Source organism: Malania oleifera, chromosome 4 (assembly GCF_029873635.1).
Source record: "Malania oleifera isolate guangnan ecotype guangnan chromosome 4, ASM2987363v1, whole genome shotgun sequence".
NCBI lineage: Eukaryota > Viridiplantae > Streptophyta > Magnoliopsida > Santalales > Ximeniaceae > Malania > Malania oleifera.
The window spans coordinates 3,475,373-3,536,320 of NC_080420.1; the positions used below are offsets into that span (position 1 = coordinate 3,475,373).

The following is a 60,948-nucleotide window of genomic DNA, read 5'->3' on the forward strand; positions in this document are numbered from 1 at the left end:
AGAGTGTATACTTCCCAAATAAATATAATACTACAATATATAATACATATTTACTTTACTCTACTCTGTATCTGTTATCTCTGTATTACTCATCTTTTCATGTTCTCAATATTTCACATCACATAATTCACTTCCACATTTCACATTACTCCGATTTCATATACGTGAACCTCACATCCACATTTCACATTCACATCTTGCATTACTCTAATTTCATGTTACTCTATATTCACATCTGCATTCACATGTTTTGTTCTCATATTATTCACTAGTTAAATTACACAATTATGCATTTAGAACTCACTACTAGATGGATAATCACTATCTTGCTTCCCCACATGACGAGTTGTGCGGCCCGAAGGCTAGACTTAACCTTGGTCGGCCCACTAGAGTTAAATCAGAAAATAACCTCTTCAGTCTGTAAGTCAGATTGGCTTTCCCACATTAGTCTAGACTCCAGGGGGAACTCTACCCTACATAGCACAAACGACCATCCCGTCTCCACACTCTCCACGAGACGCGTGGGTGCACTAATCTGTGCTAAAAATCACATGCAACGGTACTGTGCCTCACTATGGTCCACAAGAGTTTTCAAATATTGCAATTTAGCATTCACATTTAGCTCTGATTAACAATACACATGCAAATAATCCCAGTACATTTCAGTATTTCTAAAATGTCATATATATATATATATATATATATATATATATGTTAGAGATGAAGCCACGAGACAACTGGAGATGCGTTGCAAGCTTGGAGCTGAGTCAGAAATGTGGTGGAATTTATCTCTTCATTATAACTTCCATTTGTATTGATTTTATTTAATTATGATTTAACTTCCAAACCCTATAAATAGAGGGTTGTGGAAGATGTAAAGCACAGTGCAAAGAGAGCACAGAGAAGCTCAGAGAGAGCAGAGAGAAAGAAGGGAGGAAGAGAGAGAGAGAATTGTAATATTTTCCAGCGATAGTGAATATTTGGTGTGTGCTCCATGGACGTAGGTCGTTATTGACTGAACCACGTTAAAATTTTGGTGTCACTTTCATCTGGATGCTTATAGGTTGCTAACAAGTGGTATCAGAGCCCGATTGGAGCAGAAAATCCAGATTGGAAGTGATCCTGAAATTCAGAGCTCTGTCTAGTAGATCAAAACTGTGTTTTGAGAACACCATTGCATTCAGCTCGCCGATACGAAGAGAAGGGTGCAAACCGGAGCTCGAAAGGAGTTCAGAAGAAGCTGCAAATGCCCACGTGCCCCGCCGGAGCATAAAGCTTTGCCATGCGCCAGGCACGCACTGGCTACAAGCACCTCACGCGCTACACGCGTTGCACGCGTCTCCCTCGCCCAAACAGCCTCAACCTTACCCGATTCACTACCCGACCCGACCCGACCCGGCAAGTCATTCAGACCCGGGTTAACCCGAGATCCGGTTCCTAACCCGGATCTGACCTCTGTCGCAGTGCCACGTCAGCAGACCCCTACCACGTCATCTGTGGGCCCCACCACTGCCACGTCAAATGCCATGTCATTAGTGGGCCCACCCTGCCACGTCATCAGTGGGCCCCACCCCTGCCACGTCAACTGTGCCACGTCAGCAAGTTTGACCAGGTTTGACTGAGCTTTTCGGAGTCATTTTGGGTCCATTTTTCTAGCAACTTGAACCATTTCTAGGGTTTTTAATCGTTCCAGATCCAACCGCACCATCCATTTGAGCTAATTCTATCTCTAGATCAACAAATTGAGATGTTGAATGAAAAGAGCTCAAAAATCGAAATGTTCAATGGAAACAATTTCGGTTTCTAGAAGACGCAGATAGAAGATTATTTGTTTGGGAAGGAATTCCACTTACCGTTGAAGGGTAAGCCAACATCAATGAACGAGGACGAATGGGAGTTGTTTGATCGAAAAGCTCTCAGAACCATCAGAATGACGTTGTCGAAATATGTGGCGTTCAATATCACGCATATAATATCCACCAAGTCTCTGATGGATGCGCTCTCTAATATGTACGAGCAGCCTTCAGCCGCAAACAAGGTACATCTTATGAAAAGACTATTTACGATGAATATGTCTGCAGGTGAGAGTTTCAGCAGGCATCTGAATAACTTCAATGAGTTGTCTGATTAACTCGCCTCAGTCGGAATAACATTTGATAATGAGATTCGGACCCTATTAATTCTCAGTCAGCTGCCTGAAAGTTGGAATGGTGTCCGTACTGCCATCAGTAGCTCCGCAAGAAAATCAAAGTTTGTATACAATGAGGTCGTCAGCATGATTTTGACAAAGGAAATAAGAATGCAGTCGAACCATGGCTCCACTTCGAGTTCAGCCTTGAACATGGAGAGTCAATGCAGTGGAGACAGGCATGGACGATCAAACAATCGCGACAGATTTAGGCCCAGACGGTCTAAATCCAAAAATCCCAGAGGTACTTAGGACACAGGTTCTCAGAGCACAAAAGTTATTGAGTGCTGGAACTATGGAAAGACTAGTCATTACAAGAACCAGTGCAGAAGTCAGAAGAAAGAATTCGAGACAAGGGCAAAGACAGAAGAAAATATTGTTTCAGAGAATGATGAGATGTTGATATGCTCTTTGGAGAGCAAGCAGGAGTCTTGGGTCTTAGACTCCAGAACCTCATTTCATGCCACATGCTACAGAGATTGCCTAGAGGATTACACACCAGGTAATTTTGGTAAGGTGTACCTTGGCAACGATCAACCTTGGGACGTTATCGGCAAGGTATTTGTGAAGATCAATATAAATGAGTCAGTATAGAAGATGAAGGATGTCAGGTATATTCCAGACCTGAGAAAGAATTTGATCTCAGTTGGTCAGCTGGTAGATGAGGGATACACGACAAAATTCATTGGCGATGAATGGAAAGTTTCAAAGGGTGTACTAACGATTGCGCAATGTAAGAAAAGCGGAACACTTTTTCTAACCTCCAATGCCTCTATGTCAATTTCAGTTGCTGCAAGAAATGACGACAGCAACATCTGGCACCAACGACTTGGTCACATGAACGAGAAGGAACTCAGGGTGATGCACTCAAAAGAAAATTTGAGTGGTCTACAGTCTGTGCAGATTGACATGTGTGAGGATTGTATATTCAGGAAATAGAAAAGGGTTAGTTTCCAAATAAACACTCATGCCCCAAAGAAGAATGGACTAGAACTGGTCTACTCAGAATGTGTTGGGACACATCAGCAAAATACCGAGAATCCTCAGGTGGAGGAATCAATGGAGCAGATTGTAGCACCACCGTCTCCTACTCCAGCTCCGGAGCTTAGGAGATTTACTCGGTCCTATATACCAAACAGAAGGTATATTGATTACTTACTTCCTACAGATGGAGGAGAGCCTGAATGCTATGATAAAGCATGTCAGGTGGCAGATACGAGCACGTGGGAGTTTGCGATAAAGGATGAGATGAAGTCCCTCACCTCCAACAGAAAGTGGAAGTTGCCAAAAGGCCTTCACAACAAGTGGGTGTACAAAATTGAACAGGAGCATAACGGTTCCAGAAGGTACAAACCTCGGTTGGTAGTCAAAGGCTTTGAGCAGAAAGAAGGGATTGACTACACCGACATTTTTACACCAGTTGTGAAGATGACAGCCATTAGATTAGTCTACACCAGTTGTAAAGTTGTGTTCAACTTCAGTTGATCTTCATGCCTGAAGACACATGTTTTGAGCACATTATTTATTCATGATACTGGTTGAGGAGGCGTCTCTGTCTCCAAGTGGGAGATTGTTAGAGCTGGAGTTAGAAGACAGCCAGGAGACAACTGGAGACGCGTTGCAAGCTTGGAACTGAGTCAGAAATGCGGTGGAATTTATCTCTCCATTAATCTCTTCATTATAACTTCCATTTGTATTGATTTTATTTAATTATGATTTAACTTCCAAACCCTATAAATAGATGGCTATGGAAGATGTAAAGCACAGTGCAGAGAGAGCACAGAGAAGCTCAGAGAGAGCAGAGAGGAAGAAGGGAGGAAGAGAGAGAGAGAATTGTAATATTTTCCGGCAATAGTGAATACTTGGTGTGTGCTCCGTGGACATAGCTCGTTATTGACCGAACCACGTTAAAATTTTGGTGTCACTTTGTTCTTGATGCTCACAGGTTCCTAACAAGATATATATATTACAACTCAACTCAGTATTTTTGTTTTACTCATGCCACACATTTCAAATAATAAGCATAATTATATCTCAAAATAGTAAGTCAACCCATATTCATCATCCATTTTACTGAAGATACACATCAAATTATCTTCACAATTTCCAAAAAACACATTACTTTAACCATCCCATTTTCAAAAATAATAACTATAGCCCTAGGCTCAAAAACCACAGTTCAAACGGTTGGCTTTTCTTTTAAAACTTGCCTGATAATCATATACATTATAAACACATATAGTTTTCATTTAAATCGGTAAATTCATAAAAACTACTGGCTTAATCTATTCTCCTTATCTGACTTTCAGAAACTATGCCAGCAGAGACCCCAAAACAATGCCTGCAGCGCTCACCCAAACCCTAATTCAATAATCCCAATTCAATCAAATCAACCCTAAATAAAATACTATTTTAATATTTTCTAAGCCCATAAATTCCAAATAAATAATTAAACTCTAAAAAATAATCAATTTTCTTAATTCCTTAAATCTTACCTTCGCTTTGGAGTAGTAGCTAAGACCCCCAAATTGAAAATTTGCTTCTGCCAAAATGACAACGATTGATACTAAGACCCTGTGGTAGTGTCCGATCGTCGATTTAGCTAAAAATTTAAAAAAAAAATTGAGAAAAAAAAAAAGGAGTATACCTTACCCCAAGAGTGGTGTCTATGTCATTCCTACGACAAATCCACTCCGGTAGGAATGTCGGTGAAGGAGATAGGAACTCAGCGATATCTTCCGTTTTTTGATCGGCCGAATATTTGTTGAGAAAATGAGGGGAAAGAGAGAGTAGAGGCGAGGAGAGAGAGTGAGCGTCCAGGGGGCATTCTCTCTTTCTTAAGGAAATTTTGTTCTTCTTTCATATATATATACACACCTATATATCCATCATATTATTTATTTAATAAATTCAATTTAATAATATTTAATTAATTCATTCCTTATTATTTTTTTTTAGGATCACTGCAGCCTACATATAATTCAAACTTCTAACCTTTCTTTTTTAACTTACTTTATTCTTAAGATTTATTTTTTATTATATTATCTCGCCATGAAGTGTATACCATTTTTACTAGTTAAGTAGACCTTATTCTAAGCGTACATGGAGTCAAAAAAATGTTTTTTTAAATAAAGATAAAGCAATTTATAAAAATATTTATTATATAATAATAATAATAATAATAATAATAATAATAATGAGTAATTCATGTAAACATATACAGAGAAAACCACTCTCTTGTGTGATCTACAAAACATAAATATAAATAGGTAAAAAGTGGCATTATTGTGGAGAAGCAAATATTACTAAAGTCAAGAGCTTGGTGAGACCACCGCCTTTGTTTTATGGGGAATTGGGCCATAAATAATTTTGTCTCGATAACAATAAAATTTGCATTCAAGCCCTATATGGGTGATTGAGAAAACATGCCTAGCTAGAAAAGTACTTGGTGGGCTTAATATGATATTAAATTCATTTCAATTTGAATAAATTATATTCCTTGTCAAAATCTAAATGACTTAGATCACTTGATTTTTAATAATATTTTAATTTAAAATATTATGTATTGATAACTTATTCAAATATTCATCCTCATATTTTTATTTCTTGAATTTTATAATTTTCTTAAAAGTAATATGGTAAAAGTTTTGGGTCTCGTCGAAGATTTTAATTTTTAATTCAATTTTGAAAGGATTTCTGAAAAAATCGTCATATTTTTTTGAGTTTTCAATACTCGCATATTAAAAATATTTTTAAAATTATTTTAAAACACTTTGTGTAGCAACCCTAATTTCTTAACATAAAATGTAACATAATAAATGGATAAGTCGACCTGAACCCGTGGGTAACGGGAATACCTGTCAATCACAGCGGAAACCTAAGCAGCAGTAAAGTAAAATCTCAATCATTCAACCATGAAACATAATACCAGAGTTATTTACATTCCGAAAATACTGTATTTATTTACAATTTTTCAAAAAGTTAAAATAACATTAGGATCGTACAACAAAAATCTCATGATCCTAATTCAACGCTTACCCTTCTAGTAGGGAAGCTAAACCCACTTAACGGCGGCCCTGATCCGCTGGTCCCTCTGGGTTTCCTGAAAATCATTTAATATTCGGGGGTGAGATACTTCTCAGTAAGGAAAAATAAACTAAATACAGTTGTGTGGCAACATGAATATTTAAGGCACTTATATGTATACAGTTCATTTCATAACTCTGTAAACATTCATCATATCATACTGGATAATCATATAAATTCATATTTGTTAATAAATCATAACATACATAAAACATTTGTTATAACTGTAATACTGAAAATATACCCAGGATGAATAGCTAGCTGGTGTCATGTATTACCCCCCATGACGGGTTATGCAGCCCGAAGGCGGGACCCGACAATGACTGGCCAACCACTGCCGAGTCAAATATGTCTGTAAGTACGATGGGCCCACCACTGTAAGAACCCGAATCGTGATAATGGGTTTATATACATAAAGAGAGAGACATTTTGGTAAAGAGCAGATTCGTCGACAAAGCCAGATTTCGTCGACGAGGCCACTGATTTGTCGACGAAGCTAGTGAAAGATTCGTTGACGAAGGCAGCATTTTGTTGATGAATTCCCCCGAGTCAAGGGGCTATAAATGGAAATTCTCTTTCTTGTTCATTAAGTTTCTCAAATATGTCTCTCTCTCTAAACCTCTCCCTACTCTCTTTCTCTCTAGATTTCTTCGCCGATCGTTGATAGAATCGGGAAACGGAAGTTACCACGAGGATCGTGGAAGGATTCTCTACAACTTCTACGGATCAGAATCTCGTTTCGGAGGTTTTTAGGTTTTGGCAAAAAATCGAGGTAAGGCTCGGTTTTCTTTTTTGATCTGGTAGTTTTGTAGAGGATGGTCTTGTGAGTACATTCTATACTGTGATTTGTAGGTTTTGGAACTCGGTTCGCTATTTAGGAGCCTTGGAGTTTGGGTTTTGTTATACGGGGTTAAGGTAAGGGGAACTTTGTTTATATTGGTTCTTTTCGAAATCGGACTCGGTGGAACTATGGTTCACGGTCCTGTGTGTGTTTTGACTACTCATTTGAGGGGATCTAACGGGAAAAATTATGGGTTTTTCATTATTGCAGTTTTGGGAAAAAAGGGGCAACGGGCGGAATCCCAGGTTTTGTTGAAAACCGAGTATATGTGTGATTTATACTGTGATATTGGGATGGCCGTGCCTTGACTTTGTTTAAACTATATTTGTTTGGAAAACCATGATTTAGATTACCAAATGAGTGTGGTTTGTTTGGTTATATGAGCTTGCATGTGTATGTGATATGCGAAATTGCTGATGGGACCGCAATTCCAATGATTCTAGGGATTGAGAGTGACCGGTTCTATATCCGAGGGCGTGTGTTTATTTCCTGCCACGTAGGCAAGAGTGTCCAGCTCTATATCCGAGGGTGTGAGCCTATCCCGGCAGATCAGGCCGAAGGGTGTGGATCCACCAGTTAGCACCGGTACGATGCCATGGGAGTCGAGGACTTGCCATGTGCTGATGGCGCCGTGCTTCGCGGGTTAGCTATGGGCAAACGCCAGAATGCCGGACTAGCTTTGAGTCGAAGGGTGTGACGACACCAAGATTGCTGATCATGTGTATGTGTGCGTGTATGCACTGTGTAAACTAGTACTAGACTGCATTTAACTGTGTGTATGTTGCATCATGATAACACTCAAATGTCACACACCGATATAACATGTGTTCTTTCTTACTGAAAGGTGTCTCACCCCTACTGTACGTACATTTTTATAGGTCCTTCGGGTAACTGGAACTAGCATCCTGGTATAGGGAGCGTAGTGGCCGGTGTACCGCGTTTGGCACTAGGTAAGTGCTAGGACTGTAATTTTGGTGGGTTGCCATTTTGGGATGTGTTGGGCACCCATTTGTACGTTTGGATAGAGCTATGTTTGGCTCGTGTATAGACTCTGGTATGGTACTGCATATGTTGATATAGAATGACTTTTTCCACTGCGTATATGATTGTGGTTGGATGTGTTTAGGGTGCCTGAGAACCCTACAGGGTCGGGCCCTCATCCATTATACTGTATCTGTGATGATTTATATGATACAATGATAGGTTAGGTTACATTTTCACCCCTGGGTCCCATTTCAGGGTTCGGGGCGTGACAGCCACACCCTGGTCCTGACTACCAGGTGGACGTCCACATTCTACTGAAAGCCACATCGACTATCCATCTCTCATCCCCTCGTGGGATGGTTAGCACTAATCTGAACGTAGATATCTGATCTACATATAGCTACGGTACTGAGCCCCTGAACTGAACTAAACTAACATCCGGGTTCTGATAACATATAATACATGATATAATAACGGCCTCGTTCCAATCATTTTCATAAATACGGCCTCGCGCTGAAATCATGAAATATGGCCTTGCGTCGAAAACATACATAATACGGCCTCACGTCGAAATCATAAATATGACCTCGTGCCGAAAACATAAATATGGCATCGTGTCGATAACATAAATACGGCCTCGTGCCTATAACTTAAATACATGGCCTCGCGCCAGAATCGTTTCAAGTATATACATTTTGAAAATAAATCATTTATCAAAATCATCACAACATAATTCATCTTTTCATAATACCTGAAAACATGCTTTACTCGTAAAATCTTTCATATCATAATACATTTCATGTAAAATAATATTCATGCCGCACATGTGCTGATAAAAGTCATACTTCATATTCTAAAATCGTGTTTTTCTGACATCTCATACATACATATATATTTTAATCATCATAGCAGTATTTTCTCAATTGTACATTTCATTCGTAATAAACAGTTATAACAGAAGCTTTTCTGAAAATAAATTTACTCATAATTAATCATAATTTACATGGAAATTAACTGCTTTAGTTTATTCCCTTACCTGGCTAGTGAGAAAGCCCCCAAAATATCCTAGGCTAACCCCCCGAGTGACTTCCTGATCAATACCCTAAAACTCAAAACTCCCAATATTAAACATCAGTATTTTCATGCGTACATCATTTCCTATAACTACCATAAAGTCTAATTTGACTTAAAAAGTCTTACCTCAACTTAAGGATGATTTCCAACTTGCTTTCACCAACGATCCGCTCCAGCAGATTTGGAGAGAACTTCCCCAGGAGCGTCGTGGTGACTTCGGATTGTCAATCCAGTATAAATCTGACCCGAAATCGAGGAAAGAAAGGAAGAGAGCCGAAAAGGAGAGAGAAAGGAGTGAGTTGGCTTAGTATAGAAGTAAAATCCGGATTTTCCATATTTATAGAAAAGGAGATTTCGTCGACGAGCCATGTCACTCGTCGACGAATCCTTCAACAATTTCGTCAACGAAATTGAGTCGGCTCAAAACCCCCCTCTCAATATTTCTTCGTTGACGAATCCTTGTAGTTGTCGATGAATTTTCTTAAGCCTTCGTCGACGAATATAGGGGATTCGTCGACGAAGCCCTGATGATCCCCTTTTTGTTTTTCCTTCCAAAATGCAATGTCGTCGACGAAGTCGACTGCCTCTTTCTGTTTTCGGTTTCTATTTTCCTTCCTTTTATTATTTAAATCTTATTATTATTTGGGTTGTTACACTTTGTACAATTATTGAAAAATTTAAAGCAAATGCAAATTTATTTGTAATTATCCGAAACAAAAAATAAATATTTTTTTTCCCAATTGAACTAACCTCAATTCATATCAAATTCATATTGACAATGGAGTCGGAGAAATGTTGGGGCCCAATCTAGTTACGAAAAATATTTCTATTTTTATTTTTTAAAAAATATACAAGCTTTAGCTTATTATTTAAAATTTCAAGGTTCAAGAAATGATGGGTCAACTATATAAATCCTTTTCTGCGAATCACCTAATCGAGAACATTTTCCTTTATTAGATTAAATACTATTAAAAAATAAAAATTAAACAATTAAAAAGACTTTTTTTTCAATTTTTTAAATTTATCAAAAAATTAAAATTTTAAAAATAATTAAAAAAAAAAAAGATTCTTTCAACTTTTTTATATAATTTTTTTATATATAAAAAAGAGTCAATTTCTTAAAAAAGATGAGTTGTAATCCACTTGCATTTTGTTTTTTTTTTTTTTTTCTCTGTATGTGGTCAATATTGGTCTGCCATGGTAAAAAAGTTACTTTAAATATTTCATTGTAGGAGGGTGTACTCCTATTCATTTGACACCTTTACATATTTAATTTTTAAAAATTAAATTTTTTAATATTTTATAAAAATACATATGCTATTTTATTAAAAAATATAAAATTAATAAAATAGTTATAGAGGGCAATAGCGAGTGCGATATATTGAGATGCCAAATATCACTATTTGTCAAAGTCTGCTCCTCAAGCTACGTTAGTATCATTATTGCTTGTGACATATTGCTTCGCTTATTATCTCTCTTTTTTTTCCTCATTTTTATTTATTTTAAAATTTTATTTTTTATATATAAGTAATTTTTATTTCTCTATATTATTATTTTAGAAAATAAATCTACATGGTTCAAATTGTTCAAATAAAATAAAATATCTAAAATAAGCATCAATCACTAGAAATTATTGTACTGGACGGTTCAAAGATAATAGGTGAATTTTCAAACAAAATCGTATTATGTTAGGTGTTTCGAAAATAATTGATTGACTTTCAAAGTTTAAGAACAGTTAGGATATCAATTAACATGTAGTGCTGGCTTAGGTTTAATTAAGAGAGTATACATGCGAGTTTGTGCGCGCATAAAGAGATAACATATTGTGAGCTAAAAACTAGAATATACCTATACACGCAAGACATAATGGTCCAAGAGGTTAATCATGATTAGTCAACAACTTAAAAGATTAAATACAACTAATTTTGACTCAATAACATCAATATATATTTACGAAATAACTCAAATAATATTTGTTTTACGTCTTCTCTTTCTCATTTCTTTATTAACACAATGTGTAATGAAAAAAAAAAATCTAATTCACATAAAATAATGCTTGTTTTTTTTTTTAAAGCTTTTTCCTAATTCATACATGTACAACTTATTTCAAAAGAAGAAAAGATGTTGGATGCTTCATCCATGTCGTTTTCATATTTAAAATTCAAAAATAAAGGTCAAGAAAGAACAAGATTATGTAGTAATTTAAAAAAAGTTTAAAATAAAATTTTTGGGTCAAATCTAATCCAAATTGGTATGACTTATATCTTTAATTAATACCATTTTAAAGAAAAAGTTCATGTTTGGTGCCAACTGTACTTACTAGGTGAGGAGTTCAAACATATTAAACATACATAACTTGCCCTATCAATTTTTGTCAAATGAGTTGTAATTCATTTGACTCTCTCTCTCTCTCTCTCTCTCTCTCTCTCTCTCGTTTATATCAAAAGTTTCATGTTCGAACCCTAAGGTCTCATTTGAAATTTGGAAAATATAAAGGAAAGAAAAAGAATTGAAAACATAAAGGAATCTAATTTCTAATGTTTGCTTATGAAGAAAACTGAAAAAGAAAATAAAAACATACATCAAATTAATGAATAAAAAATTAGTTTTATAGACCATTCACGTTTAATTTTTCTTAATTTTTAATCATATTAGAATAAATTTTTATTTTTAATAGTATTTAACATAAGAGAAAAATATAAAGAAAAATGAGTTTTCTTCTCATTTTCCTTTCTTTCTTCTTTCTACAAAAATTCTTGATCCAAACAAACCCTAAGAAAGAGAAAAAGGTATAAGATGGGAGACAGTTGCTTCCTATATCGTGTGTAATTTAGCTTAATTAGTATATGTTTGAAACTTTTATATCATAGGTATATTATTCAAACCCTAAGAAAGGACGAGAGACAGTTACCTGTTTATGTTATGTGTAATTTAGGCCTACGATGAGACTCAAATTAAAAAAAAAAAAAAAAAAACATTGACATTGATCAATATATATGTGCACACTGAAATTAAGTATAATATAAAGAGTAAATGACACTTTGTCCAAATTTGACAAAAGAGCCTTGAGAAAGTGAGAAAAATATAAGACATGAGATTGTTTAGCAAACCCCACGCCTTATCGAACATCATGGGGTAGCACCAAGCCCGAGAGATGTTTAGCAAACCCCACCACTAACATCCTGGTAAATCTTGAATCATTTCTCAGGGTTAGTGGACACAAACCCTCAACCACGTGGTAGACAAGACTCTCACCTCACCACCTCAGTAACCTCAAGTTGATAATTATCATGCCTTCGAAAAAGTTGTTAGCAGTAGAGAAGCATTCATAGAAGTGACTCGCAATTGTCTAGTTTTATCCTTCTCCACCAAGGGAAAAGAATGGTGACAATTCTTTTATTATTATTTTTAAATAATTAAGTACATCTTATATCTTATTTAAAAATATATAGATATCATAGAAGACAAATTAAAATATGATGACATAAAGAAAGTGGCTTCAATATCATTACCTTATGGAATCTAATATTAATATAATTTAAAGCAACTGATATTTTTATGTACAAATTAATATTTAATATTGATTAAAAAATAAAAAAATCTAGCTATTGGAGTTTAAAATCTCACATCAATCTTATTTAGAAGTTTCGGAATTTATCCTTATAGCTATGCGCCATCTAAGGGTAAAAGAATGGTATCGATCAATGTCACATCTCATATTCCTCTCATTCCGTCTTTCCGAGTTGGTATAAAAAATTTTAATTTAAAAAGTTTTAATCCCTAACAATTAAAATATTCTTTACGACTTGTTTGAAAGTCAAAAAATATTTAAAAAAGGAAAGTAAAATATAAAGGAATTCTTATTTTCATATTAGGTCCTCAAGGAAAATAAAAAAAATAAAAAATATACAAAATTTGTGAATAAAAATTTAATTTTGCACATTATTAATATATATATTTTTTTAGCCATATTAAAACAAACTTTCATTTTTTATAGCATTTAATAGAAAAGAAAAATATAAAGAAAAATGGGTTTCCTCCTTATTTTTCTTTTCTTTTCCCACATAAAATCCTTGACCCAAATAGACCCTAAAGGATTCGACAAAACATATAATTTCACACAAGTTGATTAAGACTATTCATAAAATTTGTCATTCACCAAATAGCACTCATTGTAAGAAGCACAAGCCCTGAGATACAACACCTGAATATGAACTTGTTTGTACATGTATATAATTTTTTTATGGGAAATATGATGATGTGAGGATGGAAGATCCAAAAATTGCAAATCAATTGAAAGCCAAGAAAACTTCAAACTTATTTATAAGTTTGGAATTCATCTACAACACATATCATTCATATTTCGTAACAGGTTAAAGGATAAAACTCACTTACCTCTCCTAAAATTTAATAAAAAATAAATAAAAATTTCTCTTTCTGATTTCAAAAATCTCAAAAATCTCGCTCTTGAGATTTATCGAAAAAACACATGTCTCCCTTATATTTAACACAAAAAAAAAAAAAAAATCGAAACGTATTTGAAATTTTTAAAATTTTAAAAATTTAAAAAGTTTTTAAAACTTTAAAATAGGTTATTTTCATTCCTAACTTAAAAAATAATTTTTTCTATGTGTTTTTTTTTTTTTTTGACAATGAATGAAGCTAAATTTTTTTCCAACCACAGATTTTTAAATTTTTTTTTTTCAACAAGAGAAGATTACAATCAATCCCTTAAAGAGAGTTTTGTGGCTAAAACCACACCTTGGGTTGGCAGCCACAAACGTCAACTTTAGAATCAAAATCTAGAAGCCACATACGTACATGAGTGACCTAAATGACTCTGCGATTAATTAATTAAGAAGGATAATCCTTATAATTACTTTTTCCCCTACTTTCTCGGAAAATTGGAAAGGGCTGCTTACTTGTGCGATGAAGAATTACAGTACCTTTTCATTTTGACTATGTGCTGAAGCGAGTGCCGCATCATGGCTTCTCCTTTTATTTTCTGGGCTCCCAAACAGTCGGCACTTGTCGACATTGAAGAAGCGGGGGGAGTTCCGCGTTGTCATTATGGATGGGACAAGTGACGTTAAATCCTGCACGCTAATGGAATTTATATTTATGAACTAAGAGCGGTGATAAATGATGAAGATGCAAGGAAGGAAACTGAAGATGCAGCACATATTTGTCCATATCCAGCCATTTATGTTGGATAATTAAAAAGGAGTTCAAACTTGTCCAAAAAATTTATTGACATGAGGTTGACTGTGGGTTATCCTATTCGATAATTCTTTTTTCCCTTGAAGAGTAATCTTAAACTATGTTTGGAAGTATAGATTTTAGGATTTAACTTTATGTTTGGAAAGGGCTAAGAGTGTTTGGAAACCACTACACTTATAAAGTGGTGAGTATTATTTATTTATATTAAATTACATATTACATGTAATAATTACATATCAATTACAATTAGAGGACAAATAGATGAAAAATATATACATAATATTCTCCTAGAATTAGGGGTCAATTAATGTCACATATGGCAAGTATTAGATTAAGGCAAAGTATCCTCAACATCCCCCCCCCCCCCGCCCGCGGCGGGAAGTTGAGCGTCGGATTTGAATGGACGTGAAACTTGGATCAGAAGAATTAAAAGAGAAGTGCAAAGCTTGCCCTAGCGAGAACAAGTTCACGAAAAAAGTGGTAGTCTAGCTTAACATGCTTTGCCCGTTTGTGAGAAACGGGATTGGAGCTCAAGAAGATTGCACTCTTATTGTCACATAGTAGGAGAGGCTGTTGTGGAAGAGAAACTTTGAGGTTGTGAAGGAGATGTGTTAGTCAAAGGATTTCGACAGCAATGAGAGCCAAGACACAATACTCAAATTCACAACTAGAGCGAGAAGAGTGACGAGTATCAGTGCATCCTTCCCAGCCTACATCCAAGTAAGATAGATTTGTAAAGCGTGGGATCCGAAAATAGAGGACCATTAGCAAACAGGTGCTGGGAAACAACCATAATTGGGGTGTTGACTGATTTGTTGTGAAGTAACTGAGCTCACGTGAGAATGTCTCATGCATATTTCAGCTAACAGATAAGAATACCATCAGTGGTGGTTGTAGATTTAAGACCAAAGAGGTAATTGAAGAACCCAAATCCTTAATAGCAAACTCATAATTGAACTTGCAAGTAAAGATGTCAAGAAGAGAAGAGTTGTTGCTTGTAATAATGATGTCATCAACATAGAGAAGCAAATAGATCATGTCAGACTGCTTATGAAAAACAAAGAGTGATGTGTCTGCACGATTGCAATAAAAGCCAAGTTGAATTAAGAAAGACCCGAAACATTGAAACCAGGCGCAAGGAGCTTGCTTTAGGCCATAGAGAGCTTTCTTTAACTGACAAACATGATTGGGGAAGCGAGGGTCAACATACCCAGGGATTGTTCCATATAAACATGTTCAGTGAGATGGTTGTTAAGGAATGCATTTTTGACATCAAGTTGGCAAAGAGACTATTTGTTGATCACAGCAAGAGAGGGCACAACACGGAAAGTGGTAGCCTTGATGACAGGACTAAAGGTGTCAGTGTAGTCAAGACCGGGTACTTGTGTGTAGCCCTTGGCAACAAGACAAGCTTTGAGATGCTCGATAGATCCATTGGGCAAGTATTTGGCCCGAAACACCCATTTGAAACCCACAATGTTGGTGTTAGCAAGTCAAGGAACCAAAATTCAGGTACAATTATTTTGAAAGGCTTGAACTTCTTCATCTATCGCGGCAAGCCAAACAAGATTCTTGGCAACGGATTTGAATCTTTTAGGCCCAGTGGATGCAAGAAGAGTAGAAAGAAGTCTAGGGGATCCCACAAGGCTGAGATGTGTCGGGTGGCGAGTTTTGAAAATACCAACTTTGGCTCGTGTGAGCATAGGATGGGAGCCTAATGAAATAGTTGCGATAGGAGTACGGGCAATGATAGACAACTCAGTAATGGGCCCAGGAGAAGCTTTGATTGTGGCAAAGTTGGACCTGTATGAGAATTAGTTGCCTGTAAAGACTCATCCACTAGATCAGTACAAACAATACACAAGGTGGATCCAGAATAAGGAATGTGTTGGGAATATGGTGCAAAAGAAGGCAAGAGGAATGTCTGTATGAGGAAGATTGGGTTCCAAAAAATTTGAGATATGGAGGGAGGATATGGGTTAAGCCTAGGAAGTATGTTGGAAAGGAAAGTGGTTCTCATCAATTGGGCATGCCGGGTGATATAATGTCACACCCTGAACCCAGCAATAGGACCCAAGGTGTGATGTAGTTACCTAATATGTCCCTGTATCATACAAAACACAGATAATATTATAATGAATGAGGGTCCGACCCCGTGGGGTCCCGTACCCTAATCCTCGCAGTAACGTCGAATAGTCAATTCTAACAACAAACGGCGAAGAAATCTAGAGAGAGAGTGGAGCTTCGAGTTCTAAAGAGAAAGAGAGAGAGCATTTTGATATCTTAGCCAAGAAGCAAAGAAAAAAAGATATTTATAGAGCCTCTGACTCGGCCAACCTCGTCGACGAGGCGACGTCTCCGTCAATGAGTAAACGAAGGGAGTTCGTCGACGTCGTGGTGGCCTCATTGATGAGCCTGAGATTTCTAGATTTCCCAAAATCTCTCAGCTTCTCCTCATCAACGAACCTCTGCATTTCATTGTTGAACAATAGAAGGGCCTTCGTCGACGAAGCCTACTCAAATTACTGTTTTATCCTTTTCTTATTTATTTATTCCATATCTCATGGGTCGGGTTCTTACATATAAAATCCAAACCTAGAAAATAAAAGAAATAAATAAGAAAGGAAAAAGGGGAAATTTTAAAAAGGGAAACAATATGCTTTGTCGACGAATCCCCTATTTTTCTTCGATGAATGTCCTTCCGTGGTTCGTCAACAAAGTTCAGGCGTCATCGATGAGGAGATCCCGAACGACAGAAATTTCAAGCTTTCGACAAAGTCCTTCTTTCGTCAATGAACGTTCTTCTAAAACTCATCGATGAAGACTTCATTTCGTTGACAAGGTTGGTCGAGTCAACGGCCTATAAATAGGATTTCTCTTTTCTTCCTCATTTAGAAACCTTAAATTTCTCTCTTTTTCTCTCTAAAATGATGCCCCTCACTCCCTCTCTCTCTCTCTCTGATATTTCGTCGTTCGTCGCCCGAATCGACGATCGAAAGTTACCATGAGGATCTGAGGGAAATTCTTTGCTAGTCTAGGGGTGTGGATTTTTGAACTGGGTCTTTCCAAGAATCACCCCAAAGTTGAGGGTTCGGGTGAACACCGTAAGCATCGTTTTAGGGTCCCTATTGGCATAGTTCAGGAAATCAAGTAAGGGGAATAGATTAGACCAGTAATTTTTTAATTCAACCGGTTAAAATAAGAATTATGTGTGTGTGTGTGTGTGTGTGTGTGTGTGTGTGTGTGTGTGTGTCTGATTATCACATGGGTTTTGAAAAGCCAACCATTTGAATTGTGATTTTGAGTTTAGGGCTGTGTTATTAGTTATTATTTGCGAAAATGGAATGATTAAAGTAATGGATTTTCTGGATAAATTATGGAGATAATTTAATGTGTATTTTCAGTAAAATGAATGATGAACATGAGTTGACTTATTGTTTCAAATAATATAATTATGTGTATTATTCAAATCGTGTGGTATGAGTAAAGTGAATATATTGTGTTGAATTATGAAATTTTTATGAGATGTTGGAAATACTGAAATGCGTTGAAAATATATATTGTGTATGATTGTTTAAAACAGAGTTAAATGTGAATGTTAAATTATAAGTTATGATTTGAGAATTCGATTGACCATAGTAAGCACAGTACTGTTGCGCGTATTAATAATAATAATAATAAGTAATTCATGTAAACACACATATAAAGAGAACCACTATATTGTAATCTACAAAACATAAATATAAATAGGTAATGAGTGACATTATTGTGGCGAAGCAAATATTACTAAAGTCAAGAGCTCAGTGAGACCACCGCCTTTGCTTTTTGGGGAATTGGGCCATAAATAATTTTGTCTCGATAACATCAAATTTGCATCCAAACCCTAGAAAATATGCCTAGCTAGAAAAGTAATAGGTGTGCTTAATATGATATTAAATTCATTTTAATTTGAATAAATTAAATTCCTTGTCAAAACCTAAATGACTTAGATCACTTGATTTTTAATAATATTTTAATTTAAAATATTATGTATTGATAACTTATTCAAATATCCATCCTAATATTTTTATTTCTTGAATTTTCTATTTTTTTTTAAAAAATAATATGGTTAAAGTTTTGGGAGTTGTTAAAGATTTTAATTTTTATTTCAATTTTGAAAGATTTTCCAAAGAAATCATCATATTTTTTTGAGTTTTTAATATTAAAATTATTTTAAAATTCTTTGTACAACTATTGAAAAATTTAAAACAATGGAGTCGGGAAATTTTGGGGCTCAATTTAATTATGAAAAAAATTTTATTTTTATTTTTAAAGAAATATAGAAACTTCAGCTTATTATTTAAATTTTCAAGATTTAATAACAATCTTTAAGTCTCAACAGGTGGGGTCGATTATATGAATCTTTTTTTATCAATCACTCAATCGAGAACATTTTCTTTTATTATATTAAGTGTTATTAAAAAAAATAAAAATTAAACAATTAAACCGACATATTTTTTTATTTTTTTAAAATTATCAAGAAATTTGAAATTTAAAATAATTAAAAAATATTTTTTTCAACTTTTTATATAATTTTTTTTTCAAAAAAGTCAAAAATCCAGTTGCACATAGAAGTCTACGTGACCTAGTTTAATACAGCAGCCTTCACCTTACGTATGCCAATTGTACGTACGAGGTGAGAAGTTCAACGGTTCATTTTTTTTCTCTTAAAAAAATGAAAAAAAAAATAGTGTGTAAATTTATGAGTGCCGCCAAAAGAATGAGTTGTCATCCACTTGTGCTTCATTCTTTTCTTTAAGTAATTTTTATTTCTTTATATTATTATTTTAGAATATAAATCCATGTGGCTCGAATTGTTCAAATAAAATAAAATACCTAAAATCAGCATCCATAAACAAAAATTATTGTGCTAGACAGTTCGAAGATAATACGTGAATTTTCAGTAGAACTCGTATTGTATTAGGTGTTTCGAAAATAATTGATTGACTTTCGGGTTTTAAGAACAATTAAGATACCGATTAACATATCGTGTTGGCTGAGGTCGGGACTCAAATAATAAATATATAATATTTAATTAAGACAGTATGCATGAGAGTGTGCGCGCACACAGACACGTACAGAGATGACATATTGTGAGCTAAAAAGTAGAATATACCTATACAGGCATGGCATAACCAAAAGGTGAACCATGATTAATCAACAATTTGAAAGATTGTATACAATTAATTTTGACTCAATAATATCAATATATATTTACGACTTAAGCTCATATATTAAAGAAATAACTCAGATAATGTTTTTTTTTTTTTACATCTTCTCCTTCTCATTTCTTTATTAACACGATGTGTAATGAAAAACAATAGAATACACATAAAATAACACTTTTTTTTTTTTTAGCTTTTTCACAATTTATACATGTACAACTTATTTTGAAACAAGAAAAGATGTTCGATGCTTCATCCATGTCCTTTTCATATTTAAATTTTTAAAAAATAAAGTCCAAGAAAGAACAAGATTAGGTAGTAAATTAAAATATATATATATATATATATATAATTTTTGGGTCAAATCTAATCCAAATCGGTATGACTTATATAGATTATTTAAAGAAAAAGTTCATGTTAGGTACCAATTGTGCTTACTAGGTGAGGAGTTCAAACATATTAAAACATGAATTGACCTGTCAATTTTTGTGCAAATGAGTTGTAATCATTTGACTCTCTCTCTCATTAAAGTTTGTGACTTTTATATGGAAAGTTTCATATTCAAATACTAAGGTTCTGTTTGAAACTTGAAAAATATGAGGGAAATGAAAAGAAAAGAAAGCATAAAAGAATTCAATTTCTCAGTTATGAAGAAAACTGAAAAAGAAAATAAAAACATACATCGAATCAATGAACAAATATTTGGTTTTATACACCGTTCATGTTTAATTTTCCTTAATTTTTAATCATATTAGAAAAAAATTTTATTTTTAGTAGTGTTTAATACAAAGAGAAAAATACAGTAGAAAATGAGTTTACTTTTCATTTTCATTTCTTTCATTTTCCTACAAAAATTCTTAATCCAAACGGACCCTAAGAAAAAGAAAACAATATAACATGGGAGATAGTTGCCTCCTATATCAGGTATAATTTAGCTTAGTATATGTTTGAAGCTTTTATATCAGAGGCCTATTGTTCAAACCCTAAGAAAAGACAAGAGACAGTTACCTCTTATGTCATGTGTAATATAGGCTTAATATAGGTTTGAAACTTTTATATCAAAGGTCTTATGTTCAAACTTTGAGAAAGTGAGAAAAATATAAGACGAGAGATAATTATCTCTTTATGTTATGTGTAATTTAGGCCTGCGGTGAGATTCAAATTAATTGAAAAAAAAAAAAAAAAACATTGACATTGATCAATATGTGCACACAAAAATAGGTATAATACAAAAAGTAAATGATACTTTGTCCAAATTTGACAAAAGAGCCTTGAGAAAGCGAGAAAAGTATAAAACATGAGATTGTTACCTTCTCTATCTTTTTTTTTTTTTGTTTATAACTCGAGAACTACTGCCACCATCACGCCCCATTTGACATCATGGTGCGGCACCAAACCTAAGGGATGTTTAGCAAACCCCATCATTAATATCTTTGTAAATATTGAGTTTGAACTCAAGGACAACGAGCACAAGCCCTCAACCATATAGTAGATAAGACCTTCACCTTACCACCTGAGCAAGTGCCTTGGGGTTCATGTATAATTTAGGCTTACCATATGCTTCAGATTGATCCAAAAAAAAAAAAAATGACATAAATATCTACATGCATAAATAATTATAATATAAAAAAAAAAGAAAAAAAAACTTCTTACCATAATGTGTATATATATTAAAATTATGTGAATATTAGAAAATATTATTATTAATAAATTTTAAAAAGAAAAACATCTATAATTTTTTTTTGAAATAAAAATTAAATACTAGAATTCAATATATATATATATATATATATATATGTTAATATAAAAATGAATTAATAATATAATGTTGTGAAATATGGCTCACATTCTGATGGAAAGCAGGAAGGAAATCAGGGTGCAGCAGGGAAAACCGTCGACGGTTTGGGACAAGTGTTCTATTCTACCTGAAACCGTGTTTGACTTAAGATGCCCAACGCAGATTTCAAATTTTGAATAAATTGACGTTAATACGGTTGGGTTTTAGGGGGAAAACCTCCGAGGAGGCTTATATATACATAGTATGGTGAGTTAAGTACAATTTAGAGTATTGTTGAGAGGGTTCTTGTATTGTTCTTGTAATTTAGACAAGAAAATAGTGAATCCTTACCGCTTGCTCCTATGGATGTGGACATTACTGAATCACGTAATTCCTGATGTTATTGTTAATATTATTGCTTTCATTTACTTGGGGTTGTGGAATTATTCTATATTCATCATTAGATTGTTGCAGTGTGTGTTTGATTCTTTCAATATATACATTCTATTGTGCATATTTGAGGGTTTTACACAACATATAAATTAATGAATTAAAACATTAAAGACCATTTGTACATTTGGTAATAATCATGCCTTCAAAAAAGTTGCTACCAATGGAGAAGCATTCTTAGAAGTGGTTTGCAGTTGTCTAGTTTTATGTTTCACAGCCAAGGGAAAAGAATGGTGACAATTATTTTATTATTATTTTTAAATAATTAATATTTTGTTTAAATATATATAAATATCATAAAAGACAAATTATAATATGATGACCCAAAGAAAGTAGATTAAAAATCATTACCATATGGAATCTAATATTAATATAATTTAAAGCAACTGATATTTTTAAGTACGAATTAATATTTAATATTGATTAAAAAAATAAAAAAACTAGTTATAGGAGTTTAAAATCTCCCATCGGTCTTATTTATGAAGTTTAAAAGAATGGTTTCGACCGATGTCACATCTTATTCTATCTTTTTGAGTTGGCATTCGAAATTTTAATTTAAAAGGTTTTAATCTCTAACAGTTAAAATGTTTTCTAAAATTTCGTTTGAAACTTAGAAAATATTAAGAAAATGAAAGGAAAATATAAAGGAATTCTTATTTTCATATTTGGTCCTTAAGGAAAATAAGAAAGAAAATAAAAAATATATCAAATCTATAATCAAAAATTTAATTTTACACATCATTATTATATATATTTTTTATTTTTAGTCACATTAAAACAAACTTTTATTTTTTATAACATTTAATAGAAAAGGAAAATATAAGGAAAAATGAGTTTTTTCCTTATTTTTCTTTTCTTTTCTTTTCTTTTCCTAGATAAAATCCTCGATCCAAACGGACCATAAAGGATTCTGGAAAACATGTAATTCTCACACGAGTTGATTAGAAGACTAGTCATAACATTTGTCATTAACCAAATAGCGCTCATTGTAAGAAGCACGAGCCCTAAGATGCTATACTTGAATATATAATTTTTTATGGGAAATATGATAATGTTAGGATGGAAGATCCACACATCCCATTCATATTCCTTAACAGCTTAAAGGATAAAAGTCATTTACCCCTCTTGAGATTTGATAAAAAATAAAAATTTTTATTTATATTTCAAAAATCCCAAATATATCGCTCTTGAGATTTACCAAAAAAACACGTCTCTCTTTTATATTTAACAAAAAATAAATCTTCGAAACGTATAAGTGTTCTAAAAATCAATCTTTACGAAAAGTATTTGGAATTTTTAAAATCTAAATAATTATAACATTTTAAAAACTTTAAAATAGGTCAGTATCATTTACCCTAACTTAAAAAATAATTCTTACTATCAACATTTTTTATTTTTTGGACAATAAATGAAGCTAAATTTTCTTCCAACCACAAAATTTTCCAACTTTTTTTTTTTTTTTTTTAATAGGGAAAGATTACGATCAATCCGTAAGGAGAGTTTTGTGGCTAAAACCACAACTTGGGTTGGCAGCCACAAATGTCAATTTTAGAATCAAAAAGTAGAAGACACGTATGTGCATGAGTGGCTTAAATGACTTTGAGATTAATTAATTAAGAAGGAGAATCGTAATAATTACTTTTTCCCCCACTTTCTCGGAAAATTGGAAAGTTGCAGCTTACGTGTGCGATGAAGAATTACAGTACCTTTTCATTTTGACTCTGTGCTGAAGCGAGTGCCGCATCATGGCTTCTCCTTTATTTTCTAGGCTCCCAAACAGTCAGCACATGTCAACATTGAAGAAGAGGGGGGCGGTTCCGCGTTGTCATTATGGATGGGACAAGTGACATTAGGGTGGGGAGCAGCACATATTTTTACATATTCAGCCATTTATGTTTTATACTTAAAATGGAGTTCAAACTTGTCCAACAAATTTGTTGACATGAGGTCGATCATGGGTTATCTTATTGGATAATTATTATCAATAAATTGGCTCGATTTTTTGGATCTCTAATGCCTCGTGAGAGGGACTCACACCTTTGTGTATGATTCACCCACATGATGATACTCTTAGAGTGGTTTTAATGCCAAAGGTAATGGTCATGAACCCAACTCTGATTAGATACTAGTCTTGCGGATTTGTCCTATAAAAGATATCTCGCATAATTAGAACACATCTGATGTGGGATCGTAACATGCAAAAGGTGAGAAAACTCGTACTAATACTAACTCATGACTTCTTTCCTACATGTACCAAGCCTAACACCTTAGACCTTAGTGGTACTATTTTTTTTTTTATTACGTCGGGTGTCCTGACTTTCCCGGCTCATCTAATTGACACTCCAACCGACACTCCTGTGGACCGACCTTAGTGGTACTATTGAACTTAGGTTAAATGTTTCTAAATAACTCCAACTTTAGGCTAAACCAAGTGTAGTTCAACCGTATTAAACGAGTCTATCTGAGTCCATTATACGAGCCCAACAAAGATTTTAGATATCGATGATTAGCTTAAGAGGTGAAATGAATTAAGAATTAAGTTCGTTCATGTTTAGATACACGAGCCTCAAAATTTTGCTTAAGAATCACTCATTCACATAATAATGAATGAGTCTGAACAAGCTAAGGTGCTTGTGAACCGTTCGTACGCAATTTAGTTTATTTGCGATCCTATATTTGAGTGGTTTTGCATGCATATATTTAGAATAAGGTTGTATGGGAGTTTACATTAATTTGAAGTTTAGTCAAATTTTAAAAATTTTGAAAGAATTTATATATATATATATAATTTATATTATTTTTTATTTAAATATACTCAAATTTAGATCTAAGATTTAAATTCAATGCTTTCAAACACATCAAGTATCAAGAAAAAAGTACTATTTATAAACCATTGCATCATCAGCATGAGAGATGGTCTCGAAATACATATCTGTCATTTTCGAGACACAGACTCATTTTCCTAAGAAAATTATAAAGAAAATCGCATCCTTAATGTGTCCCGACACCTGTCATTTAAATGTGAGACATGTGATAGATACATCTTTCTCTTAGTAACCCTTTCAATCCCACTGCTAATAAGAGAGACTCGTTTATCATATGTCTCATGTCTATGTAACAAGTGTAAAGATACGTGGAGGGACTAAAGCCCTCACTCAATAGCTGTTATGCTGACATGGAAATCCCGATTGCCCCAAAAGTCTATCCCCCAACAAATGTTATCACTTTCCACGTGGCAAGTTTTCATTGATCTATCCTATGCCTAATTAATCTACTAATTAAACTCCAACTAATTAATCAAACGGGACAACCCCCATCTTTTCAAATCTATTAATTATTTTTTAAATTTAAAGCGTGAAAACAGCTCAGCATGTTTCATTACACAATAACATTTTCTCTAGTTAACTATAATTGTACAACAGCTGCTCTTAAACTTCTGCCTATCCATTGTACTAACCAAATTATTAATTAATATAATAAAGCAATATGCCACTATTCATGACAACAAGATTGGATTTTCTACGCCTCTTGTATGTATTACTCCAAACATTATTTCTATTTAAACATTATCATTAATTAACAATTACACATGTTGGTTAAATTACATCTTTTAAAATTTGCATTTGCTCTTAAATAATATCTTATTTATTTTTTTAAAAAAATATTCTGATTTTTTTTTTTTATATATAAAAGTTGCTAGTTACTCATTATTCGAAAATCTTGTGCTTATAATTTATATCGGTGACTATTTTATGTTGTAATAAATTATTATTGTTTAAATATGTTCATAAAATTATTTTTATTTTTTTTGTAATTTACTTGAATTTTTCCCATGTCAATTATCAATATTTAAAATGTTAAAAAATAGGTACTAAAAAAATAATCATAGTTAACTTCGAGTTACTTATGAACCAATATTATTTATACTTACATTAAGCGTAAATATTTATAGATTTGTTAAATGATAAATAGTATTTTCTAATATGTTCATTAGTTTTTCTATTCAACTAACTCGTCTAGAGGTATATCTTTTATAAAAATAAAAAATAGACATTAAAATGAAAAAAGTCATTCACATATACGTGTATACATTAGCAATATTTCTTAGTAACTTAATCTCTAATTAATCTCTTTTTCTCCATTTACGAGGACCCATCTAAACTTAGTCTCCAATTCTTTTTATCCTTTTTGGTCTTCAATAACGAGTTGTTAGTTTAGTATGCAAGAATGGGATATAATTGAATGTAATTGATTTTCAAATTTTACACGTTTTCCCTACAATTTTTCATTCTACTCCCAACATATCCATTCTGATGTATTGATTATCTCATAATTTATTTTTTTTACCTAAACATAATGAGTCTAATGTAATCTTTTACATTTGACACGAATCGAAAATCATTTCATAACTATTTCAAAACAAATGATGAATTTTAATTTGCGGATTCGTGTTGGATTTGTGGCTCATATTTTGAGTGGGATGCATGCGTTGAGAAAGCATCATGCAACAAAGAACAAGGGAGAAGTTTGCAGGAAGAAATCGTCGCTAGTTTGGGTGATGATTTGCTCGACGGTTTCAGCATTGAGGGATAATCGTTGACGGTTTCACTATAACCATCAATAGTTTTAGGCAACCCCAGAAGGAATGCTCTATGCTTCAAACCGTCGATGGTTTTGTTCAGCACAAATCACAGATTTTGAACTGGAGATTAGTAGATTAGGAGATTTTGGAAATTTTCCTTCGGGGAATCGTTACAGAAGTATTTTAGATGTAGCCTAAGTCTTATGTATGTATAGGGTTAGTATTTAATCATATTTTGTAACCCTGGTTTGATACGTTTGATGTAAGCTTTATATTGTGATAGTGAAAATTCAATCGCTGCTCCCGTGGACGTAGGCACATTGTCGAACCACGTAAACCTTGCGTCTTTGATTATTGCTTTTGTTTATTCTCATTGTGAGTGATTGCTTGTTTCGTATATTCATCGTTGAGTGCTTTGCATTACTTGTTCCGGATTGATTCGAGTTTACGAGGTTTTTCACCGCGCATTCGCATCAACAAATTGGTATCAGAGCGCCAATTTCAACAATTGGCATCAGATCTATTTGTTGCAATAGCTAGGATCTCTTCGGTGAAGTTCGATGGAATAGGAAATTTTAGACTTTGGCAGAGGAGGGTTTAGGAATTGCTGGTGCAGTAAGGTATGGTGAAGACATTATATGGAAAGAAGCCGGAAGGCATGGACGACACGAGTTGGAAGGAGTTGAAAGTGAAAGATTTGTCTACTATCAAGTTATGTCTAGCTGATAACGTGTTGTATCACGTCATAGATGAGGAATCATCAGCAGTGATTTGGTTGAAACTGGAGAGCTGGTACATGTCCAGTTTGTAGACACCCTAATTTTAACTAGGCCTCCCTAAAAAGACCCAACATAAGTTTGACTTTGAGTCCTGAACGATCCCAAGTTTTAAAAATTAAGACCCCGAGTCCCCATTTCCAAAAATTGAGTTTGTAACGCTCCAAACCCCTCGTGAGCTCGAGGTGCTACTTTAGTGACGTATGTGTACCTAGTACCATCTCATATTATAAAATATGCAGCGGAATAAATAAAACATTCTCCACGATCTATTACTAGAGTTTAACCATCAATATACATCAAGGTCTTTCCATTCCCATATTACATCTCAAACTGATAAGTCTACTTACTCGGTCCATACGACCATAATACAAGCCCTGAGACGTACAACATAAACATCTCACATCTGAGTTCTTGTAGACACACAAAAAATAAACTATACTAGTCTCCACCCCTTGCTTCTGTTAAACTCGACCTCTGTGATTCCCTGAAAAGATATGTTATATACGGGGTGAGACACCTCTCAGTAAGGAAGATTAAGTTAATGACAGTGTGTGGTCAGCATGTGTTTTAGTGTATACAAAAATCATAAATCTCTCTCTTTTACTGAAAATAGTATGTATACTCACTTCTCATTTCTCATAGAATAAAACAGTATTGAAAACAATTACATCATTTATATAAATATACTAATGTGCATAAAAGAGTCCCCCTAGAACTATACGCCATGTATAAACCCCCGTGGTTAGGGTTGTGCTGCCCAAAAGCTAGACTAAAACCTAGGGGATCAACCTAGACCAAGTCACTCCCTACTAACTACGACTACAGGCTTCTGCAACTCGCTTGTGGGTTCGATTGCCTTACCACATCAGGGTACGCATTTTTAGGGAAGGTAATACCTCTATCGGGGTCAATCGGCTAGGACCACCTAACACCACTCTCGCATTACAGTGTGGGCGCATATGGTCAAATGGTGAGACTCTCTCTAGTTATGGTACTGTGCTCATAACAACCGGGTCCTCGGGGTTCCTGTAAAGACCCAAAAAATTATAATGATTAAATAATTAGGAAGATAATAAATAGAATAGATAAATAGAGAATAAGTGAGAAGGGGGAATTTTGAAAGAGAAAGAACAGCAGACCTCGTCAACAAATCTCCGATCTTAGTCGATGAGTGTTCTTCTAGAGATCGTCGATGAAGTTCAGTTTCTCGTCGATGAAGAGATCTCGAGTGAGTGAATTTCAAATTTTAAGTTTCATCGACGAACGCATTCTCTCATTGACGAAGTCCCTTCTATGGTTCGTCAACGAATCCTGTTTTCTCGTTGACAAAGCCACGTGGCAAAATCCTGTATAAAAGATCCAAGGAAGCTTCTTTGCAAAGAAATCCATTTCTCCTTTGATTTTCTCTCTCTAGAACGGTTTCCTCTGCCTCCTCTCTTCAAATCCGGCTCGGATTTAACCTGAATCAACAAACGGAAATCGCTACGGTGTTCTAAGAGAGATTCTCTACACATCTAGCGGAACAAATTTCTAAACTAGGCTTTCCAGGCATAGCTCCAAAGTTGAGGTAAGGGTTAGGGTTCTTAGTTTGTGGAGGTTTAAATGTTTATTTGAGGTTTATAGGTTGAGAAAATGCTGAAATAGTAGGTTATTTGGGGTTTATCTTATTAAACTAGGGTTTTTGATCCAGGGTTTGGGTGAGAGCCACCAGCATCATTTGGGGTTCTCGTTGGCGTAGTTCAAGAAAGTAGGTAACGGGAATATATTAAATCAGGGTTTTTTATGAAATTAACCAATAAAAATGGAAAATTTATGTATATGTGTATATGATTTTCATGTGAGTTCTGAAAAGCCAACCATTTAAATGGTAAATTTCTGAGCCTAGGGTTGTGTTACTGGTTATATTTTCGAAAAAGGAAAGATAAAATGGCAAATTTTCTAGTTAATTATGTAAGAAATTAAATGTATATTTTTAGTGTATTAACTATAATTATGGTTGGCTTATATTCAGTAAACATATGATTATATGTTGTTAAATTGTGTGGCATGAGTAAAAAGAAATTTTTGTGCTGAACTATGATATATGTATGAGATGCAAGAAATACTGGAAATGTATTGATAATCAAAATGGGATATGGTTTATTATGCATGTGTTTGGGATTGTTAAATGACAATGTATGGTTCAAGAACTCTAGTAAACTGGAAACTGGTAAACTGGAAAATAGGCACAGTACTATTGTAGATATATTTGGCGGAGCTAGTGCACCCATATGTCTTAGATAGAGTGTGGAAATGGGATGGTCGATTGTACTAGGAAGGGTAGTGTCCCCTTGGAGTCTAAACTAGTGTGGGAGTAGTCAATCAGACCTACAAATAGTAGAATGTGGTTGATTTAGTTCTGGTAGGCCAACCATAATTAAGTCTAACCTTTGGGCCACACACCCCGTCATAGGGCAGAAGCATGACTACAATCGTCAATCGGTATAGAGAGTTCTAAACGCATAATTTTTATTTTAACCATGGTTGATATGGGAAACGACAGATACGAGAATAGAGGATATGGAAACTGGAAAATGGAAATGATATGGACAAGAATGATACGAAAACAGATTATAAGAAATATGGAATTTGAATATGAATGTACTAAATGATTTGGAAATAACAGATATGGAGTAAAGAAAGAAATGTATTATATCTAGTATTATTACATATATTTGGGGCGAGGTATACTCTTCGCCGAGGGCTTGCTGAGAAAGGCGAGTGCCCTGATACATATCAGATGTAGCTGTGGGTTGCATAACGTATTAGGGCAGAGGGAGGCTACTTGTATGGGCGGGTAATCTTCCCTATTCTCAAGAACTTCTATTAATAAAATTTTGTATAAATGTGTGAGTATGAGATAAACTAATCACTTGAGGGCTTATTAAGTAAAGTAAAAGCTCTGATATGTTTCAGATGTGACCGTAGATTGCTTAAAGTATCAAAGCAGAGGGGTGCTACTTGTATGGGCGGGTAATCATCGCAATCCTTGGGGACTTTCATTAGTAAAATACCTTGCATGTATTTGAGTAGGAGCAAATAATGATTTTATAATTATGGTTTCATTTGAAAATAGTGAATATATATATATATATATATATGTATATTGTACACAAATCTCATGTTGGTCACACACTATTTTAATGTATTACATCCTTATTGAGATGTGTCTCACCCGATAGTTGAATTTCATCTTTTCAGGGCCTCCTTGGGATCGAACTTAGAGAGCTCGGGACTACTGTAGCATTTTTGTAGAGAGATAGGGTATAAACTTTGATAATGTTTTTGGGTTGTAATATATTTATGTTTTTAGAGACGTATATGGATGTTTGTGAATACTAGATGTTGGGTTATGTTTTGAGATATATATAGGAATAGAAACTCTGGTATATTTTATTGAGAATATATGTTGTTATTTCCGCTACGTAATTGATATAGACCCAGGTATTATGATATCAGATACATGTGAGATATATCATAGATTTATTTCTTATAACACTTCGGATCCTAGTTTTAGGTTCGGAGCGCTACAGTTCCTAGAGCATATCACGCAATTTAAGTAATTAAAACTATACTTTAAACTCATTTCACATAAAATCTGTCATTTTATAAACCCTAGTCTTGCGTCGTTTACTACAAACTCGGCCCTCGGCCCTCTGTTACAACTTGACTCTCAACCATTGAATAAAACTCCGGCCCTTGGCCGTCTGGTAAAACTCGACCCTCGCGGCCATCATATAAATCCCTACATTAATCAAACAGTTCCAGTATGTTTCATAAATAGTTAAGTATTACACAAACACTCTCATTTCTAGTATATCCATATCTCTCAAAATAGTATTCCCTACCACACAATTTTCCATATTTAAAAACATAGCCCGTAGGCAAGTAATAAGAATACTGTATAAATGATTTGTAGGATCAAACCGAACTTTCCATCGTTCATTTCTACTCAAAATATCATATCATATATCCTAAGTTTGAAAACGAGACTTTTGAACAGTTGGTTTTAGAAACTTCAACTGAAAACATAAATATAATTACTCCATAAACATTTCCATCAGTTCAAAATCATAAAAACGTTGCATTAACATAATCCCCTTACCTATATTCGAAACAACAATCGAAACGAACCAAAAACTCAAAACCCCAGCTTTTCGAACCGGTGAAACTACGAGATCCGATGAGCCGGAAGAAGAGAGACTGATCCTGGAGCACTAGGGGGCCTGTAGGAACCCTTTGGTGAAGAAATATCAATACCCTAGCAGAGTTCGAAAAGAGGGTTTTTGGATATTCTTAAAAAAATTAGCTCACTTCTATTTATAGGTAAGCAGCTCAGGAGAAAACCGACATCGGTTTCCCCTGTTCCCACAAAACCATCGTCGGTTTTGTGGTTGACTGGCCCAGTTGACCCAAAACCATGGCTGTTTTCCTCCAATCTAGAAAACCGTTGCTCGTTTTGTCCATGACTTCCCCAATTCATTCTTTTTCTTTTATTTTTCTTTTATTTCTCCCTTTTATATTCATTTTCCTTTATTTTTTGAGTTTGGATTCCTACAAAAGTTTAAGTCTCCTTGATTTCAGTTTTAAAGCCCATCTTGTATAATCCTAGCATAGTTTTCTTTAGTTGCAACATTAATCTCTTTTCATTAGGATAGGTTTCGTGAAATAAGTCCTCATAATTTAAAAATTGAATCCTTTTTACTTTAGTCAGTTGAGTTGAAATTGAGTCTTGCAAAATAGAGTATGTAAAATCTTCAAAATCAAGTTGCTAGATTAGGTTTTTGATTTAGTTGCAAAATTAATCTTTTTCATTAGTTGAAGTCCCATAATTTCAATTTAGGCTAGGTATTGTGTCTTAAGTCTTGAAAACCCAAAAATTTGAGTTCTTAATTTTAGTCTTGAAAATAACTTCTTTGAACTTTTTTAGTTGAATTCTTTAACTTTCAAATTTTAGTCCTTCTACTTTGATTAAGTTGAAAATTGAGTACTCCAGTTTTTTAAGACTAGAATGATTTTTTATACCTTAAGTTGAGCTTTTCAAAAATTTCTTCAATCGAGTCTTTTAATTAGGTCTTTTAATTTTGAAACTGAGCACTGTGTTTCAGTCATAAAGTCATTTTTTATTACCAAATGTCTTTTGGGCAGAGTTGGTCAACTTTGAAGTAGGATTTTGGTCAAAATTAAATTTCAAGGTCACATTTAATTTTATTAAAAAAGGAGGGTACACGTGTCCAAAGTACAGGAAGAGTTCCCACAGAAAAGAAAGTACAGGGAAATAAAATGTATAACATACTGGGAATGTTACAGATAGTGGTTGTAGTATAGGAAACGTGGGGGTACATCAAAATACAGGAAACACAACCAAAAATAAAATTACAAAAATAAAATAAAATCCAAAGCCAATCCCCTACTGCTAGTTGCCATAACTGAAAGCATCTTCCAAAGCTTCCTGCACACAAGAAAGAAACAATACATCAATTAGCAAATAAAATAAATAAATAATAAAAATTCACATGTGCAGAGAAGGAATGAAATTGGTAAATTCCTTGCCAGCTCAGGGGAATTCTATTGGAGGGGAGAGGATGTTGGTGCCAATCGGACCCCGAGCCTCCCTATAAATAGGGAGGCTCACACTATAGCAAAGGGACACAAGAAAAGCATAGAAAAACTCTGCAGGAAAAAAAAAAAAAAAAAAAAACATAGTGAGATTGTAGGAGGGGAGAGCACTAGAAATTCCCTGCAGGAACTGAGAGAAATTAGGGAGAGAGAGGGAAGAACTCTACAGAAATCAGAGAGAGAATTGCAGAGGAGATCTGTTGGAATTGAAATCCAAAGAACACCATATTCAGAAATAGAAGCACAACAGCATTCAGATTCAGAAGTAACGCACTCAAGGAAATCCACTTATCTAGAAAACCAAACAAACTCAGTTCCCCCACTAAAGAAGAAGAGCGAAGAAGATAAAGGCTTGAGGTAACCTTGGTTTTTCTCCCCCTATTCTAAGCATACAGTAAATGAAATATGGTTGACCCTATGGGTCATATCCTGGTTTTGATAATGACAAATACTCAGGTATTTGATGGCTTTCTAGTTCATGTGCGGGTTTATATTAGAAGATACATTGATGGCACATGAAATAAAGGATGAAGACCCTTAAGATCATTTATGCTGTAATTCGTTATTATTCATTTGGGTCTGTAATAATAACATGGGAAAAAGGTCTATAATATTTAATGCATACCATGCATGTAGGAACTACAAGCTCAAAGACCATAAATGGACCTTAGGGAACATCCTTCGGTCAACCGACGCCTAATTTTTTCGGTGTCCTCAAAAATGTCTAAAATGACCCTAGGACACTCACACATACGTATATATATGGCTAAATGGAATGAGTGATCGTATAAGTGAAAAAAACCGAAATGCACTATATATGCATGTTCAATCGACCGAACCTCTCAAGCATATATCTGTCAGTCGACCGAACCGGGACCAGGTCAATAGTTTGACCACTTCCCGGTTGACCGAACTTGCCAGTTCATTCTCACCCGGTCGACCGAACTTCCTATAAGTCAACACTTTGACCATACAGTCGACCGAGCCAAATTCTTAAGCCAACACCTTGGTCTACCAAGTTCCCAAGTGTAAGAACTCAACGGTTTGGTCGATCAAACTAGTTAGTTCAAATGTTCCAGGTTGACCGAACCACGCTAGAAAGGGGAAATCGCATTTGGACACCATGTTCAGTCAACCGAACTTCTAATTCAATTTATTCCCAGTCAACCGAACTTACACAAACTCAGTCAACCGAACTTCTTTCAGTCGATCGGTGCACTCGGGTTGCCCCATTATTTTTACCGTGGTTAATATTTTTAAACGGGGTTAATTGTACTAAAATGTATTAAAACATTTATAATAATTTCGAGTGTGTCCTAAACAGTTATATTTTAGGGAAAGTCTATATATACCCCCTCATTTGGAATAATTAGCAAGAGATTAGCAAGATCATTAACACAAAATCCTCTCAAATTTTAAAAAGCCTATTTTGTCAAATACTATCCCAAATACTCTTCTACTTCGTTCTCTTTTATCATCCAAGCCTAGAGAGAGTGTTTAGTATATTAGTGCTTGCTTCTAAATAGCTCTATACTCTCATTGTTATTTATATTGTTTGATTTTTGTTGAGAGTTTGGTTAGGGTTCTTCCTACGAATTTAACTTGATAAATCTTGTGTTAGGAAAACTCTTTAGCTTGAGAATCTTTGCATTGTCATTGCAAGATTCCTTAAGTAATTATTTTTGTGTGCAAAATATTTTATAAAACTTATTTTCAAACAACTCTTCTGCTTGATACAATTTGAAAAAAATTTTTGAGTTTGTTTGAATAATATTACTAGCATCTTTGAAACACTAATCTGGTATTGAGATTTCATATACTCTGTTTTCAAAGATTAGCTTGCTTGAACACTCTTGTGCTTGATTGAGTATAATCATTATATTGAGTGTAGATTGCACATATACACCACTGAGCTTACAGTTCTTACATGTTTGGTGTGGATTGATTATTACTTGCGCGTATTGTAGTACATACCTGTTTAGTGTGAGAAGCATATTTTCGTGTACGTGAAAATTGTATTACACATCTGTTGTATTTCTAGGCGTGGCCTCAAGGGGCTTGATCTAGTCCGGAAGGATCAGGTTGGGGTTAGCCCTATGAATTTGACCTAGGGCCTTCTCCGCCCTGCAAGGAGAACTTGTAAAGGTTGAGGTCAATGTTGTGCTAATTGACCTGGTTGTATTAGGGGCCGCTCCACCCATTAAGTGAGCATTAGTGGAATCCTTGGACTTGTGAGCTAGAGGCAGAGAAGTAGGCACAGTTGGTCAAACCTCGATAACATATCGTGTGTGCATTTTATTTTTTTGTAATTTATTTATCATACGTGAATGTTATATTGTGAATGCCGCACATGAATTAATTTCCGAACGTTATATTTATCTGTGCATTTGAAACTGTATAGACAGACCCTAGGTTGCGAATATACTGCTATTAGATTAACTAAACCTAGAAATAAATTTTAAAATTTCAATTCACCCCTCCCCCCTCTTGGGAATACACCAATTCCAAAAAATATAAAATGCAATTATGAGTGCGAGGACATCTCCCCAGATTTCAGGTTTGTCCTCAAACCTGAACTCAAGCTTCTCAGGTTCAGACCTGAACCCCAACCCTAACATAAATTCGAGATAGAACCCTGTTTTGACTCGAAACTTAAACTCGTGACCCATATGTTGAACCACTACAACCCAAATCCTTTTTAAACATGCCCCGGCCCACTCGTGTTTTAATCCAACCCAATTCTCATTTTAAAATTTACCCAAGCCCAAATGTTTTTAGAATTCCAACCTTTTGAAAACCCTCAGCCTGTTTTAAGATGTTAAACCCCAAGCCCATTTCCAAAATGTTAAACCCAAGCCCATTTTTTTTTTTTTTAAAATCCTTACCCAAGCCTGTTTTAAAATGTTAAACCCCAAGCCCATTTAAATAACTGCACCCGAAGCCCATTGTTTTTTTAACCAAACCCATCTTAAATAATTTACCCCAAGCCCGTTTTAAAATGTTAAACCCCAAGCCCATTTAAATAACTTAACTTGAAGCCCATTGTTTTTTAATCAAGCCCATTTTAAATAACTTACCCCACGCCCATTTTTGAAACTTAAACTCGAGGCCCGAACTATTAAAATTTTTATCCCAAGCCCACTTTCCAAATAAACCCAAACCTAAAACCTTACACATGCCAGAGCCCCTACATGGCTCACATGGGTGTACTTGAGTCCACACTTCCCCTTGGTTGACTCGTGCGAGTCAGCCCTTGATGCTACTCACCTAGGTGAAGACGAGTCGACTCGTCTTCCACTTTCTATCCTCCCCCTAATCAGTTTGGAAACCTAACCCGAAACCCTAACCCAAAGCCCTAATCTTAACAGATGCAAACCCCAATCTCCTCACACCCTAGATTTTAACTAGTATAAAACACACACAGATCACGAATAGAATAGAAAAGAAAAGGGAGAAACTTTTACTTATTTGAAAATAGCAAGGGTAGCTCGAAACAAAACTTCCTTGCCCGGATATCGGTTGAATCTTCTCTGGGTTTCTCCCAAGCAAATCAGCCATCGAACCTAGGGTACTTCTTAGACCTTCATAGAGAATACTAGGGTCTCCTAAAAGGCTCTAGGGGGAGGAAAGCAGGCTCACGGTTTTGTTAGGAAGTTAGGGTTTCAGAGCCAGGTTTGAGGGGTCCGAACTACAGATTTTAGGGTTGCAAAGCAAGAATCAAGGTTCCATGGAGGGGTTGAGGTTCAGAGAGGTTCCAAAACATAATTGGAAGGAGAGAATCTTAGGGAGAGGGGAAGTCTTGTCTTAGAAGGAGAAAAGAGGTTACAGGTGGGAGACTTAGGGTTTCTGAGAACAAATCGAGGAAGAAAAAAGGTAGAGAGGGAGAGAGTATTCGAGAAAAGGGAGTGAAAAATGAAGAGAAATAAAAATTTAGGTTTAAATATGTTTCACCTCGAGACTGTAGGATTCACACGCATGGCATGCTGCTGCCTGTTCGATTAGAAGACCGCCACGATGACTGTGCCATCCATCCGATGCTTGACACATGGAGCTATTTTCTCATTTCATTAAAGCATTTCGTGTGGAGCGTTCTCTGCCGTCTGATCATCTCTCCCTGTGCACGACCACAATTCATCCTTATCAGCGATCTATGCAAAAATGCGCTCTGTCCTTGGATCTCTAATCTCCATCAACGACGAAGATCGCCCGTGTTAGCAGCAATGATGATGCCTGCCCCTCCACTCGCCGCAACATAGGACGTGGACACTTTTTTGCCCTTGGATTCACACCCCTCAGTGGATGCCTAGAATTGAGCCACCACACCAATCTCCACCCGCACGCATTCCCAACTCACCGTGTGACATGTGGCGCAACGGTATTGACCATACCTTAAACAGGTTGACCCCTTTTGAACTGGTTCTTCTCCAAACTGGTTCGGGTCCTTTGAACCAGTATGAAACCAGTTTAATTTTTTTTATTTTATTATAATATTACTTAAAGTTTCAATAATTCACAATAAATCCAGAAAAATTCAAAATAAAATTAGAAAAATTTTAGAAATATATTTTTGATTTGACCCTCATCATTTTGCTTAATTGCCTTTTTTTTTATTTCAAAATTGGGGAAAAATGTGAAAAATCACAAAAAAAAATGCAAAAAATTAGAAAAAACATTTTTGAGATCTAAAAAATTATTTTGCAATCTTTTCATCCCAAATGAGTTCCAAAACCTCCTGAAATATTATTTTCATACTTAGAAAAACCCTTTAATTTTCAAAAAATCTAGGAGTTTACTTTTGTAACATATTTTCTCAATTTTCCGATCTCGATGATTTAAAAAGGAGGCATGAGCTCTTCGGAGTACAACATGCCCTAGTTCTAAGGGAATACTTATTTAGTATTTTATTTAGTGCATTTCTTCACAATTTTTGAAAGGGAGTAATTTCAAAGGCTTATTACGTTTAATGTGTGGGATAATTTTTGATTAATTAGGTACCTTTCGTAGGAAAAGCGTGTAAGGGGTGCTAATACCTTCTCATCACGTAACCAAACTCCCGAACTTGACTCTGGTAACGCAGACCAATTCTACCCTTAATTGGGTAGTAATAAAGTGTTCTAACCATACTCCAAAAGGTTAGTGCTGACTCCATTATACCATGTTTTCCACGAAAATATTTTTAAAGCCACCTTGTCCAGTTCGCGTTGGGGACGTCGTGACATAGGTCATTGACGAACAAGTTATATTTTAAGCAAAAACTATATTGGCTAAGATGGCAGAGGTTTTAGACATGACTCGGCACATCAACACATTTAATCAGACGATTAGTGATATGAAGCGAATTGATGTGAAGTTCGAGGAAGAAGACAAAGTGTTGATGCTGCTGAATTCCCTATCTACGTCGCCTACGTACGAGAATCTGGTTACAACTCTGACATGGGGGAAAGAAACCCTAGAGTTGGAGGATACTACGAGTGCATTTTTGGTGTTCCATCAGAGGAAGAAGAGCAGCGATGAGAGTTCACAAGGTGAAGGGCTCGTGGCGAAAGTTAATCAGAATCGTGGGAGAGGCAAGTTCTAGATCGAATCGAGTGGTAATAAAACTCAATCGTAGTCCAGGAGGAGGAAGTATGTTCACTGTTTAAAGTGCGGGAAAATAAGGGACATAAAATTGGAGTGTCCGAAGTGGGGGAAGGGGAATGCAAAAACTCAAAAGGGTTCGTCAAAATCTGCTAATGTAGTGGAAGAAGGAGACTCAGAGAGCAGTGATTGTGATATGCTTTCTGTTTCATCGGGTTCAAAAGGCCTCACAGATTCTTGGATCCTAGACTTGGGATGTTCTTTTTACATGACACCCAACAAAGCTTGGTTCTCCACTTATAGATAGGTGAGTTTTGGTTCCGTTTTGATGGCAAACAATGTGGCTTGCAAAGTTATTGGAATGGGGGATATCAAAATCAAGATGTATAATGGTGTAATGGTGTAGTAAGGATGTTATGTAGTGTAAGGCATGTACCTAATCTACGAAAAAATGTGATATCATTGGACACTTTGGATTATAACAGTATAGTTACAAATCTAAAAGTGGGACAATGAAAGTGTGTAAAGGCTTCTTGATGGTGATGAGGGGACAAAGGTTAGCAAAGAATCTCTATGCAATGTTGGGTAACACAATTGTAGGTGGAGCTACATCTGAAAGTTCTGAGTCAAATAATACCATTTTGTGTAACACAACCACACACAAAACGGAGGGTATTCTTAGCTACATTGTTTCGGATGTTTAGGGACCAGTGAGGGTAGCGTCACAAGTTGGACATATGTACTTTGTGAGATTATCATGAAAGGTCAGGGGGTATCTCATGTAGCACAAGTTAGAGGTGTTTGCCAGGTTTAACTTGTGGCTGAGGTGAAATACCAAACCGGGAGAAAGTTCCTCAAGTCAAACATTGGAGCTAAGTACATTTGTGTTTAAGGAATTTTGTGAGCATGACAGGTTGTATGCAGGGTTTGCGTGGAACTTCTTGTAAAGTCAACGAGCATGGTGTGTTTCTCAATTAATCGATCGCCAAGGGTATCACTAGATAAGAGAGTTGCAGGAGAGGTTTGGACATATTATGCAGTAGACCATTCTTGTTTGAGAGTAGCCATGGATGTTTCTAGTGAGGTGAGATCTAAGCTTGGTGCAATGTCCAAACGATACATATTTCTGGGGTATAAGAAAGATGGGTTCAAGCTGTGTGATTCAATGACAAACAAGGTGGTGATAGATGGAGACATGGTTTTTGGTGCTACAGCCATGGGCAGCGTACTCAGGTAGATGAAGAGAAACAGGTGCCACAAAACTGCAGTAGCAACGAGCATGTTGTGCATGTAGAGTTGGAGACTTAGGACAGAAGTGCAGGAAGTTCTAGCTTAGGAAACTTGCAGTATCACAGTATAAACAGTAGCAGGAAAGAGATAATGATGCAGGTGGAATTACAGGCTCGGGGAAGAGACGACATTGGTCATCATGCAGGGAGTTCAAGATTGGGGGACTAGCAGGATCACAATGGGCTCAAATGAACTATCAGGCCACCGCCTAGGTGTAAATTTGATGATTTGATGTCTTATGCATTCATTACTACTAGGAAGGATTCTACTACCTTTCAGGAGGCAGTGCACGACTAAGAGAAGGGTAGGTGGGTAGGCGCCATGGTGGAGGAGATGGAGTTACTATATAAGGATCAAATGTGGGAGTTAGTGGAGCTCCTAGAAGGGGAGAGGGAGATAGGATGGCATCTTCTATTCAAAAGCTAGGTTCCTTAATATCAACTACTAAACAAACAGACAAATGTAAACTTTAAACTTGAAAGCTATGCCTGTCCTCTCCACTCCTATATGTATATATCACTCTCACACAAGTAAATGAAACTCAACCATATATTTTATCAACCACAAAAAAGAAAAAGTAAAGCTAAGAGCATCTTTGGAATCCCCCATTCCCTAGAGGGCCCTACTCTTTAATTGCTTAATCTTAATTAACAACACTCTAATCTTATCCACTTTTCTGTAATCAAAGCTAATATGTATCTTGAATTTTTTTATTTTTATTTTTTCAAATTATTGAGCCTGGGATTTGGAATGATCGATTTTGACGAATCATGTTAGCATATGGACTTATATAATTGAAAAATATGATTGGTTTTTTGTTCGATTGGATCGAGGGCTCAAATTAGCTTGGGGCTACATGATGGGGTGTAGCTAATCCCTCGTACTAGTTATATCGCTTTTACCCATTTTAAGACTCAAAAATAAAATATGAAGTTTCAATTTTTGTTATGGTTATAGGATATTAAGAGAACAAATTGAGAAATAACTTTTGAGGGATTTTGAGGCATGAATGATCATTGTATTTAAGGTAATTAATATTTGTCTCAACTCGAATGAGTTCACTGGAAAAAATTAAGAATGATCTAAATCACCTCCATAATACAACCTAACCCCTAGAATTCTACAGGCAGCAAACCTAACCATTTCTCTATACAACAGGTTTGTTTACTTGAGTATGAAAGAAGTAAGAGAGGAAGGAAAGACCTTTGATGACGAAATTTGTCATTAGGACTCTTTATTTAGATATGAAGGAATACAAAAATACCTCTTTGAATAGACACAACCCTACCCTTGAAAAATACGTTGCTTTTACATTCAAATAAATAGTCATCTTGTTTGAACAGAAAGTTTGCCTTTGGGATGGATATAAATGGCAATTGACTTTAAAAAAAAAAAATACTACAACTTGGAAGCAGTGAGCGAAGGCTAATGTAAGTTGTAAGTTTTGACGTGTGAAATATGTTTTCTTTTTTTTTTTTGGGTTTTTTGTATACTATCATACTTACCCATCAAACATCACATTTTTTCTTACTACTTTAACTAATTGTACCATATACATAATACAATGTCCACAAAGTAGTGGATAAATAAAAGGATAATATTTAGAAGATAAGTGTAACATTTCTGCTAAAAATTATTCTTACAATGAAACAAATATTTAGAAGATAAGTATAGGGTTAATATTTAATCATATTTTCTAATCCTAACTTGATGAGCTTGATGTAAGCTTTACATTGTGATGGTGAAAATTCAGTCGTTGTTCCCATGGATGTAAGCACATTGTCGAACCACGCAAATCTTATGTCTTTGATTATTGTTTTCATTTATTCGCATTGTGAGTGATTGCTTGTTCCATATATTTATCATTGAGTGCTTGCATTACTTTTTCCGGATTGTTTCAAGCTTGAGAGATTTTTCGCTGCAGATAGGTTACTTATTTGCAATATTAACATGTAATTCTTCAATGATATGTATCATTGTAAATTAGGATGCGTTTACTTGAGCAGACTTTTAGAAGAAAAAAAAAAAAAGATTCCAAATTCCAATGGACATTATCTTTATATAGCTTGATTTCAAATGTTCTCTAAATAGCTTTTGAAAAGTAGCTTTTCCTTGCAAGTTGCATTGCACGTGTGTTCTCTATGTGCTTTTTTTCCCAAGTTGATTTAAAAAAAAAAAAAAACAACAATGAACCCAAATATATATATATATATATATATATATATATATATATATATATATATATATATATATTTGGTATATTGATGAGCTTTGAATTGAAAGCAATATACAATGTGACATTATTTATTAACAAAAGGTAGGTCAACTATATTGTTGAAAACTAGGGGAGAGGGTTTTTAAACAATTGTTTTGTTATTAGTTACTAGTTAAAAAGTAATAATTATCTTCTAATATGTTTATTAGAAATCAAGGCCTGATTTGGAACTTGAAAATAATTAAGAAAAAAAAATAAACGAATTCACTTTTTAATGTTTGGTTATTAAGAAAAGTAATATGATTTTACACGATACTTATATTTAATTTTTGTGATAGCATAGAGTTCAAATCCTAAATTTCAATTTTGTAGATTTAAATAAAATATAGTTCAAAATTGTTTTGATTTTTTTTAAATACAAAAAAATTATATTTAAATTTCAAATTTTATTTTAAAAAATTAAAAAAAATTAAAATGAACCCTTTATTTTTCATTGTGTTCTTCTTTTCATCTCGGGTGTTTTGATCTTTTGAATAATTGAAGATATGAACAATCTATTCTTATAAACTTAACATATATTGCATAAAAATTATAGTTTGACCACTCTTAAATCAATATACATATATATATATATATATATATATATTATTCGCAGCAAAATTTTAATTAATTCTTTTTATTAAAAACTCCCTTAATTCAAAATGTCACTTATATATACAAATTAAAAATATTATCACATTGAGTAGACTTTTTTTATTATTATTAAAAATGTGATCAATTAATTAGTAGAGAATTGATAGTTGCTATTTTTTTCAAAAAAAAAAAAACACAAAACAAAACAAAGCAAAACAAATCAAAGGTGACAATCTCTAAAGAAAGGCATTTTTCAAAAAAAAAAAAACACAAAACAAAACAAAGCAAAACAAATCAAAGGTGACAATCTCTAAAGAAAGGCATCAACCATTGGCTCATTGGTTCTTTGAAATTAAGCTGTTGCTTTCTTGTTGACATCACATGGCCCAACCCCCAAACCCACCACAAAAATTTGTGATATAATTTAACTTTACTCAACACCAAACATGACCCTTTCAAAAATATATTAAATATTTTAAATGCGAGATAAAAATAAATAAAAATAAAAATAATTAAAGTAATAATTTAGATGTTAGAGATATTAAAAAATAATTTAGTATCATTATAAAAATAAATAATAAATTATTGAAATAAATTAATTTTATAATAAAATAAAGGACACAATACATGACTCTCTTAAGATTTGGTAAAAAGACAGTAACCTCACTTGACATTTAATAAATTTCAGGAACCTTCTTTTAGAATTCAAAAATTTCAGAGACCTCCCTTGAAGTTTGTCAAAAAGATACATCTTTTTTCCTTGTATTTTGCAAAAAGATAAATATTTTTAGGAGAGATTTGTGTCTTTTTAGCAAACTTTAGTGGAGGTTTGTTCCATTTTTGAAACCTTAGAGGATGTCTATAATATTTTTGAAATCTGAAGGAATGTCCGTCTTTTTGCCAAACTTCGGGAGATGTGAGTGTTTTTTGCACTAAAATAAATAAAATATATTACAAAGTACAATACATTTGTGTGCCTAATTACATTTATACAATAAGTCACTGAGTGTATACGTCATGAAATATTATCTTTGATCACCAATTTATTTAAATAGGATCACAGTCGACTTTTGAGAAATTGAAGTTTAAGATATTAAATTTGTATTTATGTGAATGAGGACAAAAAAGAATACAAAATTATAGTAAATTTTTTTAAAATTTGTATAAATTTCAAACCTAATGCTTGAAATTTGTACCCTTAATTATAATTTTAGTGGACCTTGTCTTCGACATGATTAGGTGCTCTAACTTAATAGTTTCTCTTTTGATAGAACCCTTAATACCGTATCTAAAATTTTATACTAAAAACTCGAGAGTGTGAGATTCCAATTAGGTAAGAAAAATAAGAGATAATTTATAAAAATTTTGTACAAAATTAAATTTAGTAAAAATTTTACTACTATATTTATCATATTTCTCTAGTAAATAATAATAATAATTATAATTTAGATGCCAGTGATATTAAACAAGAATTTGGTTATAATATAAAAAATAAAAAATAAATATTAAATTGAATTATTTTTACAATAAAATTACTAACATATTACAAAGTGTAATACACCTATACGTAATCAAAAGTAATGTAGAGGGGTATTTTCACAGTTAAAATTTGATACTTAAATATTGGATGCATTTAGTTCAAATCGTGAAAAAACGAAGAAAGAACGTGATGAAAAATGAGTTATCTCTTGTTATTCGAATCTTCAATAGACCTAATAATAAAAATAAATAAATAAATAAATGACATTTTCACATAATTTGCTAGTTTTGTTGTAAATTTATCGGTACAAGCCATCATTATTATGTGAACATTTCTAATCTATGAAATTATTTTAATAAAATAATTTATACAATACACAAAAATATTAATAATGTAAATTATTTTTTTGATAAATATATTTGATATTTTAAATGCAAGACAAATTTTTTATAATTTTAAAGGAGAATGAGATGAACATATTGAACTATTTATCCTAAAAGGGTTGTGATTTGAAAACTTAAAGTTTTTAGTCGCAAAACATTAGCTAATTTTTTGTAGCAAAATTTTTAATAATTTATTAATATCCTTTGAACTTCAAAAAAATAAAAGAAAGTGATGATGCCGTACTAAAAATACTTATCCTTCCAACTCAACTTAGAAAAGAAAGGATACTATATATATATGTTTTTTGCAATATAAAGGGCACAAACGTAAAGAAACGGGTCGAAAGAAGTTAATTTCCCTAAAATCATTTTTATTTTTTTGCAGATTTTAAAAATAACATAACCTCAAGAAGTTGCATGACGTGGTGCAAATGTAATTTTTTTTTGCCGTAATACTTAGGGTAATTTATTTTTTATCAATTCACTTGGAATTAATGTTTCAATAAGTATAAATAGCAAAACAATGTTAATCAAATAATTGATAAATTTTCATCATTAAAAATATTTGATTCATTCATTATTAAAAAATAATTAATCAATCATGTCGAACTCCAAGAATAAAGTTTGATAATTAAGAAAAGTTTAGGACTCTCGATTAAATAAAACTCTTTTAAAAGTGTATGTGTCTCAGTATTTAACTTTAATTTTATAAATAAATAAAAGAGAATACGCTCAAAAGTAATTAAATTAAACCAAAATCATGTTATAGTCAAATAAAGACGTTATGGGGTTTTATATATAAAAAAATTAAAAATCATAATTTATTTAATCTTAGTTAAAATTGTACAACAAATTACAAATTTCACAACTCGAACAATTTCTTAAGAAATTATTCTTTTTATAAATTATTCTATCTTAAATTCTCTTTAGAAATTTACAATTTGCTTAAGCAAAATATTACTTTTTAAAAAAAAAATATAGGAATATCATTATATTTTCAGTTTTTCAATATTTTTATAGACAAATTAGAAAATAAATTCTTTTAATTTTTCTAAATTTTCTTTTAAAATGTGTTAAAAAAACTGAAAATGTGTAAAAAAAAATAACAATTTTTTCATTCACAAGAAAATATGTCCACTACTTGAGAAAAAAGTGATTAGGTAGTAATTAAATAAATTCACAAAAAACAATTATAATCATAATAAATTAACTAATTGCAAAAATTTTCTTATAATTTAAAAAATAAGTATAGGAACTAGGCATGTCTTCAAGTCAACTTGAATTGACACAGTAAAATACTCGAACTCGACTCGAATCGAAAATATTAAGCTCGAAAGTTGACTCGAATTTGATCGCATTAATAATTGTTAAACTCAAACTCAACTTGACTACCAATTCATAAAATTCGAGTTCAATTCGATTAAACTCGACTCTAGTATAAATTAATATTAAATATATTTATAAAATATTATTATATGATATATATAATATAATGATAATAAAATTAAAAGGCTTGATTAGGCTCGAAATCCAACTCAAGTATTATTATTATGCTCCAACTCGATTTATTAAAATACTTAAATAGTTTAAATTCAATTAGAATACAAATAGAATATAATTGAATTAAGTTAAAGGACAAATTTAAATTCATATACTTTGTAAATAACGTACTCACTTGCATCCTATAAAAACAGGTCGATAAAAATATGCTCTCGGCACGTAGAAGAGACACGTGTCACCACCGCCTGCAGCCTGCCTCCCCCACCTCTCTTTTTTGGTGGAACAGCCATTTCAGTTTTCACTTGACTCCTGTCGTATGACGAACCGCCTGCTTTTTTCTCCTCTCCAAAATTACCCCCTACTGGCTTTACTTGTTGAATCAACTGTGCCCTAACTACCAGAATCCGTAAAACGACGCCGCTTCAACTGATACTTCGTAATTAAATGTACTGTTTCGGCAAGGGCACTCTCGTCATTCCGATGGCAAGATCCGACGCCACTAAACGACGGCGCTTTATCTGCCACAAATCTCCCCGCCCTCGAGAATTAACCAGAAGCTAACTTTAGTAAATTACTTAAAGTGTGCGTTTTCATCAAGGATAGAATCGACATTTCCTGCACGGGTATCCCCAAACGGCACAAAGCGACGGTGCTCAGCTTCATCATCCGCAGCTTGTTCTGTCTATAATTACCAGAACCGCCATTGCTGGCATCTGCCGCATCTTCTAAGCTCGCTCTCTCTCTCTAGCTTGTCATGAAAGTTCACTGAAAAATCGACCTCAAGAGCCTTGGCAGTAGTAAAACTTGCCTTGTCGATATGGTTTCTCTCGAAGATTCTCCGGCGGACGCGAGCCGCATTCCTCCGCCGACGCGAGCTTTGCGTACTATGTCATCGACGGTGACGCTCAGCTTGAAGACTCAGAGGCCGCTCGGCCGTTCTATGCGGACGATCCGGTCCAACCTCTTTCAGACTGACCGGAGCTGCTCCTTCACCAGCGAGAAGTCGACCTGCGTGTCTGAGAACCTGACTGATTCGGTCATCGACATGCGGCTCGGCGAGCTGGCCTCGCGGACTGCCAAGTCATCGGAGAAGTCATCGGCTGCTTCTGAGGAGGAATTTCTCGACTTTTCGCAGGCTTTTAGCGATTTCTCAGCTTGTAGCAGTGATATATCGGGCGAATTGCAGAGGCTTGCGAGTGTTCCGCCGTCACAGGATGTTTCGAAGGTGGAGAATTCGTCCGAGCCAGAGCCGGAGCCGTGCCTAGGGTTTCTACAGCGCGAGAATTTCTCGACGGAGATCATTGAGAGCATTTCACCGGAGGATCTTCAACCGACGGTCAAGATCTGCGTCGACGGGCTCCAGTCCCCATCGGTTGCGGTGAAGCGATCGGCGGCCGCGAAGCTCCGTTTGCTCGCGAAGAACAGGTCTGACAATCGCGCTCTGATTGGAGAATCCGGTGCGGTTCCGGCTCTCATTCCTCTTCTCCGCTGCTCCGATCCTTGGACGCAGGAGCACGCGGTGACGGCTCTGCTGAACCTGTCTCTCCACGAGGACAACAAAGCGATTATCACTTCCGCCGGAGCAATCAAGTCTCTTGTGTACGTCTTGAAGACCGGAACGGAGACTTCGAAGCAGAACGCTGCTTGCGCCCTTTTAAGTTTATCGCTAATCGACGACAACAAGATCTCAATTGGCGCGTGCGGCGCAATTCCGCCGCTTGTTGCCCTGCTCTTGAACGGTTCGAACAGAGGCAAGAAAGACTCGCTCACGACGCTGTACAAGCTGTGCGCGGTGAAGCAGAATAAGGAGAAGGCGGTGAACGCTGGAGCGGTGAAGCCGCTGGTGGCACTAGTGGCGGAGCAGGGAACTGGGCTTGCGGAGAAAGCGATGGTGGTTCTGAGCAGCTTGGCTGGAGTTCCAGAGGGTAAGGCAGCGATTGTGGAGGAGGGCGGCATTCCTGCGCTGGTGGAGGCGATTGAGGACGGATCTGTGAAGGGGAAAGAATTTGCTGTGTTGACACTTTTGCAGCTGTGTGCGGAGAGCGTGAAGAACAGAGGCTTGCTTGTGAGGGAGGGGGGTATACCTCCTCTCGTTGCTCTCTCTCAGACCGGCAGCGCTCGGGCCAAGCATAAGGTGACTGTTTTTTTTGGGTAACTCTAGTGGCTGGAATGGATTATTCTGCAAAATCATTTGATGGTTTGATAGGTAGTTAATATCGAGCTTCATGAATGTTTTCTTTGCATGTTCATTTTAGAAATTGCAGTTGTTGAGCAACTCATCATGACCAATTAAATATCCTTCGAATTAAAATCATGAGGCAACATAACCCATTAACTCTATCGATGTATGTTCGTTCGTTGTGTTCCATTTTAGACATAACAAATTTTGAGAAAACTGTTGAATGTTAGTGAGAAATGGGATATCCATGATTCATTTTTAGGATGTTCATTGTGCCTGCAACATTGCATAATATTTCAGTGATGTTGCTTAAGTTTGATGGTCCTTGTTTTGCATTTGATTTTGCAGGCTGAAATGCTTCTCGGGTATTTGAGAGAACCAAGACAAGAGGCCTCCTCCTCTAGTCCTTAACTGAGGAAGGTAGTAGTAATGTTTTGATGGGTTGATTGGTTCTTGATTGTATATGTATGTAGGGTTGTTTGAATGTTTTGTACAGAACTGCTGAGTAGTCTTTTGAGAATGAGGAAACCATGAGAAATACTGACCTGTAGATTTGTAATGCGATCTAGGTTTTTGGGATATTTTTTCTATTATTCTTTTTTCCCTTTTGTTAACTACCTTAATTAAAAGGGAAGGGGAAAAAAAAAAGCAATGTTTGCCTCTGGTTTGGGTTGAGGATTTGGGTTGTGATCCATCTGTTTTGTTTGGGTGAGATCCAAATTCTATTGAAATGTCTACTTACTGTACTGTTCTACTTTGTGAAATTAATGGTAATTAGTAATTACTATTTGGGAATTCACATTATGGGCTGCAGTTCAGTTTTGTGTCATATTCATGTATGGTGTCATTTTCACTTTCATTCTAAGCTTCTCATTAGTCATGCATGATCCTTATTCCCCACTCATGTTTGGATCCCAAATTCAAGATTTTTGATCTTATGGACCTCCCGATGTGGAGGTTTCCAGCTGCAAGAGGGTTGTCCTTGTCATTTCCCAGGTGCTCTTTCCCATCTCTTATTTTTTTCACAATTGGGTACATCTGTCAAAGGCTTGAATTTCAAGTGGTGAATTCAAATTTTCAAATCAAACTGCTGAGGTAAGTGAGTTTTGCTGGAAAGGCTTTCCATGATGACAATCTGGTGGGCTTTGGTGTGGTGCAGTTTCATACTCTCATCTGCTGGCTGCATGCCCTACCAGAGAGGGATAAATTGATCCGCCGGGCAGGCGGCCAACCCCACCCCAGATTTGGTAAACGTGTACTGTGCATCATGTTATCATCTCTCTCTTTCCTTCTGTGTCTTTATTAATGGGTCATTAGCTGGCACAGCAGGTGTGGCCTTTGTCTTTATGGGCGTATGGTTGCAAGCTCAGAGCCTTGCACACCTTGCTGGGGAGGTGCTTTCCTTTCCTCCCTACCCCTTCTTTTAGCAAACTGTCGGCATCCCTTCTAACTTCAGTGTTAAAAGCGTACTTCATTGTTTTGTTTTGAATTCTTTGATTCTGTGTTGGTTTGGGGATAAACGTAACACATTTTTGTATTGTATGTAATTTGATGGAAACTCCAAATTGGGATACTTTTTTCTGCACTCGGGTTTAGTAGGCAGACTTTGAATTCATAAAATGCAAATTGCAAACATTGAACTTAAAGTTGTATTCGGGGCATCAATTTGATAAAATTTTCAATTGTATTTTATTGAAAGTTTTAAATTTGAAGTGTGAATTGTGAACTTAAATGATTGGGGGAATAATTGAAGAACGGTCTCTATCTTCACACATGTTGATGCAGCTGTTCCTGAATGCAGCAAAGGTTGTAACAGGGACAGATGGAGTGAATTGAATAGGGAGTGTACCAAAGTCAAGTGTCAGCTTAGATGTGCAGGCTTCTGTGATCTGTGTTCCTAATTTGGCACACAGAAGGGGCAAAGCTGGTTGAACAGTCTCCAGGCACCATATGGCATTGTTTTACTTCAATGCCCACAAAACAATCAATTGTCATTGGAAAACAATTGGCCCAACATGGGATTCCGTAAGGACTTTTGACTATTTCATGAAGGAAAAATAAAAATGAGGATTATTATTATTATTATTATTATTATTATTACTGCTTTTAGATTTAATTTAGAATGAAAATTTATTCAAATATGAAAATACGAAAATAGAGATCTGGGCATGTAAGTTTTTTTTAAAAAAAAATTGCTATATTTGTAGATTAAGAGAAATAATTTCTAAAGACATTTTTATCACATGCGAGTACTAGTAAAATTGCTATCAATTAATGCATCAAGTAGGGGAAGTAAATGGGTTAATTTTCAGAAACCAATGGGCTACACTCTGGCCGGGAATTATGACCTTGCTTGATAAGAAACATAACATAAAACATAAGTTCTATTATTCATTACTATATGAGTTTGAAATAACGGACTCCTTTCCTTAATAATATAACTCACTTGAAAACACCAAATACCACGCATCTATATATTTATACGGAAAACAAAAACATAATGTGAGAAATGTCCTCTCATAAAATCCTCTTTATTTGCAACAAAACCACAATGGATACATGCACCCCCACCCTTCCCCAACACACCCACCCCCCCCCCCCCCCCCCCCCCCCCCCCCGCGCCCCACCCACTCTATTTGCTTTCATCCTCCTTGTTTGGGCCTAGCCTCTTTCTTATTCTGAGCCAGGACTTGGGTTTGAATCCTTTCTCCAGCATCTTCTCAACCTCCTCAAATGGCATTCCCTTCGTTTCAGGAACGAGCCAGTAGATCGCGATGAGGCCGAGGAAGGAAAATCCAGCAAACAGGAGGAATGTGCCAGCAGAACTGAGGCTCTCAGTCAGAGTTAAGAAGGTCTCACTCACTATCAGGTTTGAACTCCAGTTGGAAACAGCAGCCAATCCTCCACCTATGCCTCTGAATCTCAATGGGTATATCTCCGAGTTCACAATCCAAGGGACAGTTCCCATCCCAGGAGCATACACAATGATGTACAGTCCGAGGAGTACAACCGCGAGAAATCCGAATTTGCTTGGACACCCATTGCTGAAGAACGTGCGGTGTTCTGCTTTGCATAAACCTTTTAGTTCCTTGGTTGAAGACAAACATGCTCCAGGATTATACTGATTTAAGGATAAAAATGAGTTAGTAGGAGACCAATGCAGAAAGAAAATAATGTGCTCGAACATCAGAAGCATGCACGAATGAATTAGTTGACTAGTGTGGTTCTTCTGTTTTGGTCAAGAAACTTCCCATGAAAATTTGATTAGACAACTTGTATGATAAAGGTTCAAAGTATTGATTTTCATGTTAAAAGAGGGGTCTAAAGTTGGAATTTAGGGACATTAAGACACATCTGTTCACCATCTGGGCACATAAGTGCAACCAACAACATCTCTCAATATCTCAGAGAAGTTAAGGAGACCCTATAAATTAAGAAAGTATTTTTGGTTTCCAAGCCCATCAAAGGACAAAATTTGAAGTCGGAAAATTAAAATGAACATCCTGTTACCAAGGGAGGAAGGGAAGGAAGCAAACTTACATGGCTCCCTGCACTAGAACAAAACCCACAATCCTCCGCTTTCAAGCAGCTCATACAATTCCATGACGCAGCATTGGGCGCTGTAAGGTAGCCTGGGCAAGTAGAGTTCGTCCCGAAGTGTGTGGAAGCAGACTGGCTGACGGCAGGAGCATGAAGAGCAGCTTGAAAGAACACAATGGATATAAACACAAGGCAAATAATAATGCCGAACATGGAGACAATCATCATCCTCCGCCTCCCATATCGATCAACAAAAGCCATACTGATAATGGATCCAACAGCATTCAGACCAGAAGTGACAAGGGAAAGAGCAAGAGCTGTCTTGTTTGAAGCAAATCCAGCAAACTGAACTATGGTTGGACTGTAATACATGACTGTGTTTATACCGACAAACTGCTGAGCCACTTGGACAGTAACCCCAGCATAGAGCCCCCTTCGGACAACATCATTTTTGAAAGCTTTCTTCACTTTTGTTAGGATATTTTCATCCCCAATACCACCTTCCTCGTTCTTCTCAGCTTCGACTGATTCATGCAAAGCTTTCAACTCCCCTTCAACTTCATGAGGAGGATAAATCTTCTCTAGGATGGCCTGTGCCTCTTCCACTTTATTCTGAGGAACAAAGGGAATAAAAAAAAAATACAACCATCGCACCTAACTGTTAGTCCTTAAAGCTTGTATATAAGAAATTATTATTTCCCCAAATAGGTAAATAAAATTCTACAGAGAAAAAAAAAATGACTACAAAATGTTGAGAAACTTGAAATTTAAAAGTTGGTTAAATTTCCAAACATGAACGAAAGATTAAGAAATACTCCGCATAAAAGGCAAAGTGTTATTAAGAAGCTTGATTCTAACTGTTGTATGCACCTATGTTCTTCATTAAGCATATACAGTAATCAGCTAGGAAGAGGAGGTTTTGAAAAATTTTGAACAATAGAAAGCAAGCAGATATGACCCAAAAGTGTAAAAACATGGAAACTGAATCTAAATTAAGAATTAATGAAAATTTTTAATTACCTTTCTATAGAGCCACCTTGGAGACTCAGGGAGCGACAACATCAACACCATCTGAACTAAAGCTGGAAGTCCTGCAACTCCAAGCATCCAGCGCCAGGTTCCAGGCGCCTGAGACAAAGACGATCAAAGGTTGGTAAGAGTTTAATTACCTTTTTCCTTATTACCCATTTACCCATGTGATGTAGGACATTAGAAACAGAGAGGAAGAGAGAAAGGGGAGAATGGAAGAAGGGGAAGGAAGAAGAAGAAAAGAGGAGGAAGATGGAGAAAAATTACAAAACGAACCCAATATACTGAAATACACAAAATACCTCCAACTAAACTGAACTTAAGATAATCTGAATTTTCCATAACAAGAATAAAAATCTTAATTTTTAAAGCTATAGATATAATATGAGGCATCTAAAGTCCTCCATTGGTAGCCCCCCTGTCACCATGTTAAAAATATCTAGAAAATCCATCTCAAAAACACAAGCATGGAAGCATGAAACTAATTAAATAAATAAACGCGTACCTTGCATCATCGAATCCCTTGATGTGATTCCTCTCCTGGTGTTTCAAGTGTGTGTGCGTGTGCGCATGCACTCATGTATGTAAACCAAATTACCCTATTCCTTCTTTATCTAGCTGCAGCTAGATAGGAAACTACGATAATATAGGCTGGAGGATCCTTATGTTCGTATAGTTTTAGGTGAGAGCTTGCACATATGGATTTAGGTGAGAGCTTGCACATCATTGGGCCACTCACTCACAAGGCTTGAACTGACTGACTCCCCTTTGTGCAACTGGCCCAAATACCGAAATGGCGGTCACTTGCCATCATGGGCCTAACCCAAACTATACATATGACACACAACTATACATGACACACAACTTAATTGAGTCTTATCAAAACACCTATGCTGGTCAACATAATTCTAACAACCCATTAAACAGATAAAAAAAAATATAAGATTTTGAAGATTTAGAAGTTCTAACTTTTTTTTTTTTTCAATAATTATAACTAGCATTTCCTTTTCAATTCAGTACTACTTGAAATTCAAGTGCTTATCAATAAGTAAACATGCTTCAATGAACATACCCTGGTGAATGCCAGATTAATAAGGTAAGAGAGAAATTGTCCTCCTGTAATCAGCAAACCGTTGGTGCTAACAAGAGCTCCTCTAATTCTAGCAGGAGAAGCTTCTGAAATGTAAAGGGGGGCGGTCATAGATGCCATTCCAACCCCAAGACCAACAAATATTCTTCCAAGAATAATGACCCAAGGAGTTGGAGCAGCAGCCATGATCACTGCACCAATGAAGAAGACAAAATCAGCAGCCAAAATTGATTTTTTCCGGCCAAACCTGTCGTTCATCCATCCACCAATAGCAGCACCGACAATGGCTCCTGCCACCGCCATACTGACGATAGTTTCCTGCAAATTTGTGCTTAAAATGATGAGTCCAGTTGAGAAATGAGGGTTGGTTTTACATTTTTACAAATAGAGATAGAAAATGAGTTCTGATTTGTTTTAAGTTACCTGCAGCCATGTTTTCCTTTGGACAGCGTCGAAATCCTCCTTGATGTAGAGGAGGGCACCAGAAATGACTCCTAAATTCCAATACCAGAGTTCATGAAATGAACAAAAAAATAGTTAATTGTATAGAATAGCGAGACCAAGAGAAGCTCTTCAACAAAAAAAGAGAAACAAATATGAATGGAGCAAAAAAATGGAAATATTGTGAGACTGCATAGAATAACAAATAGAAACATCTAGTTCTTTATATATATTTAAGGTTTGGATACCTGCATCATAGCATAACAGGGAACAGAAAAAAGAAACCATGAGAATGCCAAGGAAACCATAAGAAATAATCAGTTCAAAACATAATTAAAAAAAAAAAAACGTCTTTGCCATATTTAAGTTCTGAAAGAACTGTGTATTGGGTGGTTTAAAGTCTTCTCAACCCCAAAAGTTAGCTCAAAGGGTGAGACTTTCCCAAACACTTTATAACTGACCACTAGCCTCTTCCACAACCGATGTGGGATAACCCAAAAATCTCCCCCTCACACATCGGGATCTCTCCCAGTACGGCACACCAGGGAGACTGTTGGTAAACCAAAATCTAATACCAGTGTTGGGTGGTTTAGGGCCTTTCAATCCTAAAAACTAGTCCAAAGGGTGAGACTTTCCCTCATACTTAATAACTGACCATCAGTCCCTTCCACAACCGATGTGGAATAACCAAACACTGTGTCGTAGTCAGACAAGAACAAAAAAGGAAAACACTAATATGCAATGGAGCAAATTCTAAGCAAACCATGAGAAATGATCAGTGCAGTACATGATTTAAAAAAAAATTCTAGCTCCTTTGTGCATATTTAAGGTTTGGAAAAATTGTGTCGTAGCCAAACAGGAAGAGAAAAGGAAAACAAATATGCAATGGAGAAAATGCAAAGAAAACCATGAGAAATAATCAGTTCAAAACATTATCCAAGAAATACATCTAACTCTGTTTATATTTTAAGTTTTGCAAAAACCCACAAAAAAAAAAGACTATCATATCCAAACAGGAATGGAAAAGGAAAACTAATATTGAGATGAAGCAAACCATGGGGGGAAAAAAATCAGTTCAAGACATGATACCAAAAAGAAAAACAAAAGAAGCGCTTTGTGTATATTTAAGTTTTGAAAAAGTTGTGTAGCAGCAAAACTAGAACAAGAAAGGAAAACTAGTACACAATGAAGCTAGTACTAAGCGAAGTTCAAAACTTGACACCGGGGGAAAAAAATCTAGCTTTTCGTGTATATTCTTCAAAAACCTGTGTTGTAGCCAAACAGGAGCAGAAAAGAAAAACTAGTACGCAATGGAGCAAGTGCCATGCGAACCAAGAAAAATAATCAGTGAAAACTTGATACCAAAAGAGAAAAATTCAACCTATTTGTGTTTTTTGGAGTACAAGCGTTGTAGCCAAACAGGAACAAAAAAGGAAAACAACCATGCAATTAAGCAACTGCAAAGCCAACCATGAGAAATAATCAGTTGAGAACATGATACCAAACCAAAAATAAAAATCTAGTTCTTTGTGTGCATTCAACTTTTGAAAAAACTGTATACACAAACAAAAACAAAATAGGAAAACTAATATGGAATAGAGCGAGTGCTACACAAATCATGATAAATAAACAGCTCGAAACATAATGCCAAAGAAAACAAAATCTTGCTCTTATTGTATGTGTTAAGTTTTGTGAATACCTGTGTCATAGCCAAACAGAAGTCCTCCAATTCCAGCCGACAAGGCGAGGCGCATAAGGTAAGGAGTTTTCCATGTTCTTTGCCAGCATTCTGTAAATTCTGTCTTACTCGCGCCAGGGGGACCTCCCTCCATCTTGTGCAATTTGCAGAAATGGATCTAACAAACGCAGTACTCGGCGACGGCAAAGAAAAAAGGAAAAAAAGATGGGGTGGGAGACAGTATAAAATCAAACACAACCTGTAATATGTAACCAGAAAAGTTTGCACATCAATTGTACAGAAGGCAGTATAAACATTAACATTGTCTCCCCCCATAGACCACAGCATCAAAAATTCAAATTCTAACTTTCCATGTAAGGCATAATGATTTTCTTTCAACTCTCTCATGATCCAAAAATCACCACTGCCATTAAGCAGATAAAATGAGCAATCCAAGACAAACCCATGAGTGTGAATAAAAAGAGCAAACCGTAGAACAGCAAACACACTGAATAACCTGAGGATTGCTCATATCATCATAACAAAAGTTTGAAAGATGGCATGGTACGACACAAGAATTCAACAGCAAAATGGGGGAAATGTTCAAACACATCAACTTCTAAGCAAAGTATAAAGATTTTATTTCAATTTTTTCTCATGATCCAAACAGTCTCACTTCTATTGAGCAATTTAAAGCTGTCCCATGTGTGGGAAGAGACTAACAAACAAACTGTTGAACAAAAAAGGACAGATTAACCAGAGGATTAATCTGTCATACTACTGAATCATATTGCATAAGAGTAAAACAGAAACGGGAAAACCTTCATACTCATTACCGGATCTTCCAAGGCTGGTGAAAAATCTTCAAGGCATCAAATCTGATTATCAAAACTGATGGAAGCAAGGTAGCTAGGGGAATGAGATAAAGAAGGAGAAAGTGAGGGAGAGAAGAGAGGCGAAGATTGATTTATAGAGCCAAAAAGGCTAAAGCAGAAATCCAAATTAAGCAGGTAGGGGCACCGTAAGTTTAAAAGACAACTTCGAGCAAACCGTATCCGCAACAGAGGAAATTTTGAAAAAAAAAAAAAGAAAAACAAACTGAGGATTCCAAAAGGCGAGAATTGGGGGAAACGAAATCCTTAGCGATACTCAATGCCAGACCAGCCTTCCTTATTAGACTCACAGTCAAAACACTCTTTCATGAAAAAAAAAAAAAAACAACAGAATGCATTAATTATGGAAAATAGAAAAAGTGCGTACGAAATGAGAAAATAAGGAATTCCAGCAAATACCCATCAAAAAATAGAATCACAAAAAAATATTTTCAAAAAAAAAAATTAGTTTCCCAGTTCGAACGGCATCTTTACTCTCCCCACCCCACCGGCCTCCTCCAAATCTATCTACATGTGAATTCCATATTACTTCCCTGTTTGCATTCGATTAAATTATAAAAATAGAAACAAATTAGGGGATTTCTCGACTCTGCACATTATCATTTATATCTCGGGAATTGAAATTTCAATGTGATTCTATCGGGAAAGATGGACGGCGCCAAGCTCCGGACACAGAAATGGCAGAAAGCCCTCATTCAATTCGTAATTATCAAAAAAATAATTATAAATATTACATATATCCACTTTACGAAAAAGTGAAAAGAGTGGGACCGTGGTCAAAGGACGGCCCAGAAGGCATGATTCCCCACGATCGGACGCTCGGATCTCGTTCCTCGGCCCGAGAACGTGGGGCCCATAAGACTTACGGTGCTCCAACACGCACCATAACAACCCCAATTCCTATTTTATCTTATCACGCTCTCCTTTTTTTTTTTTTTTACTTTTTTCCTTTTTCTTTTTGGACTTTTATAGTTTCTAGTGCTCGTTAATCTCTTGGTCTTGGGTTAATTATTAATTTCAAATTCCTCCTTATCCACAATAAGATAAGAATAATATAAAAGCAATAAATATTTTTATTGTTTTTGAAAGAAAATTAATATATTTTTTTTTCTTTTTTGGTGTTTAAAAAAATTATAGAAATGCTATCTTATTTTTTGTTGTACTTTTATTATTTTTAATTTTAATATAAAATTGCTAGAAAATTTAAAAAATAAAGCTTTACTTTTCAGTAAACTTTTTTTTTTTAACAAAATACATCGACAGCAACCGCAATAACAATAAGAAAAAGTCTTTAGTCTACTAGGTTGAGTCAACTACATAAATTTTTTTTCCACTAATTCACTTGATCGATAATGTTTTCGCCTGTTAGATTAAAAATTATTAAATCCTTTCTCACGACTTCACTCTAAGTCATTTAAAAATAACATGCTCGTATTGTCTTTACAAAATTCAAAATAAAATAATTCAAAGTAAAATAATCCTTTACTATCTATTTAATTATGAAAAATATATTTTTGTTATTTTGAAAAATGTAAAATTACATTTTTTAAAATATTTATATAATAAATTCAAATTTTTATTTTTTTCATATAAATATTAAAAAAAATTTTTTAAAAATGAATGTTATTTTATACTTGTATGAAAAAAAAACAACAAAATGAAGTTTATATTTCATGTTTATTTTCTAAAAATGAAATTTATTCTTCATTTTCATTTTTCTAAGGTATTAAAAAAAAGTAGCCTTATTTTTAGATTTTAATTATCGTATATAGAATTTTAAAAGAAAATAAATAAGTTTTCTATACAAATGTTAAGAAAACTAAAAATTAATATGACAAATTTGTAATTATTTAAAAATTTTAAGATAAAAAATAAAACTCTTTTGTAGCTAAACGTGCCTTTATATTTTATTTTTCCACATTAAAAAATATTCATATAAAAATATTATCATCATATCTGCTATCATCCATTTTTGCCACTAATAATTAAATTCACTTGCCCCGCCTATAAGAAAAGTAATGCTTAACCTAATGAGACACTAGAACTTTAAACATAACGAGATCATGATAAGCTAATCGTATCAACACAACTTGGCATCATGTGGCTCATGTTTGAACCTTTTAACATAATTTTAATGCATAGATAAATATAATTTTATTTATAACAAATTCAAATATGTGGTCATCATTTTTCTTTTATAATTTTTACTCTTCAAAAATGTAGCAAAAATGGTTATAAAAAAAAAAAAAAGCATTACAAAATCATTAATGATTTGTTATTCAATAAATTATTATGAGGGTCGACAACATGAATAATGATGACAGACAATCAAAAATTAAGAGAAATTTTGCTGTCGTAGTGTGTCGGCTTGCTGGAGTGCCGGGTGGACCTACTATGAAACGTGAAGGACTTGTATGCTTCGAGAGTATGTGTTGTCATCCAATAAAATCGAGCCACGTAAATAATATCGTGTCATACAAACTTATATATGCGGTGATATTTTATTAGAGAGAACACAAAATCCGTAGACACCTAAGGGATCATTTCGTATCATTCTTAAAAATTGTAAAAAAAAAAAAAAAAAAAAATCCAAAGCAAGAATTAAAAACGGAAAATTAATGACTGTTTGATTCATATTTTTAAATTTTAAAAAAACTAAATTTTAATTAAACAAATTTTATTTTTCATATTTGAATTAAATAATACTTAAAAATTATAATTAATGTAATAAAAGTACAAATTAATATGAATGGAAAATAATTTGTCATATTAAGTTAATAATATGAATGATCTAGTGCAATAAAAAAATTGATTCTATCCATTAAAATATTCTAATAAGAGGTTTTAAAAATAAATGAAAAAATTATATAACATAATTTTAAAATTTTTCATATATAAGTAAAAATAAACAACAGAAACAAAAATGGAAATGAATATATTTTTGTAATTTATATTTTATAATAAATTTAAATTTAAAATTTAAGATTTAAAATTTAAAATTTAAAATTTAAAATTTAAAATGACCTAAATTATTTTATTGTGTGGGGCCCACACCGGCCGCAACAAAATCTAGGCTGCAGATTTGATAGTGGCTTGTTGACCCACCGGGCTTGCCCGGCTCACAAGTGGGCCCAGTAAATTGTTGGCCCAACTAGGCCGCAGGTTGACCCACGAACATATGGATGGGCCACAGAAGACCCAGTGGGCCTCACGTGTTGCGGTCAAAACGTGTGACTAAACACAGCCCATTCCCCCATGTCGCCCTGCATGCCGTCGCATGTCATCGTCTCTCTCTCTCTCTCTCTCTCTCTCTCTCTCGGGGAGGTTGAAAGGCTCAGAGAGAATCCCAAGGTTTCTCTCTTTGGTCTCATTTCATTAATTATAAATTCTGAATTTCACACAAATTGATTCAACCAAAACCAATCAAAATTAATCAAAGTTCAAAGAAAAAAAAATCCCACGCTTTCAAAAGCATAATTCAACAATATTTCTATTCCAACGCATGAACAGGAATTTTTTTTTTTTTTTAAAGATTAAAAAATCGACGTATTAATTACATGCAAATGGGTTTTTAATTTCTGCTTAATTTTCAATCAAATTAACACGAAATAAATTTTAAAAAAATGAAAATAAAGAAATAATTAAAGTATTAATAAAGAAGAAAAAGAAGGATTAGTTAATGAATGAATTAATGCTGTCGTACCAGTTAGAGAGATATATGATGGAACTTGGTGGATGGTTGATCTCTCCTCTTCTTCTTCTTCTTCTTCTTTCAAATGAAACGACGTCAAATACTGGTTCGATAACCAGGGACTTCCCCCCCTCCCCTTCCTAGAAGTTCGATAAGGAGGGAGAGGGAGATGGTGATGAATTTGACTGCGCAAGCTAGAATAGTTCTTTTATGGTTTTTAAAGAGAGAGAGAGAGAGAGAGAGAGAGAAGTGAGAAGAGACCCAGCTAGGATTTTTGATCAAACAGCTTTGAATCAATTTGGAGTGCTACTTGGGGAAAAGACAAATTAAGAAGGGCTGGGAATTGAAGTGTTGGGTGTGGAGAAGGACAGCAGAGGTCTGGCAATCCCCTTATCCGCCATTAATGGACCACCGTGAGTTTAGAGATGGAAGATCTCTCATGCACGACCACCATAAAAATAAAAATGATGAAATTTTTTTATTACT

At 34.8% G+C, this 60,948-nt stretch overlaps 2 protein-coding genes across 3 annotated transcripts; one reads left to right on the forward strand and one right to left on the reverse strand.

The window, feature by feature from the left end:
• Positions 1-46,564: 46,564 nt before the first annotated feature.
• On the forward strand, positions 46,565-48,899 carry LOC131152860 (U-box domain-containing protein 4). The gene is made up of 2 exons (XM_058104796.1): positions 46,565-48,055; positions 48,449-48,899. The coding sequence occupies exons 1-2, from the start codon at positions 46,739-46,741 to the stop codon at positions 48,509-48,511; spliced, it is 1,380 nt and encodes a 459-aa protein (XP_057960779.1). The 5' UTR covers positions 46,565-46,738; the 3' UTR covers positions 48,512-48,899.
• A 1,719-nt stretch (positions 48,900-50,618) lies between these two features.
• LOC131152861 (inositol transporter 4) lies at positions 50,619-60,734 on the reverse strand. Of its 2 annotated transcripts, none has more exons than XM_058104798.1 (7): positions 60,475-60,734; positions 55,900-56,137; positions 54,183-54,253; positions 53,742-54,077; positions 52,661-52,768; positions 51,641-52,252; positions 50,619-51,221 (listed from the first exon to the last, which is right to left on the reverse strand). In XM_058104798.1, the coding sequence occupies exons 2-7, from the start codon at positions 56,030-56,032 to the stop codon at positions 50,733-50,735; spliced, it is 1,749 nt and encodes a 582-aa protein (XP_057960781.1). In that variant the 5' UTR covers positions 56,033-56,137; positions 60,475-60,734; the 3' UTR covers positions 50,619-50,732. The 2 variants fall into 2 exon arrangements, with proteins under 2 accessions (XP_057960781.1, XP_057960780.1); XM_058104797.1 differs by lacking the exon at positions 60,475-60,734 and adding an exon at positions 56,715-58,643.
• Positions 60,735-60,948: the final 214 nt, after the last annotated feature.

What these genes read in the sequence shown, in the direction of transcription:
- LOC131152860 (XM_058104796.1), top strand. Translation starts at nt 46,739, where the DNA reads ATGGTTTCTCTCGAAGATTCTCCGGCGGACGCGAGCCGCATTCCTCCG. An exon ending in GCGCTCGGGCCAAGCATAAG is followed by an intron (nt 48,056 to 48,448) that starts GTGACTGTTTTT and finishes TTGATTTTGCAG; the next exon opens with GCTGAAATGCTTCTCGGGTA.
- LOC131152861 (XM_058104798.1), bottom strand. Translation starts at nt 56,032, where the DNA reads ATGGAGGGAGGTCCCCCTGGCGCGAGTAAGACAGAATTTACAGAATGC. An exon ending in TCTGTTTGGCTATGACACAG is followed by an intron (nt 54,254 to 55,899) that starts GTATTCACAAAA and finishes ATTGGAATTTAG; the next exon opens with GAGTCATTTCTGGTGCCCTC. An exon ending in TTAATCTGGCATTCACCAGG is followed by an intron (nt 52,769 to 53,741) that starts GTATGTTCATTG and finishes TCTTTGTCTCAG; the next exon opens with GCGCCTGGAACCTGGCGCTG.